This window comes from Equus quagga, chromosome 4, assembly GCF_021613505.1.
Source record: "Equus quagga isolate Etosha38 chromosome 4, UCLA_HA_Equagga_1.0, whole genome shotgun sequence".
NCBI lineage: Eukaryota > Metazoa > Chordata > Mammalia > Perissodactyla > Equidae > Equus > Equus quagga.
In genome coordinates, this window is record NC_060270.1 from 38530615 (window position 1) to 38593941 (window position 63327).

The 63327-nt window shown below is 38.3% G+C and overlaps 1 protein-coding gene across 1 annotated transcript; it reads left to right on the forward strand.

Moving 5' to 3' along the window:
• The first annotated feature begins 6391 nt into the window (after positions 1 to 6391).
• On the forward strand, positions 6392 to 41099 carry DCUN1D1 (defective in cullin neddylation 1 domain containing 1). Its single transcript, XM_046658865.1, has 7 exons — positions 6392 to 6536; positions 17939 to 18155; positions 19374 to 19542; positions 21828 to 21958; positions 34162 to 34244; positions 34481 to 34577; positions 36144 to 41099. The coding sequence occupies exons 1-7, from the start codon at positions 6534 to 6536 to the stop codon at positions 36221 to 36223; spliced, it is 780 nt and encodes a 259-aa protein (XP_046514821.1). The 5' UTR covers positions 6392 to 6533; the 3' UTR covers positions 36224 to 41099.
• Positions 41100 to 63327: the final 22228 nt, after the last annotated feature.

The following is a 63327-nucleotide window of genomic DNA, read 5'->3' on the forward strand; positions in this document are numbered from 1 at the left end:
CCTCAGTTTGTCAGTTATATTGAAGTAATACAACTGTAAAAAGAAAATAACAAGGGATCTGTTATAATATAAAGATAACATTGCATGAAAAAAATTCCAACTGCAATGACTTCTTAACTGACTTAACACTGTTATTTCTTTCGAGAAATCATCCATCTGAAGGATTAGAATCAAATCTTAGACTCTTCTCAGCCACAAAATCAGCCAAACAAATGAAATACCCGCCTCTGGGGTGGAGGACTAAGAACCTGGGCTCTGAGCCATACACTTCACCCAAGGTATGTGGCCCTGTCACATGTGCCAGGCCTGAGTGAGGTATTCTCTTACACATTTCACAGCTATGTAGTTACTCTGTAGGGCTGTATCCTATCGATCAGGAATGAAAATAATCCCTTCCTCTCTCCTAACCCCTCCCACTGGCTTTTCTTTCCAGCCAGACCTGATCTGCCAATTGTCTGTCACCAATGCCTCCTCAGAGCTCACCCTTCAGGGCTGACCCTGAACCTTCATGCTTCCTTCCTCTCCATCAACTCCCATCCCTGGCACCTTTCTTCCAGGTCAGGCTGTCAACAAACTCAAGAGACCTCTTCAAATTCTCCAAAATTCATTATTTTATTTCAAAGTGGTGATCTGCAGCCACACCATTTTCCTTTCTTTCACTTTTGGTCAATTAAGAGTGGCCAAGTCACATTTTATCTCTAAAGAACTTTGCCCAGTCATCTCCTTTGACAAATGTCCTGAATGGGTCTCCCAGTCTCTCACAACAGATTAACCCCTTGGCTTTCCCCTTTAGATTCCTTCACTGACTTCCTCTGTACATTTAGTCTCAAAATGATGATCTCACAATATTACCATTTTGATATTTTTGTTGTTTTTTCTCTTTCACAGTGCCATAGGCTAACCTGACCCCGATACTAACTTTTTAAAAGTTTTACAATATTTGCACAGAAAACTTCCCCTTCGCCAAACTTTTCTCTTTTCACCCATCTCAAATAATTTCTTTGAAAAGGGTGACACATCTTGAAGGAAATGGAGAAAATGACATTTATTTACTGGATAGCCCTGAGAAAAAAAAACACCTTAAAACTCTCAAATATTAAAAGCAAAACACATGAAGCCAGTTTCTTTTTACTTTTTTAAATGTCGCTACTACAAAATTTTAAATTTCACATGTGCCTCACATCTGTGGCTTGCACTATATTTGTCAGATGCTGCTAGCTTAGGTGCTTCATACATTTAGAAATGAATGAATGAGACAAGCTATACTTTCCTGATCTTTGAGGACAGCTCATAATAGTCTACCAGGAAGGAATCAAACAAACTTGGGGTTGGATAGAAACTTATTACCATTCAACTCAATCTTCTCATTTTGTAATTGAGAACACCGAGTCCCAGAGAAATTTGCATGCCTTATGCATTATCCACTGAATAAAGTCTCATTTAGAAAAGCAAGGTGTTGATGCAATACCAGCATTTCCTCTGTCACCATCAGTGGAAAATGCCTTGGTGAGGATACCAAAAGTATCCAGGGATAAACACCCCAGATTCTAGAGGATCATCTACTGTACTACCTTTAGAACTGTTTCAAAAAAAAAAAAAAAACCATTGAAATCATTATGATTTCAACGAACTCACTCTTTGCAACTGACCAGAGCTGTCCAAGACAGACACTGGGCTGAGCCGTAGTCTCAAGTAGGAGGGACCTAGCTGGGCTCGACAGGGAGGTCCAGGATGGACACCTTAGGACAGTGGGACATTGTGACATCATCAGTGATGGTCTCAGATGGTTTCCCATTGCCGGCCCTCCATTCTCAGCTGTTACTGCAAGTCCATTCCTCTATCATGAATGTGGAGCAGCTAAAATCAACAGATCCACATGTACCTTGAGGTGACATACTGGCTCTGGTGAATATTCCCATTTTCCTATTTAGGAGGTGACCCACTGGAATACTGCTTCTGTTGGCTCTTTTGTGTGAAGAGGACAGTGGTACCCAGTTTCCCAAGGATAGTCCTTGAGGTTTATTCCTTTTGTCCTGATTAAGGATTCCTCTTCCAATGGTTCAGAACGTGGAGGAAAGAGTCCAGGCAGTCAGTCATTATTTGGCTTAACTGGTAATACTTATCTATCAGGGAGGGGAGAGCCAAAAGGCTTCCACTTCTTCCCCTACTCTGTTGAGTTTGGCATGAATTTAGGACTATGGCTCTTATGTTACACTTCCTGTGGCTACGCTAGGGCCCATCACTGCCCCTGATGCCCAATCCTGTCTGCTTCACCCTTTAAAAAATTATAATTCTGGGTCGATGAAATCTAAATGCCATGTTTTACTCAAACTAAAATAGCTTGCACTGGTCAGTCTCATTTACTCTTATATATTTCGAAACAGGCAAGCTTGAATTCAATAAGCACATTTATGTAAATGCTGGGCAAAATTGAGTCCACCCAAGTTAAGTGTGGGAGGGTGGTAGCTGTGCATCCCAGACTAGCGCCTTTGAACTGTAACTATGTATACATAGTTACCCTGGAGGCTTAATTTTAGCTAGACGAACTACCAGAAATGCTAGCAATCTGTCTTTTCAGATTACTTTTGCTCTTTCTCTTTGCTAAAAGACAGATTTTAAAAGTATGGAATCCTTGGTTTTACATGTTTCTTTAAACGGAATTGCAACAATTTTATCAGTGAATATATTTATCTTAACATGAATTTTTAAGCATCTGAGGCAACAGTATTTTCAAATAGTTACATGTTTTACTTTGAAAAATTACACTATCTATAAATACTTTATACTAATCTGTCTATGTATCTATAGGTGTAAGGGAATTTATATTTGTGTATGTGCTTTCTATATGTACATATATACACACATATGTGTGGGTGTATATATATATGTACATATATACACACACATACATGTATCTACATCTATATCTATTTATCTACAGAGAGAGAGAGAGAGAGGGAGATGAGGACAGTGGATTTTAGCTACATGTTTCCATCTGATTTCTTATTACTGTATTGAGATTGCCATTGTAGAAAGTAACCTTTACAAATCCTATACTTAAAAACCTCAAAGCCTTAATCTAAACATTTGAAACCGCATGACAAAAAAAATAATATGAACATGGCAATGAATATTCTCTAGTTAACCATATCTTGTAATTCATGCTTTATCTTCAGGACTTTTCCATTTTAAAAATAATCAGGATAATTTTAACAAATATGTTTCTCTCACTCCATAACGATGATTGAGTAATGATTCTCCATTTCACATTCAGTACTGTAGCTTGGAAGTTCAGTAATGGGTACAGCTGCTACTACATTTAACATCTGACCATATGGTATAACATATATCTGCCAAGGAGGACAGACATTCCATTACAATAACAAACAATATAGGCACAGTCTTAAGGCAGATCGACAGACATCAGTTAGAGATCTTTCTTTCTTTCAATTTATCCAATAATTACCACGTAGCACATATATATATATATATATGTCATATATGCCAGGCACTCGCTTTGACACTGAAAATGCAAAGATGTGCACAACTGGGTCTCTGGCCTGGAGGAGTGCCCAGTCTGGCAGGGCAGGTAGTCTTGTAGGCAAAGGGTTATCGTATGATGTCATAAGGGTAAAGGAAGTGTATACAAGGTGTCACAGAAGTGCAGAAGGAGAAACATACCTAACTGCTAGAATCCAGGGATGAGGTCAGGAGACAATCACAGAGAAGATGGTCTTTGAGTTGAGTATGAGGTCTTGAGAGGAAATGCAGTGTGGTGGTTAAGGGAAGAGACTCTGTAACCAGACTTTGCATTTAAATTCCAGCTCTACTATCTACCAGCCAAGGAACCTTAGGCATGTTACTTAACCTCTCTGTGCTTCAGTTTTCTCCTCTAGGCATAGCTCATAGCGTTGAAGTCAGGATTACGTGAGTTTGTAGGCGTCATGGATTTAGAACACTGCATGGTACATGGAAAGCCCTTAGTCAGTGTTAGCTAGTATGCCAGGGAGAGCAGAAGGAGAGAAAGCAAGGAGAAAAGGGGTACAGCAGGCTTGGCTTGTTAAAACTGAAATAAGAGGTGCATTCGTGTGGAAGGTAGTGGGACGTGGCAAGGTGAGCGGACAGATTATGGGGAGAGAGCCTTATACGCCACGCCAAAGAGGCTCTTATTGATGGAGCCACTGGAGAATTTTAAGGAACAGATTCAGATTTGTATTATAGAAAGACAGCTCTGGAGCAGTGGGGAAAGAACAAAGGCCAGAAGCTTAGTTCAGAGGCTACTGGTGAGATGAGAAGAGAGGTGATAAAGTCTCGGCTGAGAATGGAGGGTAGAGTGCAAATTCAAAGTTATTTAGGAGGTAAAACTGATGCAACCTAGTGACCAATTAGATTAAGGGGGATGAGGTAAAAGTTTAGGATGACTCTGAGATTTCTAGTTTGGATGATCTGGTTAAAAAAACAGGAGGAAAAGTGGGTTTGGGGATAAGGTTTTGGATTTGTCAAGACTGATGGGACTGTGGAATGACCAAAATTAGTGTTTAGGTCTGCCACTCAGGAGCTAGAAGTCAAGATTTGAACTCCTCAAGAGTAGTAGCTGACATTGCCGGAATGTGAGTGAGAGCATAACACAGGCTGTATACAGGAAGAGATTCAGGGATGGTTCTGGAAAACTCAACATTTAAGAGCCAAAGAGAGGTGAGCCAGCAAAGCAGAGGAAGGAGGAAATGTAGAAGAAAGTGGAATCATGGAAAATAATGGAGAGGAAATTTAAGGAGGAAGTGTTCAAATGCAGAAGAGAGGTCATTAGAATGAGAACTAAAAACTGTCTGTGGGAGTTGGCACTTAGGAAAAAGAGCTTAAGAAAATTCATGAGCTATTACTTCAGTGAAGTAGAACAGTGTGGGGAAACGGATACAGTGAATCCTCTTCCTTAAGACCCCAGATATTAGTTAATATTTCAGGTCAAATGCTAGGTGAATTCCTGGAGAATATCCATGGATGTGGTCCAGCTCCAGGCTTGCTGCAATGAGGCAGATCTGGCCTATCTTCACAGAGCTGTTTTCCCAAAGCCTAGCAAGGAGCTTGGCACAGTTGTACGTGCACACTAAAGATTGGTGGGAAGAATGGATGAGTGGTCTGTGGTGGCCAGGGACCTGTCTTGGTAGAGTCCCAGGAGTTCCTGATACGAGGCTGGCTCCAGGAAGTGTTAGGGGGCCCTCAGAAATTGCCAAAGAAGTTCTGTTTGCTTTGATAAGAACTAAAAAGTCATGCTGTTATAGGGTTAATCTGGTAGCTTATGCCTGTGTTGGGGGAAAAAGGGTGTTGGTGACCATGGTGATGGCAGGTGAGAGTGATGACACCTCGACTCTCTCGTTGGTTCTGTTCTGAAACACCTACTAACTTTTGCCTCAGTCTTAGATGTGATTTTCTGACGTTTGCTTTATTACCTGTTTTCTTATTACCTCCACTCCTTCCTGTGTGAAAGTGTCTCATCTCTCCAAGTGGAGAGTCAATTTCTTAAGAGCAGGGACCACTCTAAAGAATCTTTTGTACTTTCCGCAGCACATACTTGTCCACTTGACTCCCAGCTCAAAACCCTGGTACCTTCAGCCTCACCAGACTTAGCACCAAGAATAGGTCAAGCCTGGACTGTCCACCCGGCCTGATGTCAACCCTCAGTGAAAAAAATGTTTTGTTACTTCCCAAAACTTATCCTAGGAAAGCTGAACAGAGCGGACACTTAGAGCAAGCAGTAGGTGCTTATACTGCAGCTTCCGCCACCAGCAGCATGCTGGGGGCCTTGAATCCCGTCCTGCTCGCCTGGAACCCTAGGGCTATCCCACTGGTCTCCCTGTGGACACTTCGGCCTGGGAAGAACCTGTGCCATACTCAGGGGCATTACGGCTCCCACATAGCTAGACTAAGGTTTCTTCTGGCAAGTCCACGTGGGGGACCTGATGCAGACCAGCTACTGGAACTAGGAGGAAAAAAAGAGGAAAACACAGGGTGGAGGTGTTTTCACTATTTTCTTCCTTTTTTGGCAGGGGTATTAATGGGGAGGGGTGGTTTGGGATGGACCCGGCGCCTCCGTCCTCTCCCTCCAGTCGCCCCCAGCTGCTCAAGCGGTTGGCCACCGCTCGTCCCCTCCTCGAGCCCGTGTAGACACGGCTGGGGCCGTCCGACGGCGGAAGGAGCGCGGAGGAAGCGGAGGTGGGTGTCCCCGGTCCCCACCCCGCCGGAGACCGCCCGGCGCGGCGGGAGGATGTCGGCGCGCGGAGGGCGTGCGTCGCCCCCCGCCCCCAGCCCAGAGGGGACCCCCGCGCCCGGGGGAAGCCCCGCGCGGGGAGCCCGCCGCCCGCCCCAGTCCCTCCGCCTCCCGGAGGCCCGGGGCTGCCTCCTCCGGCCGCGCCGGGGCCGCCCCGCACTGCGCATGAGCGGGAGCCCGGCGAGCCCGTGAGAGGAGCCGCCGCCGCCGCCGCCGTCCATTCGCTGCGGAGCCGGAGGAGGAGGGGAGAGGCCTGGAGGACACCAACATGGTGAGGCACTGCGGCCGCCCGGCCGCCCGCCCCGCCGGCTGGGGGCCGGCCCAGCCGCGCACCCCCGGCCGGCCGCCCTCCGCCCCGCCGCGACCCCGCCGCCCCGAGCCTCGGCCCGCGGCCTCCGTCCCGCTCCCCGGCGGGGCTCTCCTCCCCGCCTCTCCCTTCCTCCTTCGCCCCTTCCCGCCCGGGCGCCGCCGCTACGCGAGAGCCGAGGAGGCGGAGCGGAGCCGGGCCTAGTCGGGAGCCCCGGGGAGTTTGGGGCACGGGCAGCGGCCCCCTTGCCCCTGGCCGGGGCCGGCGCGGCCCGGGGCGGCGTTGGGGCGGGGGGAGGGGATGGGGCAACGGCCCTGCCCCTGCCCGGCCCCCTCGCCGGCTCCATTGTGTCTGGCCGGGGACCGGGGTCCGGGGTTCCGGGTGAGGAGCCACCCCCGCCCCGGAGCCGGGGCTTCCCCCTCCGCCCGGCCGGGGCGAAGGAAAGACTTTCCCGGGGCTCCTCGCCCTCCTCCGCACTCGGCTGCAACACCCTTCAAGTCTGCGGGCAGTTGGGCTTGGGGCGGGGTATCAGCCCTTCGCCGTGCTCCACCACCTCTTCCTGCGTCCCATGCTTTTGGAAAATGAGAGTTTCCCTGGCCAGTTGGTGGAGGTTATATTTACCTCCCCACTGAGAACATGGGAGACCGCGGAGCTGGGGGACGAGGGGGGGAGGGGAGTACGGAAGTGCAACCTGTTCTCATTTCATAAAATTAGGAGAAGCAGACTTGCTACCTTTTGAGCACATATTTTGTTTGCTCGGGGTGGGAGGAGTAATTGCTTTATTATGCCAGTTAAAGACCATTTGTGATTTTTAAAAAACAGTTTGTCAAGTTATTCTCCTCTCCTTTTTTGTTTGGATTAAAAAAAAATAGTCCTGCAAGCTTGAAGACGTGGTAGTCAAGTTGTCTGTTTACATTTTGGTAATTATGTACCTGACTGTTGGACTCTTGTTTTTCAGAAGCGATGTTCGGCGTTATAGTCTGAGCATGAGTTGAATTCCATGCAGGTTACTGTATGAATAGACAGTAAAAATGATATTGTTGTCTTTTTGCTCATGGGGAACATAAAGGCCTCTTTGAGGAGTGTGTATCTGTATGTCTGTGTCAAAGGAATGCCTCAGTGTCTTTGTTTTTAGTTGGTCTTATTTTTGCTGAATGACGCTTATCTAGCCCCAGCCTCCAACTTGGCAGAATTTTGGTGTCATGTACGGATATGTGGTTTAGTCTGCCATATATTCAAGCTTTATGTTCTTTGGTAAGTTGCATAAAAATTTACCATTTGTATTTGTAGGAAAACTTTGCCATAAAGTACAGGTTAATGTTCAAGGATCCGCCAGGGCTCTTGAACAGTTTCTTATTTCTTAAGTATTTTGATGCTGACAGACATTACTCCTAAAGTTTCTAGACTCTTGGCGTGTAGATGAGTAGTAAGCCTGAGGTAATGAAATGTAATTCCCTGGTAAACACTCAGTGAGAGCATTGAAATGTGTTCTGTTCATAACAGTCTTCAAATCGGCATCATCCTCTATAATCCAGGGTCTGGGTAATGTGCATCACCTGTGCAGGAATTCAGGCTTCCTGTGGTTCATACGAGAGTTCAGCCTGGGTTGGAGCTTGTGAACTCTTCTATCTTTTTGTTTATATTAAATTAGCTGGTTTTGGAACTTAGCCATAACTCATCTAATCATACCAGTAATGACAAGATGCCACTAATTTAAAACACTTTCTGTGGCTGAACTCAGATCATGTCACCAGAATTGTCTTGGTATGCTCTTGTTAGTTTAGAAACTAAATCATGGGCCCTAATAGAACTTCATAAGAATTTTCCAGAATTTTTAAGAACTTTTTCGTTATAAATTTCTCTTACTTGTAATTTTTTCTTGATGTAATTTTTGGGCTAATGTTAGTTTTTGGTGTGTGGACTGTAGCTTATTTCTAGAGCATATGTTATTGTCAGTTCTGGGGCAGACTTAAAAGATGGGATATCTGAAATATTTTGTGTAAGAAAAAAAATTCTTCAGTTAACCTACCTGCCACACGCATAGAAAGACCAAGAATAACTCCCAAACTGGACAATATGCTGTTACTCCTGAAAACTTTTTTAAAAGTCTTCAAAATTTCTGGGTTGTTTTCTTTTCTTTTTTTTTGGAGGAAGATTAGCCCTAAGCTAACTACTGCCAGTCCTCCTCTTTTTGCTGAGGAAGCCTGGCCCTGAGCTAACGTCTGTGCCCGTCTTCCTCTACTTTATATGTGGGACACCTACCACAGCGTGGCGTGCCAAGCGGTGCTATGTCTGCACCCAGGATCTGAACTGGCGAACCCCGGGCCACCGGAAGCGGAATGTGTGCACTTACTGCTGCGCCACCTGGCCGGCCCCTGAGTTGTTTTCTTCTTTGTAAGATGACGGGATTGGATTTGATGATTTCTAACGTTCCATTCAGCTAAAAATTCTGATTCTAATGATTTTTGTTAGATGTGTGAGAAGTGTGTAGACTGTGTAACCTACTAGATTTTTCTAGACTCACAGCATCAGAGGATTTTTAGACCTGAATTGGCTCTGGAAATCATCTAATTTACTCCTTTTCTACAGAAGAAATTGAGGATCAAGGAGGTTTTGAGGTTCAAGTTTGCACAATTGTTTGTTGCAGAACTGAAACTCCTTTCTCCTGGTTTACTGTTTTCCCCCAGTGTTTGTAGTACATATAATCTTCTAACTCACATGAAATCTAGAGACATGGTTGAAAATTGGATTTGAAATTAAATTATATTACTCATTTAAACAGGAAAACCCAAGTGTTATTAATGAATATGCTCAATAACAAAATGCAAATTAATGGACAATTAATGGTGCTAATTACTGTATTTTTAATGGTTTTTAAAAAAATGTATGGACTTTGAAATTTAAGATTATATTTTCAACAAATACCAGAGTTTCTAAGTCCAAATGAATGTAGGCCTGTTCCAGGTTGTCTCTTTAGAATTTGTTTCACATTCTTTTGCATATACATAAATAAATTAAAAGAGGGCCTTAATTCATTTTGATAATTATTTATTAAATACCTGTATGTGCCAGGCATTGTTCTAGGCACTGGGGATATGGAGATAGATATCTATCTGTCTGTCTGTCTATATATTTTTTTCACTGAAAAGATAAAAATCTCTATTCTGGTGAGGGTTACATTTTAGTAAAGAGAGCCAAATAATAAACATAGTGTTTATTTTTCTTCCTTACTCTGTTAGAAGGTGTTAAGTGCTATGGGAGAAAAGCAGTGTTAGGGAGGGGAATTAGAAGTGGTGGGGCCCAGTGGAAGTGGGGTTGCAAACTGGTGTCTGTACCAGTGAGAGGTGCATTTTGAGCAGGCTAGGAGATGTAGGAGTAAGCCACTCAGAAATGTGGAGAGAGAATTTGAGGATGTGCGACCAGTGTGGCTGGAGCAGTGTGTATGGGGAAGATGGGCATGTTGGGCGTTGGAGCAGATGACGTCTGAGCAGTAAGGAGTGGGGGTGGGCATGGGTGGGCGTTTTAAGGATATTGGGTTTTTACTCCAAGAGAAATGGGAAGCCACTGAAGGAGATTCTAAATGGTATGATAGACCTGGTTTCTGCTGTCCCGTAGGTGCTATTACAATATTATAGATGATTATTTTTTAAAGCAGTTTTTAAAGACAACAAAACTCTTATAGTTTTCTTTACCATGCAGCTTCTGTGTACAGGGTTTTGAATTCTGTTTAGGGTGACTGTCCAATATTCAATAAAAACTAGCTCACCCTCGAGTTAACCTAGCCATGCTAGTTAATAAAAACAACACAACAAAACCTCTTTCATGGATTACTTTAGAATGTAGTATGCTCTCGTAGTTCTGTAGTTTAACGGCTATATGTAGAAAACTGGGCCTTTGGGGAGAAAGAAGGACATTAGCATTTATTGAGAACATACTGTCTGGTAATCAGACAATTTATGTCTGTTATTTTGTTTAATCTCTACTCTGGTTTGTGAGATGGTATTGCTACCTTTTTTAACATATCTGGAAGTGGAGGTCTAGCAGTACTGAATGATTTGACCAAACAGCTAGTATGTGGGGAGCAGGGATTAGAAGCCTGGTTTCTGGTTACACACTTTATCTACCCCGCCTCTTTTTTTTTTTTTTTTTAAACCCAGCAAGCACCCTTTCAGTATAGGTATGGAATTTTTGATTAGTTTTATTCTGGTTTCTTCCTTATATTGAATAGTGACCTAGTTGTTTTCATATCACATCAAATGATCTAATGTAAACATTTAAGTAATTGAAAATTTAAAACTCTTTTGGTACATAACAGTAAAAAAGTTGAAAGTAAAATTAACTCGTGGTGGTAGTACGTTTTTTTTTTAAGTTTTAAAAGAGCTGAGGTCATTTGAATCAAGTGACTGTTTTGATTATGGCCTCATAGGCGGGGTCAAGCTTACTGAAAATCTGTGAGAAAGCCCCCTGTCCATTTCAGTCTGTGTGTGCTCTTCAAGTTGTGATCGTATTAGCCATGACATTTGATGAAGAGAAATAGTTCCAAATAGGATTCAGTTGCTTTGTGGACACAAACAAGCGCTTGAATAACCTGCTGACTATCTAGTTTACCTAGTCAGTCTAGGTGTATACCCCTAACTGTGAAAAAGCAAAAACAGAGGGGAGGAAATGCCACTAAAGAGTCTCATCGCTTTGTTGAACCCATTTTATATAATTAGTACCTAATCACTGAGAGTGATTAGGCTGTTCATTTGCATTGTAAAAATTTTAAGAGATTTTCTTTTAAACAGTTTTCTAAAGAATTCTATTGCATTACACTTTTGAATCCCTTAACACTGAACACAGTGATCAGTAACAGATAAGTTGAAGTACGTGGCCCAGTCCTTTGTTATATTAGGATATTTTCATTTCCGTAAACATTTAGAGTGCTTTATTATTTATAGGATTCTAATATTTCTGGATTTAGGATTTGAGTAGATATCAAATCTTAGAAGATTTCATTTTTCAGGGATTATTTATTGTCTTTATGAAACAAACATCACATAACTGTTGAATGATAGTCATTATTCTAAGTTCTTTAACTGTGGAACTTTAAAAATCTCATTTAATTCTTTTTTGTTTTGTTTTCTCCTCAGTAATCTTTTTATTTGAGATTTCTTTAGGAAAGATATTTATGGAGAGGAGAAGCAAATTAGCTGCCTTGACTGCTTGTTGGAAGTTCAAGCGATAAGTTTGGGAGAATCAATGGAAATTTCATGGCTAACACAAGTATTTAAGGAGGTTATTTCTATCCTATTATAGATAATCAGGAATTAGCAAAAATAACTGTTTTTAATAGTCAAAACAGTCTTCTCCAAATCAAAACATTTATTCCGTTACAGTGGTGGTCATCTTTTGAATAATCTAATAATTCTTAGGGAAGGGAGGAGAAAATCCTTTAAATTTCCACTAACAGAATACTTTTTTGAAACCTGTGAGGAAAATCCTTTGAAAACTTGCAAAACCAGCTTGAATCTTACAAATATACTTCTGAAATATTTTTTTCCAGTGAATTGCCATTATATAAAGTATCATTGGGTACGATAAATACATAGGCTAGTATCGTATAGTATCCACATTTGACTTGGTCCTGCAGCGCCTCTTAAAGAAGAGTTCATTTTAACTGTCATTCAAAGTGCAGGAAGTTTACAGATGAATGATAAGAGCCACAGGCCTAACCGTAAGTAATTATTCTAAACTGCAGGCTATAATTTCAAAGAATACTGAGGGTATTTTTGTTTTGCTTAATATTTGAATTATGCACATTTGCTTATATTTTTTGGCTATAACCTCTATATGTATTTGTATTTTCTCTGGGTTACAAGGCTTCTCACTGGAAAAGGAAACCCTGACTTTCGGTGATCCCTGATATTCCACCTTTGTACGTTTAAAGCTATAGATTGTGGCCGTCTTTTTAAAAATAGACTGTGACAGGACTGTAAACACATTTTTCTTCCCGTCGAATTACTTGTCTTAAAAAATAGCTTAGCCCCCTCCCTGCCAAAAAACCCTAAAGGGAAGTTCCATCCTAAATTAACCTTTTAGTTAGGTTGTGAGGGAATGCTTAATGGACAATTTTTAGAATGCAAATTGTTTACATTTGAAAGGGGAAAGGTCAATTGATTCCACTTATTTTTATGGAAAAGTTAAATAAGTTGAAATATTGCTCACAATCCCCTCCCCCTCCCGGTACACACATAATTAGTCAGCGGTTGCACTTTTGTCCTTTTGGTTTTCCCTTTCACTTCAGGACAGTGTGGAATAAATGGAAAGACGGCGTGCCTTGAAACCAGGCACCAGGGTTTTGTTCCTGTCTCTGCTACTTTTTGGATGGTCTGTCATTAGATAGATCCAGCTCCGAGGCTTGGTTTCCTCGTTGGTAAAATGTAATCAATGGTAACCATCTTGCAGGATTGTGACTAATTAAATGCTTAGCACACAGTAGGAGCTCAAGTAAATGCTAGCTGCTAGTTTTCTGGTTATGGTTCTTCTTCTTCTTTCTTTACCATTTACATAAAATTACTTTTTTCTCTGGAGTATTTTTCTTTCCTTTATGGACTTGTAAGGAGTCCTTAAATGCTGGTTACAATTCTTAAGAGTTTAACCTGAATTAATTCATGTAACCTTCACACCTGTTTTACAGATGAAGAAATTGAAACACACAGAGATTAAGTAATTTTCCCAAAGTCACACAGCAATTAAGAGGCACGGGTGGGATGAAAGTCCTGCCAGTCTAGCTTGAGAGTCTGCACTCTTCACTAATCATATAGTGCCTCTCTGTTCAGGTAGAAGGGAAGAGAATTTCGAGCTGCTCCTACCTAGATTCTTAGCCTGGCTTTCCTGCAGAACTTTGCCCCTAGGTGAAAGTCTTCCCTAGGAGTAGGCAGTCTCAGTAGTTGAATTGATTTCTCCTGCACTTTTGACTTCGGACGTGTAATCTTTGGGAAAGCCTTTTGTAGGTGAGTGGTTTGGGATGTTGGTAACATTTAACCATATCTGCTGAATACTATGTATCATGTATGGAAAGTATGATTTTCTGGACTAAAAGTTGCTCTTCTAAATTTCATATGAAGCTAAACTGTTAGTCATATGGTAACGCATGAGAATCAACACCCAGAGCTTTTAGTGAGAATTATGGGTGATCATTACAGCGTTTTGATTTTTAAAATGTTGCCTTTTGTGAGCTAGATTCATCAAATCCTGAGGTAACTACAATTGGGTTAGAAAATTACTTCCTTTAAGACTATAAAGGCCTTGAGGTCTGTCTTTTTGGAGTTCAGACTGAACTTGAAACTTAAAGGCGAGAAGATGAAAATTCAGAATAATAGAAATACTAAAATGGATCTTAATTTTTTGCTTTTAAAAATATCATTTACCCATTAACATTATTTCTGTTTTGAAATTGTTAGGACTTAGTCAACTAGAAAATCATTTTCCGTGTTCGCTGTTTTTCTTACGGGAAATGCTTTCTTATTTTTGACTGTAGAGCCTTTTTGAGTCCCTATTCTTCTATCACAATAGACTTTGTAGATTCGGTGATAAAATATACTTGACTTTGATACTTGGCTACATTCAAAATATTTGTCTGATATTTTTTCCCAAATAAACTATTTTAAATGTGATTCTTAAATTTCTTGAGTGAAAAAAGTTGCAAACGTGCTAGATGTAAGTATTAATATGTATTGATAACCAGATTTTTTATTTTGGAAAAATGAGCAAGTAAATGCTTTTCCTGTCCAGATTATGATAGGATTTCTGTTTTGACAATCTCTGATACAATTGTAACTAGCTTTCTATTACAAGAGACAGCCCCTCTCTCCTTTTCTCCCTCTCTCCCTCCCCTTCTTTTTGCTAGAATTAAAAATAATCAGAATATATCCTATATTTTATACATTTTACATAATTACCAATATTAAATATCCTTAAAAATTTGATAATGTCTAGATAGTTTTCACATTTGAGTGCTGAAGATTGTATTGCCTAATCTTATTTAATGACCACTCTAGTTTGTTGCTTTTAAATAAGTCTTAAAGTAAATGGCATACACTACGTTCAAGTGCTGAATCATTGTAGTTGTCACATGTTTTTGCTGTTAGGAAGATCCCCACTGGGTTTGTAGTAGAAATAGAGAAAACCCATCTGTTTTTTCTTCCACCTCATTTTTCTATCCACCCTCTCATCCCCTATAAAATAATTCTTTCTGGCTAGATACCTTTTTTCCCTTCCTTAAGTTGATTGAAATTTAAACCTTTGATGCCATACTCTCAAAGTCAGAACACCTTGCCAGTTGCCCCCATATGGCCTGGAAAAAGCAGGTGGGAGTGTTACCACTCTCCTAAATAGGCTTTTGGAAAGGGCAAGTCCATGTAGTCCACTCCAGTTTTACTCTAGGACAGCTTTTGAGACTACAGAATTGAATGCATCTTCTCTGGTCAGAGAACGAGTGTTAAGATGTATCCTAGGCACGGAGAGCTGACAAAGAAATAGTAAGAGTGCATTATATACAAGAAGGAGAGGTTACCTATGAGACTTGGCAGGAATGGGATTTCTTATTACTACTTGGTCTAGCAGGAGCCCATAATCATGTCTCTACCAGCCTTTGTGGTGTTGGAAGTGGGTAGCTGCAGCCCTTTTTCTTAAAATATATTGATATTACTCCGTATGCTAGAAATTTAAACCAAGCTAGTTAAAATAGTTTATATTTACTTATACATAGACCTTATTTTATTTTATTTTTTATTTTTTTGAGGAAGATTAGCCCTGAGCTAAACTCTGCCAGTCCTCCTCTTTTTGCTGAGGAAGACTGGCCCTGAGCTAACATCCGTGCCTATCTTCTACTTTATATGTGGGACACCTACCACGGCATGGCGTGCTGAGCGGTGCCATGTCCACACCTGGGATCCGAACTGACGAACCCCAGGCCGCTGAAGTAGAACATGCACACTTAACCCCTGTGCCACTGGGCCGGCCCCGACCTTATTTTATTATGTATACTTTTTTTTCCCAATAAGATGTGACATGGAATTAAATAATTCACTAGTATATTTTGTTGTTAGTTTGTATGGGTAAGATGACTTTTTATCTTTGTTCCCCCGATTTCCTAATATCTTGCTCTCTGATGGGAAGTCATTAGTAGTGAACAGCTCTTTTTGGCTTGTAGAAGTGACTTAAGCTGTGTCTTCCTTCCTCTCTTCAACAAAAGTGATTCAAATTTCAGAGAACAGAGCACTAGATTTAATAGTGTATGGTAAAACCCCAAATAATCCTGATTGTTTTGCTGCCTCCAACTTTTAGGAGAATTGGGAGAAGTTATATCAATTTTAATTAAAAAGTAATTACCAGGATGTGGCCTATAGTCGTTGTAGTTGTAGGTTGATCTCCAACACTTTGTACCTTATATAGTGGTCACTAATGATCATAATGACCCTCAGATACTTCCCTGTTCTTCAAAGAAGGATTGAAACATATGTCAGATACTGTATCTCTCAAGGGAGAAAGGCGTACTAATTTTAAAAAATAGTTTTCAATAACAAAAGTTGAAATCAAAGTGTTTTCCTTTCAGTTAAACAGTATATTAAAATAAGACAAGTATCTTCCTTGGCATTTGATTTCATTGTGCGTTTGTTGTAATTGAATAATAAATCTTGAGGAGATATTTTTCAAAAGGGGAGAATCCTAGACATTTGAGAGATGTGTCGTATAATGGGATATGAGTTATCTGGTGTCCAGAGGTGGTAGAGTTATTAGTGAAGTACCAGGAGGTTAGTGAATTTATAGTTTCTCAATTTTAATGGAGAACAGAGGTTGAGATTTTAATATGTAATCCTAAGCAATAATATATTTACAGAGAGAGAAGAGTATGGCTGACAGATCAGACTCCAGGGCATAAACATTGTTCATATTGCAAGAGATGGCGTTGGTTTTCATATTTGATTTTGCATAGTCTTGTTTTTATTCCGTGATAAGTGGAAATATTTATATCTTTGGTAGTCTTTTTCCTGAAAATCTCAGAAGGCTTGTAAATATGTACAGCAAGCAGTGTGGTATATGGAAAGATTACTAAGACTAGGATTTGTGAGACCGTTCTGTTCTCGTCCCATTTTTACTAATAATAACCTGAGTGGTTTTTGAACAAATTCCTTAACCTTCTGGGTCTGTTTTCTCATCTGTTCAACCAGGGGGTTGAGGTTTGTGATCTGTCAGTTTGGGCCAGATCGAAGATGCTGTTCTCAGATGTGTTGCTTAAACCACAGAACACTATATCTATTACTGTGTGCCCTACTCACGTGCTTTTTCCCCTTCTTTTTCAGGAGTAGCTTAGGAAGAGCCCAAGTATTTTGCTGAGAGATGGTATTAGGACTTGGGAGGAGAAGAGTAATAATGGGGAGGCTGAAATTGCACAGGAGACCAGCTTGGGTGGGAGTGGGAGGAGATCATGGTCCATGATACTGGGAGAGAGTGGGGGGACTAATTGCTCTGCTTCATTTTGCTTAGGGTTCAGTTTAGATGAGAAGTCAATCTGTCAGCATAAGGCAAGTGAGAATAGGTTATTATAGTAGAGGGGCTGTTGGGAGAGGGCCTCTGCTAGGCTCAGGCTAAGGGAAAGAGGTGATTCTTTTAGGGGAAAAAGGGAGAATCCTATTAAAAATTACCTCAGTTGGAAGGGTGGAGGGTACTCGTTCATATTTCACTGCTTCTAATTTGAGTGAGAATATGAAGAAATTCTATTGATAATTATCTTGGTTCCTGAATACCACCAGGAGGAATGTAGGGTACTCATATTCTATTGCTTTCTCACATTTGGTAAAAATACCAAGAAAACAAAGGGGTGGGGTTGGGGAGAATTGTACCCTATATCCTTTATAGTGGGTTTAGGACTGCAACCAACGCCTGTTAATCTCATTGATCCCCAGGGTTATTTGACTGTCCTGGCCGACTAGAGAATGTCACCTTCTTCCCCACCACTCCTTACGTGTCCCTTGAGAACTTTGTGCTTGGTCAAGGTTTTGAGAGTAGCTGTACTTCCTCTCTGGAGGAAATTCCTTTCCTATGCATGCTCTTAGGATCCACTTTTAGGAGAGAGTCAGGGTAGTTGAACTTCCTTCGCCTCTGTTGTAGTTTCTTTTCCAAAATGATACCAAATTTTGTGTTTTAGATTTTAAAAAATTTGTCTTTTTGATTAATAGTAGATCAAAAATAAATCTTGAGCTAAAATGTTTTAACATTTTATGAAGAAAAAGTATTGCTAAGAATGATTGATCAGCCATATAGAAATACTTAGTCTTCTGTGACTTTACATAGCGTTTCAGTTTATTTTCTGGTTTCAATAGAACAAGTTGAAATCATCGCAGAAGGATAAAGTTCGTCAGTTTATGATCTTCACACAATCTAGTGAAAAAACAGCAGTAAGTTGTCTGTCTCAAAATGACTGGAAGTTAGATGTTGCAACAGACAACTTTTTCCAAAATCCTGAACTTTATATACGAGAGAGTGTAAAAGGATCATTGGACAGGAAGAAGTTAGAACAACTATACAATAGATACAAAGGTGAGTGTTTGCTTGTGACTTTAAATATTTTGAATCAGATTTTCCAAAGTTATATGCTTCTTGTGAGAAATCAAATAATGCATAGAGCATAAATTTGATGGATGGGTCCAACAGAGCTCTGTAGATCTTAGAAATACTTTGAGATCTGGGAGAAATTATTTTCCTCTTCTCACTAAAATTTCTTCTTCACCTCTTTATTTCTTCCCCCTTTACACCCCCTTTTTCCCTTTTTCCTCCCCCTGATCCAATTTGAGAATGGGAGCTAGATTTTTTTCCCTCATTTTCATAAAACTCAACCGATTTTAAGAAAACCTACATAATAATTTTAAAACCTTTAAAGAAGTATAAAGTAATATACACTTTAAAAAACTTAAACAATACATAATAGATGAATAAAGAAAAGTTAATAGTTTCTGTATCTTTTCCTTGTTTATTCTCCTGAGGGAACTAATAATTAATAGCCTGGTATGGGTCCTTCCATGTCTTTTATGTTTGATCATAAATGAATATACAGAGTTTCTTCCAAAATTTTTCCAAAAATCGGATTATATTATACGCGTAACTCATGCCCCAAAGTCAGAGGATGTGCACACTTTTTATTCCTAGAGATGTTAGCAAATCACGTTTGACGGAGTGTTTGAGTGCCCCTTTCTTGTGTTTGTCATCACTTTAAATTTTTACTGTCTGGTAAGTAGATATGGATAGTTGGGTTTTTTCCTTTAATTTGAACAACAGATGTTTATATTGTTGAGACAAGGATTGAATTGCAGAGTTTATGGTTTTTCTGAAACTCAAGAAGTGATTGCTGTGGTAAAAAGAATTTTAAGAAAAAAAAGAATTTCTGTATATAATACTGTTAATTTAGAATGCCTACTTAAAAAAAATATGGGTATGTTCAGTAAAAATCCTTTATCCCTATATAGGAATGTCTGATTTTCTGAATGTGTAGGAGTATGGGATATATTTCACGTGAATAAATGAGACTTAAAAATCAAGTACCCACCTGAATATATATCCTCCTCATCTTAAGAATGCTATTTCAGGGTCAAAGTGGCTTTAAATATAAGGGGAAGATATCTATTAGCATAATACTGTTTCATGTCTTTGGTCTATTGTAATTTTTTTCTTTTAGTGGAACATAAAGGCTTACCTTTTTCAGTTTTAGGAATAACATAATAAATATGGCACTAATTTAATGTTGCATTATTGTTTTTAAAGATCCTCAAGATGAAAATAAAATTGGAATAGATGGTATACAGCAGTTCTGTGATGACCTGGCGCTCGATCCAGCCAGCATTAGTGTGTTGATCATTGCATGGAAGTTTAGAGCAGCGACACAGTGTGAGTTCTCCAAACAGGAGTTCATGGATGGCATGACAGAGTTAGGGTGAGTATATAATTACCATAGGAATTTAGGTACATTACTATGGGAATTACTGTGGAACTGAACTGAATTATGGTATGAATTTTTAAATGTAAATTTAAAACTTTGCTGGCCCACAAACATTGGTATAAATAGAAATGGGCTAATACAATATGCTAGTTCCTTCCCATGTTAAACAGTTTTCTGAGTTTGTCAAGTTATCTGTGTAGTTAGTACAGATTATGCCATTTGCATTATACTTTTATCATTTGTTTCTAAGGGAGGTTCACTAGTATTAAAATAGATCACTATGCTTTAATATTTAACATGGACAAGTGAAATGAGCAAGTTTTATTTCCTAAAGTGAGGCTGTGAACTCTGAATTTATAAACAAACTCCTAGAATTTAAAATCTTGGAAGTTACTAATCACTTTTTGTTCCACTTATATCTTGACAGCTGATTAGCTAAATGTCTTGGGATAAACAGACTGGAAAATCATGGGTAGAGGTTTTACCTATGGCCTCTAGTTGTCTGTATTGAATGAGGCTGCAAAACTATTCAGTCTATGGATAGGCAACAGGCTGCCCTCTCTGTTTTTAGTGGGTGACTGTTGAATAATAATAGCTAACATTTGCTGAACATTTATTTCATTTCAGAAACTGTGCTAAGTAAGTGCTTCACCTACCTCTTCACGACAGCTTTGTGAGAGAAATAGTGTATATTCCCATTTATAGATGAGGAAACTAAAGTACAGAGAAACTGGAGAGTTAGGTGGTATTAGAGCCAGAATTTGAACCCAGGCATTCTGATTCTTGAGCCTGAGGGACATTACAGTCAGTCAGCATCCAGACAAAACACAAAAACCATACCAGTAGTTTGAATAGGGTAAATTTTGAAAATTGTTTTACTGTGTGAAAGTGGTAAAAGAAAACTCTGAGGTGTAACAGGGGTGGCAGTCGCAGGAAGCTGCCACTACCCCTGATGCCGAGGGAAATGAACAGAAAGGAACCTAGAAACTTAAGAGACCCCGTAAGGCTGAGATTCAGACCTCAGAGGAGAGGGCGCGGCTGCTGCAGAAACAAGCTGCCTGTGCTGCCTGCCGCACCTGCCACCCTGGGCGACAAGAAACAGGCTACAGGCCACTTGCTGTGGAGCTATGCGAGTTGCCATCATTGGTAAACATTGCTGAGACCTCCCACCACAGGGAAACCCTTGCTCTCTGCAGAAAACAAACTGGGATAAGAAAAATTCCTTCTTCCTCTTCCAGCTTCTCATCGCCCTCTATTGGTAGAACCTAACAGTGAGCCAGCTGGCAAGAAAAATGAAGTCTCATGATTTGTAGTCCATTACAGATAGACACAAAGTAGAGCAAAGAAGGGTGGGTTTAAAGCTGAGAGGCAATAACTTAAGAGCTGGCCTAGACACTGTTCTACAGCCAAGTCCAGCCCTATCCTGAACTTGCTGGAATTTTCTATGCTAGGACAGGTTTCATTAAAACTCCCTTGTTTTCATTTGAAATTGAATTCATGTAAAATAAATGAACTTCCAAATCAAAATTTTAATTTACGAACTAGTGATCCAGGAGGTGTTAGAAAGAACATGGAAGGAAAATAAAAGGAGAAATTATTAGAAGAAAAAAGTGGAATGATTGGTTTGTGGGATCTATAAGAATAGCAAATTTCTACCTTAAGGCTGCTATGTGGAACGTGAGACTTGGTACTTGGACCCTTTCAACTTCTCGAAGTTGAGTACTTTGCACATACAGAAAGGCTTGATAGTGATTTGACAGAACTTCAGTTGGAGATGGTAGGGGGTTCAGCTGATATTTATTACTTTACTTTGTATGTAATAAGAAGTAAGTTTTCAAGAGGAATGCTTCCTCACCTAGGCAAGAGACTATGCTTTCAGTTAGTTTGGAAGCCAGGCATGATTTGTTAAACCATGTCAGGAGTCTCTGTTACAGTTTAAACTGGTGATTGTTATACTGATTACTATACATTCTCATCTCTTCACTGCAGCTGACTTCTCTAGTTTGGGTGTGTTGATCGTCCAGTGGATTACGTAATTAAAAGTATTAGCCCTTTTTAAAAAAAAATAGTAATTATTTCTAACATTTAATCCAGACCTTTTCTTCCTCCAGCTAACCCCATACTTGTTTATGTAATGTTAAAAAGATGAAACTTCAATTCTCTGATTTTTTAAAAAGAGGTTCTATGAAATAAATATAAGGTGTCATAGGAATAAATAAGTTAAGTCCTTAATTTATAGTGAAAAAGTTTATCTTTATAAACTTAATTTTACAATGTAGATGTGACAGCATAGAAAAACTAAAGGCCCAAATACCCAAGATGGAACAAGAATTGAAAGAACCAGGACGATTTAAGGATTTTTACCAGTTTACTTTTAATTTTGCAAAGAATCCAGGACAAAAAGGATTAGGTAAGAATTTTTAAAAATTATATTTGGTATTTCAAATATATTCAAATACATTAACAATGTCACTTTTGTTTTGTAATAGAAAGTTATGTGTTTTGAGCATAAAGTCATCGTGAAAATACTAGTTACTAAAAAACAATGAGAAACAGCGAACTTCTAGTTAATCAGAAAATACTGAGCACATTCAGTAATAGGGTTACCCTGGATACCATATGTGAACCATTGATTTTTTTTTCCAAGAACTACAATACAGAAAATAAATAGTTGTTAAAATTTCACCAGCACACATATGTATATGCGTTTGCTTATTTGTTTGTTTATTTATTTTCCAGAAGATATTGTAGGATCTTAGGATCATAGGTTACTTCCCTGTGGATCTGTAGAAATAGCATTGTGAGATTTCTGAGTCAGATAAATCTATTCTTCTTGGTTATGATTTATTTGGAAACTATAAGCAAGAATAAAAAAGATGATTATCATTCATAATCTTATCCAGAAATAACCACTGTTAACAGTTTAAATCAGTCAATTTATACTGTATGTAATATCCATACATTTGCTTTGGGGACGGGTGGGGGAAATGGAAATAAAAGCTACAGTGTAATTTACAGTTTTCCCAGAAAGATTAGATGGTAGCAGATATTACAAAATAATAAACACATGTGTGAGGGTTTTATATAAAAGGAGAAATGAGTAAAAGCAGAAACTGTTGGGAAATGCTTCCTGGGCAAGGTGCGATGTGAACTAAAGGACTTGGCGTTTGGCCAGGCGAGGGGAGATGAAGGCACTCCAGGGAGAGAAGAATTAGGGGTGAAGGTCTGAGACTTGAGAAACAAGCTTGGCTTCTTTGTGGAGGAGAGAAAACATTGATTTGGCTTTAGTGAGAATGCTTGTTTGGAGATTCAATTGGTGAGACACACTAAGGCTCAGTAATCACAGGCCTTTTTTAAAAATAGGACAGAAAGTTTAAATTGGAATTTGTGGGCTGTACTGAAGATTTTGATGATGGCAGTAACTTCCATTTTATGTGAGCTTTCAGTGTGCCTGGCAGTGAGCTAAGTACTTTACGTGCACTGCCTCATTTAATGTTTAACAACTTTAGGAGGTATTCATTCTTTCATTCAGTAATTCACCGCCTGCCACGGGCCAGATACATAGTAATAGAGTACTAGCCATTTTTTATCCTTATTTTGCAGATCAGGAAACTGAGGCACAAGAAGGTTTTAAATAACTTACCCAATGATGGAAGTGAGTTTTTTTTTTATTTTGAAGATACAGTAGTTGGAGAGGCTAATAGGAGCCTCTTGTACTTAATCCTTCTTTATATTTTAGATTAGAGGGAAAAAAAGCATTGAGAAAAGGATTATGTGAATGGGAATTAGACCAAGGAAGTGATTGAAAGCTGTGGAAGGGATGAATGTATAATTTGTACTGGAGAATTGGCCTAAAGAGTGATAAACATGACTGAACTGATTAAAGATTTACAAAATATCTGTGAAGCAAAATTCTAAATAATGAAGCCTGCTTTCCAACTGATCCTTCAATTTAGGTTGGATTTTATCCTTACAGGAAAATTCCTCCTGTTGCAGGCGAAATAAGCTCAGATGCCTAGGGTTAGTTTCTCTCTCTTCTATCTGTGGCCACCAGTTAACTGGGCTATTTTTTCTAGTTTCCTCTTTCCTTCCCACAAATAAAAACCAATTAAAGTCTTTGAATTTACATATTTACACTAAAAGAATTTTTGTTGTGTTTAGAAATATGGCACAATATTTTGATAAGATTAAAACAAAATGTTGTGAATGTCAGACATTGATTAAAGGGGCTGAACTGTTTTCTTAGTTATATCCCCTACCTCTTACTGGAGCACAAAATAAATAATTTCTTGGATGATTATGTAGTTTTGATACTGAATCTTACTTTTTGTTGCATGTGGAGAAAGTAAAGCAAAATTAAATTTTTTTTTTTTAAAGATTTTATTTTTTCCTTTTTCTCCCCAAAGCCCCCCAGTACATAGTTGTATATTTCTCGTTGTGGGTTCTTCTAGTTGTGGTATGTGGGACGCTGCCTCAGCGTGGTCTGACGAGCAGTGCCATGTCCGCGCCCAGGATTCGAACCAACGAAACACTGGGCCGCCTACAGCGGAGCGTGCGAGCTTAACTACTCGGCCACGGGGCCAGCCCCCTAAAGAAAAATTAAATTTTTATAGCTATTGGATATATTAATATGATAAATTGGGATTTTAGTTTACAGGAAAAATTGAGAAAAATACTATGCAGAAGATTTAGATGTAAAAGTTATATTTATTCTGTTGTCTAATAGGTGATAAATTTTATTCAATTTTATTCCATTTTATTTTATTGTCTAATAGACAATAAATTTTATGTGTATTTAATCACATTCTAAAAATTGTTTTAAAAAAACCATAGAATGTACAACACGGCATAAACCCCTAGTGTAAAATATGGGCTTGAGTTAATAATAATATATGCATATTAGTTAATCAGTGGTAAGAAATATACCACACTAAACTGAGATGTTAGAAATAGTGGAAATCGGGAGGTGTGGGGAGTGAGGTTTATGAGAACTCTCTGTACTTTCTGCTCAATGAACGTAAAGCTGAAAAAAGTCTTTCTTTTGTTTGTCATTAGCTTGGAGTATCATCTTCCATCCCTCTGAGCCTGTGTTTGTCTTTAAAGCTGAGATGTATTTCCTGGAGGTATCATATTGTTGGGTCTTGTTTTTTAATCCATCCAGCCACTGTGTCTTTTGATTGGAGAATTCAATCCATTTTCATTTAGAGTGATTATTGATATATGAGGGCTTGATGCTGCCATTTTATCACTTCTTTTCCAGTTGTTCTGTATTTCCCTTGTTTCTCGTTCGGTGTATTTCAGACTTTTAATTCAGTTTGTTTTCTCAGTTTTCTCTGCATTTATTGTTTGTGTTCCAATTTTTTATTTAGTGGTTACTGTGAGGTTTGTATAAAAGGTCTTGTAGATGAGATAGTCCATTTTCTGATAGCCTCTTATTTCCTTAGTCTAAGCAGGTTCCATCCCTTTCGTCATCCCCTTCTAGGTTATTGTTGTCACAACTTAGTCCATTTTGTGTTGTGAGTTTGTTGTTAAAACGCAGTGACTGTATTTGTTTTTGATATTTTCTTTCCCTTTATCTTTAATGTTATAATTGTTTGCTAACCTGTTCTGATGGAGAGCTGCAATTTTCTGATTTTGTCTGCCTTTTTATTTCCTTACTCAAAGCTTTGTAAATGCTTTTTTTTTTTTTTTTTCCAGGTATGAGGGCCTTCTTGATCATTTCTTGTGGGAGGCTTCTTCTGGCGATGAACTCCCTTAGCTTTTGTTTGTCTGGGAAAATTTTTATTTCTCAATCATAGCTGAAGGATATTTTCGCTGGATGGAGTATTCTTGGCTGAAAGTTTTTGTCTTACAGAATTTTGAATATACCATTCCACTCTCTCCTAGCCTGTAAGGTTTCTGCTGAGATAGGGGTTCCTTTGTAGGTTATTTTCTTGCCTTGCTGCCCTTAATATTTTTTATTTGTCATTGACTTTTACCAGATTTTCTAATGTATGCCATGGAGAAGGCATTTTTACGTTGAAGTACTTAGGAGTTCTGTTAGCTGCTTTTACTTTATTTCCAGCTCCTTCCCCAGGTTTGGGAAGTTCTCAGCTATTATTTCTTTGAACAACCTCTCTGCTGCTTTCTCCCTCTCTTCTCTCTCTGGAATACCTATAATCCGTATGTTGCATTTCCTAATTGAGTTGGATATTTCTTGGAGAATTTCTTCATTTCTTTTTAGTCTTAGTTCTCTCTCCTCCTCCATCTGAATCATTTCTACGTTGCTATCCTCTAAATTGCTAATTCTGTCCTCCATCACATCAGCTCTGTTATTCCAGGGACTTCAGGTTTTTCTTTATCTCATTCATTGTGTTTTTCATATCCAACATTTCTGATTGGTTTTTCTTTATAGTTTCATCTCCTTTGTGAAGAATTTCCTCTGTTCATTAATTTTATTCCTGATTTCATTGAACTCTCTGTCTGAATTGTCTTGTAACTCATTGAGTTTTTTTATGATAGCTATTTTGAATTCTCTGTCATTTAGATTGTAAATTTTTGTGCCTTCAGGATTGATTTCTGGGTTCTTGTCATTTTCCTTCTGGTCTGGAGTATTAATGTACCTCCTCATACTATTTGATGTAGTGGATTTGTGCCTTAGCCTAGTGGAAGCATGTGGTTGCAGATTCCACCTACCCCCACTGGGGGGTGGGGCAGGAACTGTGTATTCTAAGGCTATCACAATCCCTAGCGTCTGTGCCTGACCTTTGGTAGCTATGCTGACAGAGCCCATCTCCGTTTGCCCACTCACCACTGCTGCTTTACACATTGTGTGCACTGGTGCTCTGGCGGGGATCCCTTGCTCTGGCCAACTGGCTGAACTGGTGTGCCAGGCAGGGGGAGGGGTGCTTTCTTTCACATGTGATCCCAAGGGTGCCCTTGCTATCTGCCCTGCTAGGCTGTTTGGCTTCATGAATATGCCCCCACCATTGCTTTGCCTCCTCCATATGGAGCTTTCCCATGAGCTGTGAGGGGACTTGGAGAGTGGACGTGTTTCTGCCGTGGAGGACTGCCCCCTCTCCCCTCTCCTCTCAGGGCCACGCATAGTCCTATGTCCTAGGTCACTACAGTTGGGGGAGGGAGAGGATGTCCCCTTACCTCCTTTCACTGCCTCCTGGAGGGTCCAGCACCTCCACCTTCAGACGTGGGGCTGCCTGGGTCTCTCGGAAGTCTGTTGTGTTGTGTGAACGTCTTCTCTTGGTTTATGAATGTCCTTTTCATTGGATCTTAAGGGGGAGAGTCTAAGGGGAGAGCTCACTCTGCCCTGATGCTCCTAAAAAAGTCTTAATTTAAAAAAAAGAAAAACGGGGGCTGGCCCCGTGGCCGAGTGGTTAAGTTCGCGCGCTCCGCTGCAGGCGGCCCAGTGTTTCGTTGGTTCGAATCCTGGGCGCGGACATGGCACTGCTCATCAGACCACGCTGAGGCAGCGTCCCACATGCCACAACTAGAAGGACCCACAACGAAGAATATACAACTATGTACTGGGGGGCTTTGGGGAGAAAAAGGAAAAAATAAAATCTTTAAAAAAAAAAAAAAAAAAAAAGAAAAACGTAATAAAAGACAAACCATAGTTTCTTTTTGTTTTGCATTCGTGTTGGGTGTCAAGAAATGTAGTGATGCTTAGTTGAAGAACTTAATTAAAAAGAAAACAGTTTTCTTGACAGCCTTTCCAAGGGTTCACAGAGCTCTTAAATTACAATATTTGGCAAAGAGGAATTAGAAGATCATAGAAGAGAAGGTGAGGCCCAGAACAAATTGGCAAAGAGCAACAGTGACAGACAAGCCTGTGGTTTATTTATAAATAGCTGTGCTAGTTATGATGAGAACTGGTGTTTTCCGTATTTTCTCATTTTCTAAAATCTTACTTCTTGTGACACTAGGATAGCATGCTTCCTTTGTCACCGTCTCCTTCAGTCACCTGCCATTTCTGATAGGCTTCTGAATCTTAAATTTGAAAGCAATTTCCTAAGTCCTCTGTTAAATCTAACCTATCCAAATGCTCATTTAGCTTTTACGTTTGAACAGAGATTGGCACACATTGTTTTAGGAAGTGGTTCATTCTCGTCACAGAATACTCTTACTTGTTATCACACGGTTCTTCCTTATTGAGCTAACATCTTTGTCTTTATGACTTGTACCATTGCCCCTATTTGTCCTCTGCTGCAGCACAGAGGAAGTCTAACCATGTAAAGATCTCCATCACTAACCCCTTCTTTTTCTCCAGGTCAGCATTCCAGTTATTTTAATTATTCTTCGTCTGAAGAGACCTTTGTTATTCCTGTTGCTCTTCCCTCAGACCCATTTCCAGTCTCACTTTTTCTCAAAATAGAGCTCTTAAAGCTGAACATAGTACTCCAGAAGGAGACTGTTTAACATAAACCACCATGAGTCCATTATTTTTTGTGAGATTGTTTATTCTGTTAATTTGGTCTAAAATTCATTTGTTCTTTAGTAGCCCTGACATTTTTAGGACCATCCTGAACCTTTATTAGACTAAAGTCTGTAAGTTATTTTCTTGTGAACTGTGCTTCAGCTAGAATCTTATACCTGTGCTGTTGACTTAAAAAATTTTAGAGGCTGGCCTGGTGGCGTAGTGGTTAAGTGTGCATATTCTACTTTGGCAGCCTGGGGGGGGTTTCACAGGTTTGGATCCCAGGTGCAGACCTAGCACCGCTTGTCAAGCCATGCTGTGGTGGTGTCCCACATACAAAATAGAGGAAGATTGGCACGGATGTTAGCTCAGTGACAGTTTTCCTCAATAGAGGAATATTGAGGGGCTGGCCCTGTGGCTGAGTGGTTAAGTTTGCGTGCTTGGCTTTGGTGGCCCAGGATTTCTCCAGTTTGGATCCTGGACATGGACCTAGCACTGCTCATCAACATACTGAGATGGTATCCCACATGCCACAACTGAAATATACAACCAGTATGGGAGGCTTTGGGGAGAAGAAGGAAAAATCAAAAAAATCAAAAGAAATCAAATCTTAAAAAAAAGAGGAAGATTGGCAACAGATGTTAGCTCAGTGCTAATCTTCCTCACACACACACAAAAACTTTAAGATTATTTGTTAACTATTTACTTTAATATTTAGAAGTAATCTTGTAGAGTGTTTTTAAAGCATATTTTCATCTGTATAATCCCATTTGGTTTTTGTAACAACCCTTTGAACTAAGTGAAAACCTATTGTCCTCTTTGTCATAAAGATGAGGAAACTCATGGTCAGAGAGACTGACTTATTAAGGTCACATCACTTTAGAGTTGGTAGAAGTTGCGATTGAGAAGGACTCAATCCCAGATCTTCTGACACCACGTTCTCTATTCTTTTTATTTTATTATGTTGTGCTAAATGTAGGTGTTTCTAAGTAAATTAAGATGTTGTGAATAGGATTTTAATCACCATTCTGTCTTCCTTAGAGAGTTGGGAATACTTTGTTTCCCTGAGGGACAGTGTTTGGATCCAGTCTCAGTTCATTTCCATGTTCATCCGGTGCTCGGTTGATCATCTTTTATGAAATCCCACATTGCCCATATTGATTCTCTTTGAAAGAATGACACTGGGATTACCTGTCTCTGCATTTTAAATTTCGCTCTAAGGGCTTAAGAATTCATTCTGCAAGTATTTCAGTTTTACGCATTATCGTTATTAGAATTTGTCTGTCTTTTTTTCTCCATGTTTTCCCTCCATTTATTCTAACTGCTGTTATTGCTTCTTGTTATCTTAATATTAAATTTGCTCTTTTTTACAGTACTGCTTCAGAATCTATAGTAATACTTTTTTAAATTATTTAAATTAAATAATAGTAAGGACGCATATATTATTTACCAGGTGCTGTTCTAAATGTTTTATGTGTATTAACTCATTTAATACTCACAACAATCCTATGAGAGTAGGTAGTTATCTTTATTTTAAAGTAAGTTACAGAGAGGTGAACTCCATTGTCCAAAGTCACTTAACTAGTGCTAGAGTTGGGATTTAAGAGGCAAACTACTGTGTTAAACCACTTGTCTCTAGCTAGGCTGTTCTTTGTGTCACTCAGACGTTTCTGACAAAGGGCAGTTTTTCCTGTGCTTGTGGTAATTGACATTATATCCCTCTACAACTTAATCTTAAGTGTTTCAGCTCATGATTATAACTTATTAATCTTTTTGAGTATTATTTTTTCATTCAAAAACATTTATTGACTACTTTGAGAGCATGGAGTCAGGAGCATCTTAAGTCTGCCTGGCTGAGTTTACAAAGTCTTCACAAAGATGATAATTTTTGAGCTTTGAAGAACAAACATGTTTTCAAGGCTGAAAGAAAAAGAAGCTATCTCTCATGTGGAGAGATTAGCAAGTTCAGTGGCTCAGAGGTGAGAGACATAGCACCTTTGAGGAATTGCAAGTAAGCTCATTGGACTAGAAGTGTAGATTTTATCTGAAGGTGATAGGAAATCGTTGCAGATTATTTTTTTATTTTTTTAATATACTTTATTTTTTGAGCTGTTTTAGGTTTACAGCAAAATTGAGCAGAAGGTACAGACGTTTCCCATATACCCCCTGGTCCCACACATGCACAGCTTCCCCCATTATTAACATCTTTCACCAGAGTGGTACCTTTGTTACAGTTGTGCTGCCATTGACACATCATCATCACCCTAAGTTCAAGTTTACATTAAGGTTCACTCTTGATGTACATTCTCTGGGTTTGGACAACTGTATAATGACATGCATCTACCATTATAGCATCATACACAGAAGTTTCACTGCCCTAAAAATCCTCTATGCTCAGCCTGTTCATTCTTTTCTCCCTCCTAACCCCTGACCACCACTGATCTTTTTTTTTTTTTTTTTTAAAGATTTTATTTTTTCCTTTTTCTCCCCAAAGCCCCCCAGTACATAGTTGTATATTTCTCGTTGTGGGTTCTTCTAGTTGTGGTATGTGGGACGCTGCCTCAGCGTGGTCTGACGAGCAGTGCCATGTCCGCGCCCAGGATTCGAACCAACGAAACACTGGGACGCCTGCAGCGGAGCACGCGAACTTAACCACTCGGCCACGGGGCCAGCCCCCACCACTGATCTTTTTACTGTCTGCATAGTTTTACCTTTTCCAGAATATCATATATTTGTCATCATCCACTATGTAGCCTTTTCAGACTGGCTTCTTTCACTTAGTAATATTAATATGCATTTGTTTTTCTTCATGTCTTTTCATGGCTTCATAGTTGACATCATATTAGCACTGAATAATATTCCTTCTGGATGGACCACAGTTTATATATTCTTTCACTTACCGAAGGATACCTTGGTTGCTTCCAAGTTTTGGCAATTATGAATAAAGCTGCTATAAATGTCCACGTGCAGGTTTTTGTGTGGACATAAGTTTTCAGTTCATTTAGGTAAATACCAAGGAGTGTGATTGCTGGATCGTATAGTAGAAGTACGTTTAGTTTTGAAAGAAACTGCCAAACTGTCTTCCAAAGTGGCTGTACCATTTTGCACTCTCACCAGCAACGAATGAGAGTTCCTGTTGCTCCATATCCTCATCAGCATTGGCTGTTGTCAGTGTTTTGGATTTTGGCCATTCCAAAAGGTGTGTAGCGGTATCTCATTGAAGAATTTTAACATGGAAGTAGCATCGAATTTATATGCCTGAAAGGTCCAAAAGAAACCAGAGAGGTCCTTTAAAAGGAAGAGGAAGAGAAATTGGTTATGAAGCTGTCCCAATTATTTAGCTAGACATGAAGAGAACCCTAGCATAGGCCCTGCCAGTGGGGATGGAGAAGAGAGAGAGATTTAAAAGGTACTTCGAAGCCAAAATGAGAGAGCTTCGATTGGAAGTGTGTGATGAGAAAGAAAGGAATTTCCCCAGCGATTGTCAACACCCTTAGGGGACACTTGTAAACGTTTGCGGGTGTTTTTTGGTTGTCATAATGACTGAGGGTTTCTACTGGCCTTAGCGGGGTGCTAAATGTCCTACATTGCATAGGATGGTTCCTCACAATGAGAAATTGTGTTTCACTGCAAAGCACTGCAGGGTGATGACATTCATTGATAGAGACAGAGTAGCAGGTTTGTAGAGGTAAGATAATGAGTTTAGTTTGAGCCCTGTTGGATTTGAGTGGTTTGTGGGTACCCAGTTGAAGATGTCCTTAGGCAGTTAGATGCATGAGTCTAGAATATAGATATAAATTTCAGATTTAGGAGTTGTTAGAGATGGTTGAGTGTATAATGTGAAAAAGGTAAAGGTTTGAAAAATCTGAGGAAAGTAGAAGTGGTTATTGCTAACATACTGTTTTATAGAACACCAACATTTAATGAATGGAGGAAGAGGAGCCAGTAAAAGAAAAGACGGCCAAAGAGGATAGATGAAAATCAATAGAGTGCTGTCATTAAAGCTGAAAGAAGCGACAGTTCCGTCCAGGAGGTGTGCTCAAGTGTGTCAAAGATGGCAGAGAGCCAAGTAAATTAAGGACATAAAATTGTTTATTTGGCGAACAGAAGGGTCTCGTGACCCACCAGAGGTTACTTTCAGTGGGGTGAGTGATGAAATTATAGGATTAAAGTGTGTGGGAGGTGAGGAAACAGGGCAATGGATGTTGATTACAGAAAGTTCTCCTTTTACAATCTGAGCTTTCAAACATCATCCATGTACATTCTTCCTCTGTCAGTCTTGCTCTAGTGTATCAGCTGACAAATGGACATTTATATGTATCTCATAGTTTGCAGTTATTTGAATATTTCATTGTTTCTCATCCTTAATTTGTAAAAATTAGTTGAAACGGAAGAAAATGCTAACACTAGTAATAAGCTTAGTTCTCATAAATATAGTGCATTTGAAGTATAGAAGGAAATCATTAAGCATGCTAATAACAGCAAATCTTATACTGTACATGCTCCTAACAGCAATTTTAGTGCACTTAAGCTAGACAATTTATGTGTAGTTGGTAGAGAAAAGAACAAGGAAGGAATATTGGGTATAGAGCTTTAAAGATTAAAAAAGGAACTGCGATTAGGAATTGGTGTTCTATTTCTAGTTCCCTTAAAACATGGGGATCTGAATTCGACCTTCAGACATGTTTTCAGGAGCACATTATGTATAAAAGTAAAAGACTCCAAGCACTGTTTTAAGACTATCTGTGAAGGCAAAGAGAAAGAGGGTAGCTAGTAAGGGGATGAGGAATCCAAGAAAGATTTTTTAAGGATAGGTAATAACCTGAGCATGTTTCTTTGTGGAAGGGGAAAGCCAGAAGACAAGGTGAAGTTGAAGACGTAGGGAGAGAGGAAAACCAATCATTAAATAGACAAGATTCCTTGGAGAGTCAGGATGGTTTTTGATCCATGATAGTGATGTCAGGGGCTTCTCTTCAGATAGGAGAAGAAAGAGGCACATTTTCCAATGAATTTGAAGGAAGGCATAATGATGGATTTGAAAGTAAGTACATTTGCGCATGGAACCGTAGGAAGTTTGTTCTCTCAGCAGTTTCTGAATGCCTAGTAGTTTGGGGATATGTAGTCCTTGTCCTTGAAGAAGTTAAAGTCCAGTGAAGATGGGCAATTTTTTAGCCTTATGGCTTATATATTTTTCTTTGAGATAGGATGTGAGCCTTTTTGGAGTCTTTCCTAGTCTCTCATGATTTCTCAGATTATCAAGTGTGGTTTGGAGATCATATCTAAAAGACTTTTAAATTACTAGGGATGTAATTTTTCCTGACCTGGAAATGTAAATTCACTTATAAAAGTTTGATGCTTTCTTAACTACTTTAATTCTTTGAAAGAAATCATAGTTCTTTCTCTCTGTTATGTGACAGGTGTAGTTCTTTGTCATGTGGCAATATTACTTCTTTACCCTTCTCTGCTCCAAACCCAATTAAATAGCCATTTATATCATCTTCATCAAAATTTTAAAAAAACAAGTGTTTATTATTAATTTTAATTTTTAATTCAGTAGTCTTAATGGTCTCCTTGAGGTCAAGATCAGTCAGCCAGCAGCTTGGAGTGTAAAATTGGTTAGGATTGTGGGTAGTAATCCTTTGCATCACAACCTATAGGTGTACATCAGTGGTTCTCAACTGGGGGCAATTTTGCCCCCTAGGGACCTTTGGCAATGTCTGGAGACATTTTTGGTTGTCCTCACTCGGGGTAGAATGAAGCTGTTACTGGCATCTATGGGTAGAGGCCAGGGATGCTGTTAATGCTACAATGCATAGGACATCCCCTCACAACAAAAAATTATCTGGCCCAAAATGTCACAATTGCTGAGGTCAAGAAACACAGATGTACATTAACTAAAATTTGAATACTTATGAGCTAGTCAAGCATGTTTATCTATATTACCTAATTTAAAACTTCCAGAAGCCCTCTCTGAGGTAAGTGGTATCCTTGCCCTGAAGGGACCATTCCTTGGTGATGGAGGCAGGATACAAACCTTGGTCTTATTTCTATAGGAAAATTTTAATACTTAAGTATTCAGGACACAAGCTGTTTTTTGTTGTTGTTGTTGTTTTTTAAGACTATCTTCGGTCTAACCTGGGGTTTTTTTGCAGGGACAAATATTCATGGCATTTGAAATACATAATTTATTTTTAATCTTACAGATCTAGAAATGGCCATTGCCTACTGGAATTTAGTGCTTAATGGAAGATTTAAATTCTTAGACTTATGGAATAAATTTTTGTTGGTAAGTTCTTGTTTTCTGCAGTTCCATGTTTTCTCTAAAATTTTGGTTTGTTTGAAGGTAAATTAACATTTTAAAGCATGACTAACTCATCTCAGAGCATGTAATGGACACAGAATGAGGAATTTGATTACCAGAATTTCATTACACAAGTTGTTTTGCATTTTTCCTTTCAATATCTGGACTGTTTTTTTGAAACTCTTTAGTGATTTGGATGTTTTTTGTTTGTTTTTATATAGGAACATCATAAACGATCAATACCAAAAGATACTTGGAATCTTCTTTTAGACTTCAGTACGATGATTGCAGATGACATGTCTAATTATGATGAAGAAGGTAATGAACATTTTTGCCCTGTTTTTTCCTTTTCCCTGCCTTCTTCTTTTATCACACACTCTTGAACTTCTTGTTTACGTCTGTTTTTCTTGGAGTTGAGTTTCCCTCTTCAGTGCTTTTATTTTTGCTTTTCTGAATGTATAAAATACCTTCATCCTCTTTACCAATCTAATCTGTTTTTTTAATACCAACTCAGTATTCATGTCTTCCAGAGAGGTATGAGTAATTTTTATCCATGTTTTATATTTTCAGTTTACTTTAGGGATCTATTCGCTTCTTATGTACTTTTATACTTGTATGTATTTTTTTCATTCCCTGTTTGTCTTGTCTGAACGTGGTTGTATACTCGTTTGGTGACTTTTTCTAATTTGAAATGTACTTCAGCTGCTCCTGTAGTACAATTGGCATTCAATAAATATTCACAGATTGAATGCTTTTCTGCTGTATTTTCGTAAATGTATAGAGATGGTGCTACCACACACTAGCAGGACATGTGCTTTTGTTTCTCTAGAAGTGGGAGTGATTTACATTGATTTCTTCACACCTAGTCCCCGTTGAGAATTAGCAGGATGCATTTTTGAGGTTGTTGAATAGACAGAACTGTTCTTTAAAAGAATCTCCAGTGAAGGGCCGGCCCTGTGGTGTAGTGGTTAGGTTCACATGCTCCACTTTGGTGGTCAGGGATTTGTGGGTTCGGATCCCAACTGTGGACCTGCACACCGCTCATCAAGCCACACTGTGGTGGTGTCCCAAATACAAAATAGAGGAAGGTTGCCACACATGTTAGCTCAATGACAGTCTTCCTCACCAGATAAATAAATAAATCTCCAGTGACTTTGGCCTCCTTAAAAGTGTCCTGAAACCATTTACTCTAACCAGCGATGACGTTATTTTCTTCTCTTTGTTTTCATTGTCATTTATAGTCTTCACTAAAAAGTGAGAAGTGTCTAACGCTGTATTTGACTGATAATTGTGCTTTCTGTTAGACGTTATACAAAACTGGAGAACTTCCTGATTTGGAGGTTGGCATGTGGATGTATAGAAGCCTGCATCTATGCAATTTCAAATCTTTTACTCATTTATTATCATGAAATAGGAAAGATTTCCTTTGTAAGGTTGCCAGAAAACGCCTGAAAACGTGTTTCCTCCTACCTACTATGCTGTCAGCACTGGCAGCATGCCGTTTTATCATGGCCGTTCCTTAGTTTGCCAGTTTTAACCAGATTACTTCAGTGGCCTTCAGAAAACCATAGTATTATTGAGTGGTTACCGGAAAAGTTATTTTTATCATTCACGGAACGATCAAGTGTTAGAATAATAGAGTAGAGAGAATACAAGGAATATTTTGAGCAGAACCTCTATAAATAGGTAGAATTTTGGAAGTCCTATCAGTGGGACTATTTATGATGATATACTTGAACTGTTATGGGGAAGGTATTTTAAAAAAGAAAGAATTCTATTAAAATGTAAGCCTTATTTCTGTTTCTTTCCTTCCTTTCTCTCATATATATATATATATATATATATGTGTGTATCTATATATATATATGTTTTTTTTTTTTCCAGGAGCATGGCCTGTTCTTATTGATGACTTTGTGGAATTTGCACGCCCTCAAATTGCTGGGACAAAAAGTACAACAGTGTAGCACTAAAGGAACCTTCTAGAATGTACATAGTCTGTACAATATTAATACAACGGAAAATTGCACAGTCAATTTCTGCTGGCTGGACTGAACTGAAGATCAATCCTCACAATTCAGACTGAGGGTTGAGACAAAACTTTAAGGATACATCTTGGACCATATCGTATTTCATTCTTCTAATGGTGGTTTGGGCTTGTCTTCTAGTCTGGGCCGCTCTAAACATTTATGATTCCAACATTGTGGATTTCATCTTATATCTGTGGACCATCCTAGTTTACTCTCCCATAAGTCTTAGAAGCTTTATGGTGATTATTTTGAGGTTTCCATTCTTGCATAAAGCACAATGCTGTCTTCATCAGAAAACAGTTTGGCATAAGAATTAAACATATGAACATCACAAACAATTTATAAAAACTTCTTAAATATATGCTTTGGGCTAGTTGCAAAGACTATGCTGATAGCACTTCCAATGAGAGTGATATATTTAAGTGTACCAGATCTGGAATGGTGTTTTGGTTTGGGGGGATTTTTTTTTCTGGCAAATCACATGTATTGTTAACGTGAGTAGAGTATCTGATGAAAAATTTGTCAAAATAACCAACGTGAAAAATTTTTAGGATAACTTGGTGTGCCTACCTGAAAAATTTATTGTGTTTCAGACCCTCGATTGCAAAAGGTTCCACAGAACTAGTCTGCACTTATCTTACCCATGTTTATATATATAGTTGTCCTACAGGGAGCTTTTATTTAGAAAATGTCTGCATAATGTTAGATTCTACTTGTGTCTACATTGTGCACTACATAATTGGATTTCATTATGATTTTGAAATGCTTATATGCCTGTCGAATAAGTTAAACTATTTAATTTGTTTTGAATGTTTTAGATTGCTACACAATACAATATTCTAAATTTAGGCATGAGGGTTTATTTTTTGTTTTTTTGGGGTTTTTTGTGAGCGCACTATGGAACACAAATGAAATTCTCTTAATTTATAAGAAGATAGTAGGAATTAAATTTTGAAAATGGTCATGATGAGCCATGAAGTTCAATCCTTATAATATAGGTACTGCTCTTTCAGACAAATAGTCCATTTTTGATGACTTCTTATTTTGTTGAAATTGCTTTAACTGCTAATCACTGTGGTTGCCAAATACTTGCTTCAGGAGCAGAGATTTTCCAGCAAGCATGCACTTGATGCAAAATACCAATCTGGCTTCTATTTTTGTAAATTATTTAGTCTCTTTACTGTTTTTGTTTCACTTAAATTAGCTCAATTTTCACATCAAAGCAGAAGTCTGTCTTGTATGTATTTTTGTCATTACAAGACCTGTGAACTGCTTTCATGCTGAAAATGCTCATTTCTCTGTTCACTTCCTGATATGTGAAGAAGGGTCTATTGCTTTCTTAAACATTTCTGTAAGGCAGGTTAAAACATGTAAAACTTCAAATATTGGATGCCTATGATCTTTAGCAGGAATCGATTTTGCTTGGTGTATTCAGGCACTCTCTAAGGTCTAATGTTGAAATTATCAAAGGAATATACTTCAGATTAGCAGTACATTTTATGTAGATGTGGGAATGATTTTAAGAAACATTGTCATATTAAAACCACTTTTTATTACATGATTTTGAAATTGAGTAGAAAGCTTTCCCCATAGATATTATATCAATATTCCAATCATAATTTTAATTCAAGAATGTAATTCTACCAAAGGAGAATTTTGAAAACTTCTATTTAGGTTATTGGAATTGGTTATTTAAAGAAAAAAAAGAAAGAAGAAGACTCGACCTGCTGCTTTCAGTATTTCCTGATTTCATATTTGTAAATATAAAGAACTACAATTATGAAAAATTTAAAAAGATATATCTATGTACTATGTTTCCTGTCTTGAAGATTTTGAGTTATGATATTGTTTTCAGATTGATTAATTCGAGTATGCTGTGTTTTGAAATGAGATCCCATTAGCTTTTTTTTCAATATAAATTGTTTTTCATAAAAGTCTGATATTGGTTCATGGCCTAGTGCCTTGGGTTTTACAGACTTTTTCTTTTAAATGCAAGACGTTTTCAACAAAATAGTGTTTGTCATCAGTTTGGTACTAAACATTTATAATTACTGTGTAATTATAAACAAAAAATACATAAAGCTTTGAATATAATTATGTAGCATAAAAGTTAAGGTTCACTCTATGATGGCATCTTAGAATTAATACTCTTACTAGGGCTGAGAAGAGAAGACTGATTTTAATGTGGTGTGATTATTCTGGGGATAAATGTCTGCTTCCAGGGAATATTTTGTACTAAAAAATGCTTACACATATGGCCATGTGTGAGTGTGTGTGAGTGTGTGTCTGTGAAAGAGAGTTATTGGCAGAGAGAGGTTGAGAGAGACACACTCACACACAACACGCAACTTGAATCGCTTTAACTCATTAGTGTTTCAGTCTTTCTGGTAAACTCCCCATGCTGATTTTCCTTTGCCAAATGTCAAAACAGGTACACATTTTAAAATGTAATGCTTTTTAAATAGTAAAGTGTATAAAATTAGAAGTGCCCACATGAAAAATACTTGAGATGAAGAGTATCTTTAGTGACTATCATCTGCATATCTCTGTAAGTTCAATTGTGTTCTTACAATCCCTGTCACATTACCAACCGAGGCAATAAAAGCTTCAGTGAAATTGCCATGACTAAATCTTTTCACACATTATTTCAGTGTAATATTTTTAAAGACTAAAATATACCTGAAAATTTTTCCAGGATGAATAATTAATCACAGAAAGAGCATTATAATGGCAAGTTTTGGGGAGAAAAGACATGCCAAGTCTTGTTTACTACATTTAAAATGTTTACAACTATACTGGGCTGCTCTCTTAATTAACAGTACTGTAGTTGTGTAATATGACATTGTAAGTGTGTGTTCTTCATTAGGCTTTTAATTTAAAAGTTTTAATGAGAGAAAGTAAACTTAATAAAATAACATGGGAAGTCTTTTATATAATATCCTTCTGGGGGAATTCTTATTTAAGCAAGGTATATTATTTTTTTTCCTCAGATTTAAGTGAATGAAATGTTCATCTAATTTTTATTTGATGATAAGAAGTTTGAGTAGTTGTAGCTAGCTTAACGTGCACTTTGCTTGGATTTTTTAAAACATGTTACTATTGAGACTACGTATTGTAAAACTTCTGTAACCTTTATGGATGAATGACGGAAGAAAAGTTAAACCTAATGAAAGAATTTTGGAATAAAAAAAGAAGGTGGTGCTGGGGAAATTTATTATAGTTCACAAAGTATGCCTTTGTAAACCTGAATCAACTTTTAGCAAGAATTAATTTATGTAGTTCTAAATGTTAAATTGTGTATATTTAATAGAAAATACTTATTTGGCACCTCAGCAGTTTTCTTCAAATGTTACTTTATACTTTTAACAATATAATTTATATTGGCTACATAGATGTTTTGATAAGATTTTATCAAATTTGATAATGTAATGATAAAATGTTTTTTAAATGTGAACTATTTACCATATATCTTAGTAACTGAGGACACAATACCTGAATTGTGATTTCAACCTAATGTGATAATTAGGGTTCAAATTATGGCTCATCATTTAATTGATTATAAACGAGTATATTTCTGAACTCTTGCCTCCATTTTTACAATCATATAGCAGTAATTTCTATTTTTATTTTATAGAAATGTGGTGAAGTTATACGTTATGATACCTTTACCTTTGAGTTCTGCGGGAAAAGGGTTTATATTTTGTAGTTAAGGTAAATTTGAAAATTCTAATAGTACAAATCCCCTTTTCCAAATTTATCCATACTATTTATTGCCATTTTGGTTGAGGATTTGCTTGATTTGTGCCTGATTTTGGAGGCAAATAATGCTGTTTTTTAAACTCAGTACAGTTACATAAATGGTTTTTACCAGAGCATTCTTGCCATCTTATTTTCTTTACTGCCTGTTGGGTAATTGGCATTTTCTATTGACCAACTCATTTATTTACAACTTTGCTCAGGCTCAGTATTTTGTGTTAATGGGGCTTTTGACTTCTCTTTGGTTGATCTTTTTTTAATCTGTCAAGAAAATAATGATAAAAGGTGCACAGCCTTTGTAGTAGATGGAATTCCTAAAAAGTAATATTTTTCTTTATGGTGTTTTAAAGACAAATTATTTTGGAAATCATTTTATAATTAGCCAAGTTTAAAATTGAGATTCTAAAGGGTGGGTTTTTAATTTAGGTATATCCAATTTTTTCTTAGGAGTATTTCTTAAGTATTTTCAGTTTAATTTTTTTCTTGTATTTGTGCTGTGCAGAAATCAGTGTAGCCTGTGACTTAGAGCATTGGTTTTCAAACCGTCCTTTGAGGCCGCCCTATCTCCTGACATTGGGCCCTAGCAGGCAGGTTGGGTCTCCTTCCACTTATCTGTAGCTTTCTACTGTATCTCTTGTAGGTTAGTGGCATTTCATATGAGATTTGATTTGGGGGAAAATGTTTGGTTAAAAAAATTTTTGTTTTTTGATGGCTGGCTTAGAGGGAATAGTACCTCTTTGGCAGATTTTTCAGTAGAATGGAAAGAGAGAGAGTCAGACTGAAATTAAAGCAGGCCTAATCATGGAAGGCAGCACTGCTTCGAAAAGAAGAATCCAGCAAATAAATTTACAGCAAAGGAAGAATTTTGAATCAAAATAGTGAAAACACGGCTTAATTTGAAGCAATGAAAAGTTTGAAACTTATCAGAAGAGGCAGCGTGTGAGTGACTTAGTGACCAAAGAAAAGAGGACAAAAATGGATAATGTTCATTTTTTATTGGGAATGTATATATTTAGATGCATGTTCAGTATAAATATTAAAACTTTATTTCAAGTTATAAAATATTCTAAGAAAACTTTGTATCTAATAGAAAACTTGGGCAATACCAAATGAGACTTTTACACAAAGGAATATTGTAGGTCTTAAATTTAGGGGGAAACAAAATGGCTAAGAGAAAATATAATGTAAGCTCTAGACAATGAATTTTGTCACATAGTTAACATGACACATAGCATATTTGATCGGTAAGTTTTAGAGAAGTACTTGGAATCATCTAAAAATAGCATGTTTAGTTTTCAAGCAAATGCTAATAATATTCTTAATCCTGATAGTATATTGGAATTAATTGCTTTGAAATTATATGAAGTGAATAGGCTGTCAGCCAGAGCTTTAAAATAGTCATTGCTAAGACTTTGTTGTAATGATGCTTAAAAAAAATAGCTTTATTGAGGTATAATTTACACACCATAAAATTCACCCATTGTAAATGTACAATTCAATAGTTTCAGTAAATTTATAGAGTTGTGGAAATATCATCACAATCTAGTTTTGGCACATTTCCATCAGCCTATAAAAGTTTCCCTAATGCTCCTTTGCAGTTAATTCTTGCTCCTACCTCCAGCCCTAGGAGCCGCACTGATCTGTTTCTGTAAATTTTCCCTGTCTTGAAATTACACGTGAATAGAATCATACAATTTCAAGTCTTCTATATCTGGCTTCCTTCACTTAGCATAATGTGTTTGAGGTTCGTCCACGTTGTAGCATATACCTGTAGTTAGTTCGTTTAGTTGCTATATAGTATTCCGGTGTGGGTATACTGCATTCTGTCTATCCTTTCACCATAATGGATATTTGGGTTCACATTTTTGGTTATTATGAATAATGATGCCATAAACATTCACGTTTTCATTCCTGGGAGTGTAAATTTGGGTTGTTTGGAAAATTTATGTTTAACTTCCAAAAAACTGCCAAACTGTTTTCCGAAGTGGCTCTACCATTTAAAAATATTTCTACCACAATGCATAAGGGTTGCAGTTTCTCCACATCCTCGAGAATACTTGCTGCTGTTGTTATTATAGTCATTCTGGTGGGTATGTATTTTAAGTGTGCAAGTTATGCCTGAGTATCCTAACTCGTGTGTCTATTGGATATGCAGTTTGGGTGAGTATAAGGTGGCCTGAGGGGTTGCAGTAAGATTACTTACTGTAGATATGTATTTACTTGAAGGTAGTATTTTCTGTAGCCACTCAAGGGAGTGATTATATCCTTCCAGTCGGAGTTGCGGTCCCTGAGTGACCTCTGGTGAGGAGACGGACCGCTCGGGTGAAGAGTGGTGCTGATGGCTGGTGCTTTGTCCTGTTGTGTGCACCACAGTTGATGTAGCAGCCCAGTTAGCCTGTGACTGATGGTAACATTTAAAATGTTGCACAAATAACTTCAGAAATTTGCCACAGTCTCACTACGTTTCCCAGAGCTCTTTTGCTTTGAGATAACTTTGGGAATTCATTTCTTAAATTTGTGAACGTTTAGTTGGTATCGTTTAGTTGTTGCCATCTCCCTGTGCTCTTATACATAGTGGACATAGGAGTAGTGCTTTTAAATTTCTTTTTGCTTTTTTATTTTTAATGGAAAATTTCAGACATATACAAAAGTAGAATAGTGTAATGAACTTACTGCAACATGATCAATTCATGGCCAATCTTGATTTGTCTATATGCCACCCATCTTCCCAACTCTGATATGTTTTGAAGCTAGTTTCAGATAGTAAACAATTTCATTTGTAAATATTTCAGTATGTTTGTCTAAAACATAAAGACTCTTAAATATAACCATAATACTATTACCACACTTAAATGTTAACAATTTCTTAGTAATTATTCAGTCAGTATTTTAAATTGTCTCCTAATTTTTTTTTTTCCAGTTCAAGTCAGGCCCATACATTGCATATATCTCTGTAAATCTCTTTTAACCTCTGGGTGACCATACCCTGACTCCTTGGCTTGGAATTCAAACAATTCATTTGAAAAAGCAGTGGTTGCTTTACATTTTTAAATGTCCGCAATTAGGGTGACATTTGATTACTTAAAAATTCTAACTTGAAAATATTTTGAAAGATAATAAAATGTATAAAAAGCTATAATTATGTAAACAGACATTCCCTTATTTTAAAAATATAATGGGACTTGTATCTAGAATATATAAAGGAACCTTACAATAAAAAGACAACTCAGTTTACAAGTGAACAATGGATGTGAATAGACATTTCTCCAAAAAAGATGTGCAAATGGCCAATAAGCACGTGAAAAGATGCTCAGCATCATTAGTCATTAGGGAAATGCAAATCAAAACCACTACGTGATATCACTTGTCACTCACTAGGATTGCTTTAATGAGAAAGATAGACAATAACAAGTGTTGACAAAGTGGGAATGTAAGGTGGTGCAGCTGCTTTGGAACACAGTTTGGCTATTCCTCAAAAAACATGAGCTAGCATATGACCAGAAATTACATTCCTAAGAATATAAGAGAATTGAAAATATGTATTCACACTCCAGCCCCTGGTAACCACTATTCTAATTTGTGTGTCTATGAATTTGACTGTTTTAGATACTTTATATAAGTGGAAGCACACAATATTTGTCATTTTGTGATTGGCTTATTTCACTTGGCATGATGTCCTCAATCTTCATCCATGTTGTAGCATGTGACAGGAATTCCTTCCTTTTTAAGGCTGAATAATATCCCATTGTGTGTACATACGGTATTTTGTTTATCCATATATCTGTTGGTGGACATTTGGCTGTTGTGAATAGTGCTGCTATCAACATAAGTGTGCAAATATCTCTCTGAGACTCTGCTTTCACTTCTTTTGGGTACATAGCCATAAGTGGGATTCCTGGATCATGTGGTGGTTCTATTTTTAATTTTTTAGGGAACATCCGTACTGTTTTCCATAGCAGTTACTCCATTTTACAATCCTACTAACAATGTACAAGGGTTCCAATTTCTCCACATCCTCACCAACATTTATATTCTGGGTTTTGTTTGTTTGTTTGTTTCTGAATAACTGACCATCTTAATGGGTATCAAGTGATAGCTCGTGGTTTTGATTTGTATTTCTCTGATGATTAGTGATACTGAGCATCCTTTCATATGCTTGTTGGCCATTTACACATCTTTGGAAGAAACATCTATTCAAGTCTTTTGCTCATTTTGAATCAAGTTATTTATTTTTTTGTTGTAGGAGGTTCGTTTGATATTCTAGATATTAACTGTCTGGTCTAACATATCCTTAAGTCCAATCTTTCCTTATTGATTTTCTGTCTGGATGATTTATCCATTAATGAAAGTGGGTATTGAAGTCCCCTACTATTATTGTACTGCTGTCTGTTTTTCCCTTTAGGTCTGTTAATATTTACTTTATATAAAAACAGGGTTTTTTTGGTGTGTGGAATCTTTAGGGTTTTCTACATAAAAGATTATTGTCATCTGCAAACATAATTTTACTTCTTCCTTTCCAATTTAGATGCCTTTTATTTCTTTTTATTGCCTAATTGCTCTGGTTAGGACTTCCAGTACCATGTTAAACAGAAGTCACAGGAGTGGGCATCCTTTTCTTGTTGCTAATCTTAGAAGAAAAGCTTTGCATCTTTCACCATTGAATATAATGTTAGCTGTGGGCTTCTCATATATGGTCTGTATTATGTTGAGGTAGTTTCTCTCTATTTTTAGTCTAATTTTTTTATTAAGATTATGATAGTTTACAACCTTGTGAAATTTCAGTTGTACATTATTTTTAGTCATGTTGTGGGTATGCCACTTCACCCTTTGTGCCCTCCCCCCATCCCCCCCCCCCCCCCCCCGTTTCCCCTGGTAACCACCGATCAGTTCTCCTTCTGTATGTGTTAACATGCACCTATGAGTGGAGTCATACAGAGTTCGTCTTTCTCTGTCTGGCTTAGTTCGCTTAACATAATACCCTCAAGGTCCATCCATGTTGTTGCGAATGGGACGATTTTGTCCTTTTTTATGGCTGAGTAGTATTCCATTGTGTATATATACCATATCTTCTTTATCCAATCATCAGTTTCTGGGCACTTAGGTTGGTTCCACGTCTTCGCTATTGTAAATAATGCTGCGATGAACATAGGGGTGCATGGGACTCTTGGAATTGCTGATTTCAGGTTCTTAGGACAGATACCCAGTAGTGGGATGGCTGGGTCATAAGGTATTTCTATTTTTAACTTTTTGAGAAATATCCATACTGTTTTCCATAGTGGCTGCACCAGTTTGCATTCCCACCAACAGTGTATGAGGGTTCCTTTTTCTCCACAACCTCTCCAACATTTGTCACTCTTGATTTTGGATATTTTTGCCAATCTAACGGGTGTAAGGTGATATCTTAGTGTAGTTTTGATTTGCATTTCCCTGATGATTAGTGATGATGAGCATCTTTTCATGTGTCTATTGGCCATCCTTATATCTTCTTTGGAGAAATGTCTGTTCATGTCCCCTGCCCATTTTTTGATCGGGTTGTTTGATTTGTTAAATTTTTTTTAATGAGGAAAGGGTATTGAGTCTTGTCAAATGCACTTCTGCATTAATTAGGATGATCATGTTGTTCATGATCATTTTGTTAATGTGGCATCTTAGAATGATTGATTTTCACATGTTGAACCATCTTTGCATTCCAGGAATAACTCCCACTTGGTCATGGTGTATAATTTCTTAATGTGCTGTTGAATTTGGTTTGCTAGTATTTTGTTGAGGATTTTTGCATAAATATTCATCAGAGATATTGGTCTATAGTTTTCTTGTATCGTTTCTTTGTTTGGCTTAGGTATAAGGGTAATGCTGGCCTCACAGAATGAGTTTGGAAGCATTCCCTTTCCTTCAGTTTTTTGGAAGAGGTTGAGGAGGATTGGTGTTAATTCTTTCAATGTGTGGTAGAATTCTCCCGTGAAGCCCTCTGGTCCTGGGCTTTTCTTTGCTGGGAGGTTTTTGATTGCAGATTAATTTCCTTACTAGTTATTGGTCTGTTCAGTTTTTCTTTTCTATTTTCTATTTTCATTATTCAGTTTTAGTAGGTTGTGTGCCCTTTTTTGGGGGGTGGAGGGTGTGGAAGATTGGCCCTGAGCTAGCATCTGTTGCCTATCTTCCTCTTTTGCTTAAGGAAGATTGTTGCTGAGCTAACATCTATACCAGTCTTCCTCTGTTTTTTGTATGTGGGATGCCACCACAGCATGGCTTGATGAGTGGTGTGTAGGTCCTCACCTGGGATCCAAACCTGCGAACCTGGGCTGCTGAAGTGGAGTGTGTGAACTTAACTACTATGCCACTGGGCTGGCCCATGTGCCCATTTTTATACTGAATGATTTGTCTTTTTATTGATGACTTGTAAGGGTTGTTTATATATTCTAGATACTAGATGTTTATCAGATACATGATTTACAAATATTTTCTACTATTCTGTGAATTGTCTTTTCACTTTCTCAGTAGTGTCTTCTGGCACAAAAGTTTAATTTTGATGAAGTCTAATTTATGTTTTTCTTTGGTTGCTCACATTTTAGGTATCAAATTTACGAAACCATTGCCTAATCCAATGTCAGAAAATTTACACTTATTTTTCTTCTAAGAGTTTTGTAGTTTTAGCTCCTACCTTTATGTCCTTGACCTGTTTTGAGTTAATTTTTGTATACTATGTGAGGTAGGGGTGTAAATTCTTTTGCCTGTGACTATGCAGTTGTCCCCATACCATTTGTTGAAAAGACTTTTCTTTCACCATTGAATGGTCTTGGTACCCTTGCTGAAATTCAGTTGCCCTAAATGTATGGCTTTATTTCTGAATTCTCAGTTCCCGTCAATCTGTATGTCCTTCATTTTGCCAGAACCATATAGTCTTGATTACTGTAACTTTGTAGTTAAGTTTTTAAAGCAGGAAGTATGAGTCTTTCAACTTGTTCTTTTTCAAAATTGTTTTGGCTATTCTGGGTCCCTTGTATTTCCATATGAATATTAAGATCAGCTTGTCAATTTCTGCAAAAAAAGTCCAGCTGAGGAGCCAACCCTGATGGCCCAGTGGTTAAAGTTCGACGCACTCTGCTTTGGTGGCCTGGGTTCGGTTCCCAGGTGCAGGACCACCCACTCATCTGTGTGCTGAGCTGCTGCTGTGGCGGCAGCTCACATAGCACAACTAGAGGGACCTACAACTGGAATATACAGCCGTATACTGGGGCCATGGGGAGGAGGGGAAAAGAAGAGGGAAAGATTGGCATCAGATGTTAGCTCAGGGTGAATCTTTCCCAGTGAAAACTACTTTAAAAAAAATCCAACTGTGATTTTGAAGATCTTTTTGAATTTGTAGATCTGTTTGGGGAACACTCATAAATTTTGTCTCACTATTTCATGTGTCCATATGATGCTCTTGATTTCAGTGTCACTACCTTCACTTAAGTTTTTATCATGTATTGCCTAAGTGCCTGCTGTGGTTCCTTATATGTTCTCTCTGCCTTTAGTCTAATTTTCTTCCAATCACTTGCTCTCATTGTTATCAGGGTGACTTATCTAAAAGGCTGAAGATCCTTTGGTGACTCCCCAGAGCTTTCAGAATTTATTTATTCACTCATTCATTCAAATAAATGTATCTAATCCCTTAATATGTCAGGCATTATCCTGAGAATACAGCAGTGAACAAATCATGAAAAAAATTGCCCTCATAGAGCATACATTCTAATGTGGGGAGATGTAATAAAATAAGTAACATATACACTGCAATATATAGTGAGAGGTGTTATGGAGGGGGAAAAGCAGGGAAAAGAATAGGGCAATGTGCAATTTTAAATAGGTGATTAGGGAGGGCCTCGCTGAGATAGGTGGATCAATACCTAAAGAAACAAGGCAATAGGCCACACGTCTACCTGAGGAAAGCTTGCAGGCAGAGCCAATAGCCACTATAAAGGCTCTGAGTTGGCAGCTTGTTTGAGGAACATCAGGGAAGCTAGTAGGCTGGAGAGGAGAGAGTAAGGAGAATCGTAGGAGATGATGCCATCAGGTAGCAGGGACCAGCCCGGTGGTGCAGTGGTTAAGTTTGTGCACTCTGCTTCAGTGGCCTGGGGTTTGCGGGTTTGGATCCTGGGCGCAGACTTACACACTGCTCAGTAAGCCATGCTGTGGTGGTGACCCACATACAAAATAGAGGACAATTGGCTCAGATGTTAGCTCAGGGCCAATCTTCCTCACACGCAAAATATACATATGTATATAATAGGCAGCATATTGTGTGTGGCCATGTGGGTCATTATTAGTGCTGTGGCTTTTACAGTGAAGTGGGAGGTCATTGGAGAGTTTGAGCAGAGGAATTACAGGTCTTACCTGAGTTTTAACAAAGTTGCTCTATTGGTGTGTTGAGAAAAGAGTGTGTGTGTGTGTGGTGGGAGGGGTAAGGTAAGCAGGAGACCAGTTGTGGTAGGAAGCCTCTAAAATAGCCCCAGTGATCCCTTCCCCATGAGATTCACATCCATGTGTAATCCCTTCTGCTTGAATATGGGCTGGACCTAGTGACTTTCTTCCAGTGAATAGAATATGGAAAACGTGATGGGATGTCATTTTTGAGATTAGGTTATAAAGAGACAGGAGCTTCCATTTTGCATGCTCTCTCTTGCTCCCTCACTTGCTCACTGTTGGAAGCCAGCTACCAGTTTGTGAGTTGCCTTTAAGAGAGGCCCATGCGGCAAGAAAACTGAAGGTGACCACCAGCTAACAGTCAGTGAGGAACTGAATCCTGCCAACAACCACATCAGTAAGCTTGAAAGCTGATGCTCTTTCCGTTGAGACTGCAGTTCTGACTGACATCTTGACTGAGGCCTTGTGCGGGACCTTGAATGTGCGGCACCCAGGTAATCTGCACTTGGATTCTGGATCCACAGAAAATGGGATGGTGTCTGTTGTTTTAAGATGCTAAGTTTTGGGATAATTTGTTACACAGCAGTAGATAACTAATCTGTCAACTAAGAAGTTAATGCAATTATCCTGATGAGAGATGATGGTGAGTTAGACCAGGGTGATAACAGTAGAGTTGACAGAAAGTAGTTTAACTCTGGATATATTTTAAAAGTAGATCTAACTAAAGTTTCTGAGGAATGAGATATAAGTGAGAGGAGGGGTGGTGGTTTCATAGGGTAGCAGGAAAGAATTCAAAGATGATTCCAAAGTTTTTGGCCTGAGAAACTAGAGGAGTGGAATTGCTACTAACCAAGATTTAGAAGATATGAGAGAAACAGGTTTTGGAGGAAAAGATCAGGAGCTCAGTTCAGGATGCCTATATGATCGATTGAAATTTTGACTAGGTATTTAGATATATGAATCAGGTGATAAAGGGAGAGGTAAATGTTGGGAGATACACATTTAGCAGTCATCAGATTATTAATGGTAATTAAAACTCCTAGGAGGAGATCACCAAGAGTGAATATGGACAGAAAAGAGAATAAGTTCAAGGACTGAACCCTGAAGCACTCCATTATTAAGAGATCAGGCTGGTATGGAGGAAACAGCAAAGAAAACTGAGATGGACCAACCAGTGAGGTGGGAGAAAACCCAGCAAAGTGTTGTAGGAGCCAAGTGAAGAGATTGTTCCAAGGAAGAGGGAGTGATAAACCACGTCAAAGGCTGCAGATAGCTCAAGAAATGTAAGAACTGCCAATGAATATTGAATTTAGCAACACGGGAGTCTTTGTTGACCTTGATGAGTAGTGTCAGTGGAGTAATGGAAGGGGAAAGCCTGACTGGAGTGGGTTCAAGAGAGGATTGCAGAAGAATTGGGTTAGTGAGTACAGACAACTCTCAAGTAGTTTTGCTGCAAAGGGGAGCAAAGAAACAGTGTGGTAGCTGGAAGGGGAGGAGTAGGCAAGAAAAGATTTCGTAAAGATGGGAGAAATAACAGTATGGTTGTATGCTGATGAGATAGATCCCATAGACAGACAAGTTCATGCTGTAGGAGAGAAGAGATTTGCTGGTGAGTTGTCCCAGAGTAAAGAAGATAGAGTTCTTACCGTTTAACTTAACGTCCAACACCCTCTGCATCATTTTGTTTCTGCTGCCTCCCAGCTCATGCGCGCCCCTTGTGTAGTTGAGTTTTTGCCCCTCAGAGGCTTTTCATGTTCTTTCCTCATTCTAGAGTTTCCACTTTCCATACCCTTTCCTTTAAGTGATTCACATTTATTTTTAAAACAACAGCAACAAAACCTCAGCTTGAGTGTCACCACTCTGGGCAGCTTTCTCTGATGCCTCGGTCTGACTTAGATGGTTTTCTCTGTGCTCCTGTGCTCTTTCTCTCTATTCATTCTTTTTTTTATAGCACTTACCATAATACACCATGATAATACTTGTGTATCTCCCATTAGACCATAAGGCAACACTGATAACAAAGACCATGCCTGGACCAGATCTTGAGTCTGAATCCTCAGCACATATTATAGTGTTTCACACATAGTAAATATAGACAAAATCTTTGAAAGAAGAAATTCAAGAAACTTCTATTTCCTCAGTTCTCTTGGTAGACAAAAATTCTAGCAATGAAAGATAGTTGACTTTATCAGCAATCCCAAAAGTCCTGTGCACCCCAATGTTTATTGCAGCACTGTTTACAATAGCCAAGACGTGGAAGCAACCTAAGTGCCCAGCAACAGACGAATGGATAAAGAAGATGTGGTACATATATACAATGGAATACTACTCAGCTGCAAAACAGAACAAAATCATTCCATTTGCAATAACATGGATGGACCTTGAGAGAATTATGTTAAGTGAAATAAGCCAGCGAGAGAAAGATAATCTGTGTATGACTCCACTCATATGAGGAATTTAAAATTATGGACTAAGAACAGTTTAGTGGATACCAGGGGAAAGGTGGGGTGGGGGGTGGGCACAAAGGGTGAAGTGGTGCACCTACAACATGACTGACAAATATTAATGTACAATTGAAATTTCACAAGATTGTAACCTATCAATAACTCAATAAAAAAAAAAGATAGTTGACTTTAGATTTGAGAAAGGTATTGATTACTCTATTAAGGAAAATATATATAATTGATTCTCATTGTTTGTTGACTCTGTATTTGCAAATTTGCCTACTCGCTGAATTCTACTTGTAATCCCAAAATCAATACTTGTAGTACCTAAGCAGTCATTCCCGGCCGTGTGCAGTGGCAACAATTTTGAGTTGAGTGTCATGCGCATTCCTAGCACAGGTCGAACAAGGCGATGCTCTGCCTTCATATTTCAGCTCTTATACTGTACATGTGTCCTTTTCATGATGTATTTAGTGCCACATTTCTTACATTTTTATCCTTTTTCTTGGTGATTTTGCTGTTTACAATGGCCACCAAGTGTAATGCTGAAGTGCTGTCTAGTGTTCCTAAACACAAGAAGGCTATGATGTGCTGTATAGAGAATATACAGGCGTTAGACAAGCTTCGCTCAGGCATGAGTTTTAATTCTGTTGGCTGTGAGTTCACTGTTAATGAATCAACAGTAGATGTTCAATAGAGTGTCTTTAAAGAGAAACACACATAGAACAAGGTTGTATGTTGGTGGGTTGATGAAGATGGGACCAGAGTCTTGCAGCAACCTCACCCTGTTTTTCCCTAGGAGCAATGGTTTGGTATTTGCAGCAACTTTATAGAACGTGACTACAAAATGAGAATGACTGTAGATTGGCCTCATTCTAAATTTGCTTTAGAATGGTTAGATTCTTCCCATTCCTCCCTACAGATGGTAAGCAGGTGGATTTAGACTGTCACTTGTAAAGTAACCCTGATCAAAATGACTTTTTGTTCATAAAGTTCTACTATGAAGAGTCTGGTCTGCAGCTACCCCACTCAGTAATTCTGAGGAGATCTAACATCTCAGAGATGTCGGGTAGCCCCAAACTTCTCCTGCTACAGGCTCAGACATTGGTGCCTGAAGTGTTCCCACGATGGTAAGTTGCTCAGAGGTTGTGGTTATTTTTGATTTCCCAGACTCTTAAAATCTGGAGTCATTAAATGCTTGAAGAATGAATGATGTTGGTAATTATTGTTTCATAAAAAAGAATTGGTATGAAGTGACTTTCCTCTTTTGTGCTTTTCCTCCATTTATTGAATACTTACCATGCTCTGTATTGTGCTGAGCACTTCATTGACACCATATTGTTCAATCTTCAAAATACTATGAGGCTAGTTATTATTTCCCCCGTTTTACAATGAGAAAAGGAGGCAGGAGTTTAAGTAACTTAAAACTAGCTAATAAGTGGGACAGCCAAGTTTCTGAACCTGGGCTCAATTCCACAGACTTCAAACATTGTTACACTCTTCCAGTTTGTAGAACCTGATTTCTATCTTACAATTAACTCATTAACGAGAAGTCTTAAAAACATTAAAAGGACTAGAACTCTGCAGAATAACTATTTCATATTGCATTTTGTATATCATCTTCAATGTTTGAATTATTAAATCCTCTCTGTTTTTCTTCTAAAGCAAGATTATTGGAAAGGAATGGATGGATTTTACTTTGTCTCATTAAGATTTTTATGGATTCAATATAATGAGGACAAACTGCTTTGGCTATCTGGAATACAGGCATCATGGAATGATTTCACCTACGTCCCATAAGCAGCTTAGAGTGGTTGTATGAAGAGTCAGTTATTGAATGTGTATGTCTTGATATTAGCTTAGCAAAGTTGGCAACTGTTGGAATTGAGAATGTGGTTGTCTTTCAATGGTTACATCCTGGCAAGTATCACATAAATAGATATGGCCTTGGTTCCACTACCGATCATTGTGACCTTGAGGGCAAGTCTGTTTTAGCTGCGTCTGCTTTTACATCTGTCAAATGAGGGTTCCTTCTATGTCAACAATCTCTGATTCTATAATGTCTTCAGGTGAGATATAAGCAACAATCTCCAGTCTGTTGGATCATTCTCTGGTGGGACAGATGTTACTGAGTAACTTGTTTTGAAGTGTTAAATAAAACCTCCACATACATTGCGATAGAGTCCATCACAATCTGTTCTTTGCTACTTCCACACTTAGTTGTAGCTGGCATATGGTTACCTGTCTGGGGACGTTACTTGGTTCCTGCCTGTAGTTAGGTGTGGCCATATGACTAACTTCTTACCAAGAGAATAAGCAGATTTGATGTGTCTTAGTTCTGGATCAATGCCTTAAACAGCATGACTTTTCTACATTATCTTTTCTCTTCCTGTCAACTAGAACTCATATCAACCCAACTTCAACTCAGCAGATGGTGATAATGCCCTAGGATGGCAGATCACCGGGATGAAAAACTATGAATCCTTGAATGACTTCGCGGAACAGGGCTGGCTGCTGACGGGAACTCTCCACAGAACGTAATCACACAACGTTACACTTCTTCTCTTTAAGCCTCATCTTTGTTGTTGGGTGTCTGTTGCAGTAAAGTGGCCTTATCTAACTGCTGCATGCACTGAGTTTTTCCAAGGGAAACAAGAAAAATTATTGAATTGGATACTCAGATGCATTTTATTTCCAGGTTTTAAAACAAATATGTAAATTGCTTACAGACATGAGGAAAAGAAAGTTTAGCTCACTGATTTACAAACTTTAGAGTATCAGAGTTTTTAAGTTATTTATAATGTAACCACCTACTCCTACTTCCAGAGATTCTGAATTAGTTCGGCAGGGCTAGAGCTCCAAAAGAAAAAGAGCCAGCCACAGAAAGATCTAGTAGAGGAGAACATTTCATTCAGGGAGAACAGTAGTGCAAAGTCCCTGAGGCATAAGCGAATTTGGCAAGGCTGAGGAACAAAAGGGAAGGCAGTGAGGTGCCAGCACAGTGGCGAGGGGAGAGTGGCACGAGATGAGATCGGAGGGGCAGGCAGGAGCCACATCACGCTTAATTCTGTGAGCCAGCACAAGGAGGCTGAATTTCTAAGTTCAATGGGATGCTTTTGGAGATTTTAAAAAAAGGAAGCAAAATTATCTGAGTTTTTCTTCTGAAAGATGACTGGCTGCTGTGTGGAGAATGGGTCCCAGGCAGTTGGGAGGTTGCTGTCTAGGGCAGAGGTGATGCTGGTTTGAACTGGCGTGACAATGGTAGAAGAAGAGAGGGGGGCAAATTAGGGATATATTTTAAAGGTGGGGTCAAAGAATTTAATGATTGATTGTATCAGAGGGGAGAGAAGGGAAGAAATTTTTAATTGGAACAATTGTGTGGATGATGGTGTCATTTGCTGTGATGGAGGACAACTGGATTAGAAATGGGGGGGAAAAATCAAGAATTTTGTTGAATTAAGGTTAGACATGAGTGTTTCTTATTCTTCTCTCAAAACAAGCCAAAATAAGTAGTGCCCCAAAGTACAGCCAGATCCTTTCAGTATCTCTCGTTTGGGTGCTAAGAGCATTTCGGGGCAGGACAATTCTGCTTTGGATCTGAGTGCTATACCTTGTACCCCAGGAAATGAATTACTGGCAGATTCCTGCCTCCCCAGTGTGACAAGCCAAAATGCACACGTATTTTTAAATGCATTTTCAGGGTAACTCCACTCCAGGTTGTACCTCTAGAGTACCTTCACTAGTGCGAGGGGTCTTTACATCCTTGTGTGTGTGTTTTCTCAAGCAATGGACACTAAGAGTACGACTTACAAGTTCTGTAAATTTTTTCTATTAAGGTTCTTATAAAAGATTTTGCATTATGCACTGGCACTTACTTTGTCCAAGCCAATTCATTCTATTGTTTTCATTCCTAATTATCCTTCTTATGCTACCACTGTGAGTCTAAATTAATTGTCCATTTTTTACTAAGAAATTTAAAATATTAGAATAAGTACCATATAAAAATTATGACCTGCTGACATTTGTCAGTCTTTGAGAAAGTGCAAATCTGGAAGGAATGAAGCCTGTTGGAAATGGTAAAAGTAGGTAAATATGAAAGACGTTTTAAAATCTTAATTTCTTCAAAACAATTGACTGTTTAAAGCAAAAAATGTTTTGTTGGGTTTATAAAATGTAAAAGTAAAGTATACAATAGTACAGAGGATTGAAGGAGGGGTAAATGGAATCATACTGTTGTAAGATTCTTACATTACAGAAGAAGTGGTATAATAAATCAAGATAGATTGGTTCAAAGTAAGGAGGATGTATTGTAAATCCTAGGAGTAACCACTGAAAACAGAGGCATAACCAAAAATCTGAAAGAGGAGATTGAATGCTGAAAAATAATAAATCCAAATGAAGGCAGAAAAAGAATAAGAAAGTCACAGAGATGGAACAAAAAATAAATAGCAAAATAGAAACTTAAATGAAAATATATCAATAATTATACTGAACATCAATGGGATAAACACTCCAATTAAAAGAGATTGTTGGAGTAGATAAAAAGCAAGATCCAAGTAGACGCTTTACACGAGAGTCATGCTTTAAAGATACAGATGGGTTAAAAGTAAAGGAAGAGAAAAAGATGTATCATGTAAATAATAAGCTTAAGAAAAGTAGTGTGGTTACATTAATAGCAGAGAAAGTAACAAAGGACGTTTCATATTGATAAAAGAATCAATTCATCAAAACATAGCAACTCTAAATGTGTGTGTACCTAATAAGAGAGCTTCAAAATATATGAAGCAAACATTGACAGAGAAATGGGCACATCCATAATTACAGTTGGAGGTTTTACCACACATAATTCAGTAATTGATAGAATTGACCAAGGGGCTGGCCCCGTGGCCGAGTGGTTAAGTTCGCGCGCTCCGCTGCAGGCGGGCCCAGTGTTTCGTTGGTTCGAATCCTGGGCGCGGACATGGCACTGCTCATCAAACCACGCTGAGGCAGCGTCCCACATGCCACAACTAGAAGGACCCACAACGAAGAATATACAACTATATACCGGGGGGCTTTGGGGAGAAAAAGGAACAAAATAAAATCTTTAAAAACCAAACAAAAAAAAGAATTGGCCAAAAATAAAGGACAAAAATAAAACACCAAAACAAAAAAAACTAGCATGAATATAGATTTAAAAATCACTATCAGTCAACTTAACGTGATCGCTGTCTGTAGAACATTACGTTTGGCAGCTGGGGATACTCATGCTGTAGCTGGGACATTCTACACGCTCTGCCGGGCCCTTGCTGGGATTTCCATTGGCTTTGCATTGAGTGTGCAGATCAATTCAGGAACAACTGACATCTTGACAATATTGAGTCTTCTATCTGTGAAAATGGAATATCTCTCCATTTATTTAGTTCTGCTTTGATTTTGTTCATTAGTTTGGTAGTTTTCTCATATAGATCTTGTACGTATTTTGTCAGATTTATACCTAAGTATTTCATTTTGAGGGGTGCTAATGTAAACGGTGTTACGTTTTTAATTTCAAATTTCACTTGTTCATTGCTGGTAATAGAAAAGTGATTGACTTTTGTATATTAACATTGCATCCTGCAAACTTGCTATAATTGCACACTAATTCTAGGAGTTTTTTGGTCAGTTCTTTTGGATTTTCTTCATAGAAAATCATATCATCTGTGAACAAAGAGTGTTTTACTTCTTCCTTTTCTTGCCTGATTGCATTAACTGGAACTTCCAGTACCATGTCAAAAGGTGTGGTGAGGGGACATCTTTGTCTTGTACTTGGTCTTAGTGGGAAAACTTCAGTTTCTTACCATTTAAGTACATTTACTGTAGGTTTTTTGTAGTTATTCTTTATCAAGTTGAAGTTCCCTTTTATTCCTAGTTTACTGAGAGTTTTTATTATGAATGGGTGTTGGATTTTGTCAAATGTTTTTTCTGCATCTGTTGATAAGATCATGTAATTTTTCTTCTTTAGTCTATTGATGTGATGTATTATGTTGATTTTCTTTGGTTTTTTGTTTTATTAAGATATAATTGATATACAGCACTGTATAAATTTAATGTGTACAGCATAATGACTTCATTAATTGATTTTCAAATGCTGAACTAGCTTTGCATACCTGGGATAAATACTGGATTTGATTTGCTAATTTTTTTTACCTCTTTCATAAGCGTCTTTATTTATTTAACTGAATAAATTTGACATGTAACATTGTATAAGTTTAAGGTGTACAGCATGTTGCTTTGATACATTTCTGTATTGTACAGTAGCCGCCCTTATCTGTAGTTTCACTTTCCAGAGTTTGAGATACCCACGGTCAACTGTGGTCCAAAAATATTAAATGGAAAATTCAAGAAATAAACAACTCATAAGTTTTAAATTGTGCACCATCCTGAGTAACGTGATGAAATCCTGTGCTGCGCCCATTCTGTCCCTCCTGGGACGGACGTGAATCATCCCTTTATTGGAACCCCAACCATTGACATCATCTGCTCCTGACAGCTAACCATCAACATCACCATGGCTCAATGATCCCCCTCCTGACGTATCGTCAGAAGGTCACTAGTAGCCCAACGCTATGTCATAATCCCTACGTCATTCACCTGAATTCATCCCATCACATAGGCACTGCATCATCTCATATCATCACAAGAAGAGTGAGTACAGTACAGTAAGATATTTTGAGAGACTACATTCACAGAATTTTTTTTTAGTTGTCAGAGTCATTTTTAAAAAATTTTTATTGAGGTCATAATACTTTATAACACTGTGAAATTTACGTTGTACATTATTATTTGTCAGTCACCATATAAATGTGCCCCTTCACCCCTTGTGCCCACCCTCCAACCCCCTTCCCCTCTGGTAACCACTAAACTCTTCTCTTTTTCCGTGCATTAGTTGTTTTTTTTTTTTTATTAATGTTATGATAGATTACAACCTTGTGAGATTTCAGTTGTACATTTTTGTTAGTCATGTTGTGGGTACAACACTTCCCCCTTTGTGCCCTCCCCCCATCCCCCCTTTTCCCTGGTAACCACCGATCTGATCTCCTTATCAATATACTAACTTCCACCAATGAGTGGAGTCATATAGAGTTTGTCTTTCTCTGACTGGCTTATTTCGCTTAACATAATACCCTCAAGGTCCATCCACGTTGTTGTGAATGGGCCAATTTTGTCTTTTTTTATGGCTGAGTAGTATTCCATTGTGTATATATACCACATCTTCTTTATCCAATCATCAGTTTCTGGGCATGTAGGCTGGTTCCACGTCTTGGCTATTGTAAATAATGCTGCGATGAACATAGGGGTGCAACGGACTCTTGAGATTTCTGATTTCAGGTTCTTATGATAGATACCCAGTAATGGGATGGCTGGGTCATAGGGTATTTCTATTTTTAACTTTTTGAGAAATCTCCATACTGTTTTCCATAGTGGCTGTACCAGTTTGCATTCCCACCAACAGTGTATGAGGGTTCCTTTTTCTCCACAACCTCTCCAACATTTGTCGCTCTTGGTTTTGGATGTTTTTGCCAATCTAACGGGTGTAAGGTGATATCTTAGTGTAGTTTTGATTTGCATTTCCCTGATGATTAGCGATGATGAACATCTTTTCATGTGTCTATTGGCCATATTCATATCTTCTTTTGAGAAATGTCTGTTCATGTCCTCTGCCCATTTTTTGATCGGGTTGTTTGTTTTTTTGTTGTTAAGCAGTGTGAGTTCTTTATATATTATGGAGATTAACCCTTTGTCGGATAAGTGGCTTGTAAATATTTTTTCCCAATTACTGAGCTGTTTTTTTGTTTCAATCCTGTTTTCCCTTACCTTGAAGAAGCTCTTTAGTCTGATGAAGTCCCATTTGTTTATTCTTTCTATTGTTTCCCTCAACTGAGGAGTTATAGTGTCCAAAAAGATTCTTTTGAAACTGATGTCAAAGAGTGTACTGCCTATATTCTCTTCCAAAAGACTTATTGTCTCAGGCCTAATCTTTAGGTCTTTGATCCATTTTGAGTTTATTTTGGTGTGTGGTGAAAAAGAATGGTCAATTTTCAATCTTTTGCATGTGGCTGTCCAGTTTTCCCAGCACCATTTGTTGAAGAGACTTTCTTTTCTCCATTGTAGGCCCTCTGCTCCTTTGTTGAAGATTAGCTGTCCATAGATGTGTGGTTTTATCTCTGGGCTTTCAATTCTGTTCCATTGATCTGTGGACCTGTTTTTGCACCAGTACCATGCTGTTTTGATCACTGTAGCTTTGTAGTATGTTTTGAAATCGGGGATTGTGATTCCGCCAGCTTTGTTTTTCTTGCTCAGGATTGCTTTAGCAATTCGCGATCTTTTGTTGCCCCATATGAATTTTAGGATTGTTTGTTCAATTTCTGTGAAGAATGTTCTTGGGATTCTGATTGGGATAGCATTGAATCTGTAGATTGCTTTAGGTAGTATGGACATTTTAACTATGTTTATTCTTCCAATCCATGTGCATGGAATGTCTTTCCATCTCTTTATGTCATCATCAATTTCTTTCAAGAAAGTCTTGTAGTTTTCATTGTATAGATCCTTCACTTCCTTGGTTAAGTTTATCCCAAGGTATTTTATTCTTTTCGTTGCGATTGTGAATGGGATTGAGTTCTTGAGTTCTTTTTCTGTTAGTTCATTGTTAGTGTATAGAAATGCTACTGATTTATGCACGTTAATTTTATACCCTGCTACTTTGCTGTAGTTGTTGATTATTTCTAATAGTTTTTCTATGGATTCTTTGGGGTTTTCTATATATAAGATCATGTCGTCTGCAAACAGCGAGAGTTTTACTTCTTTGTTACCTATTTGGATTCCTTTTATTTCTTTTTCCTGCCGAATTGCTCTGGCCAGCACCTCCAGTACTATGTTGAATAGGAGTGGTGAAAGTGGGCACCCTTGTCTTGTTCCTGTCCTCAGAGGGATGGCTTTCAGTTTTTGTCCATTGAGTATGATGTTGGCTGTGGGTCTGTCATATATGGCCTTTATTATGTTGAGGTACTTTCCTTCTATACCCATTTTATTGAGGGTTTTTATCATAAATGGGTGTTGGATCTTGTCGAATGCTTTCTCTGCATCTATTGAGATGATCATGTGGTTTTTGTTTTTCATTTTGTTGATGTAGTGTATCACGTTGATTGACTTGCAGATGTTGAACCATCCCTGTGTCCCTGGTATAAATCCCACTTGATCATGGTGTATAATCTTTTTGATGTATTGCTGTAATCGGTTTGCCAAAATTTTGTTGAGGATTTTTGCATCTATGTTCATCAGTGATATCGGCCTGTAGTTCTCCTTCTTTGTGTTGTCCTTGTCAGGTTTGGGGATCAGGGTGATGTTGGCTTCATAGAATGTGTTAGGGAGTACTCCATCTTTCTCAATTTTCTGGAACAGTTTGAGGAGAATAGGTATTAAGTCTTCTTTGAATGTTTGGTAGAATTCTCCAGAGAAGCCGTCTGGTCCTGGACTCTTATTTTTGGGGAGGTTTTTGATTACCGTTTCTATTTCCTTACTTGTGATTGGCCTATTCACATTCTCCATTTCTTCCTGATTCAGTTTGGGGAGATTGTAGGAGTCTAGGAATTTGTCCATTTCTTCCAGGTTGTTCAATTTGTTGGCATATAGTTTTTTGTAGTAGTCTCTTATGATCTCTTGTATTTCATTGGTATCTGTTGTGATTTCTCCTCTCTCCTTCCTAATTTTATTTATTTGCGATTTCTCTCTTCTTTTCTTGGTGAGTCTGGCTAAGGGTTTGTCAATTTTGTTAATTCTTTCGAAGAACCAACTCTTTGTTTCATTGATCCTTTCTATTGTCTTTTTTGTTTCAATATCGTTTATTTCTGCTCTTATTTTTATTATTTCCCTCCTTCTACTGACTCTGGGCTTTGTTTGTTCTTCTTTTTCTAGTTCCGTTAGGTGTCATTTGAGGTTGCTTATGTGAGCTTTTTCTTGTTTAGTGAGGTGAGCCTGTATTGCGATGAATTTCCCTCTTAGGACTGCTTTTGCTGCATCCCAAATGGTTTGGTATGTCGTGTTCTCATTTTCATTTGTCTCCAGATAATATTTGATTTCTTCTTTAATTTCTTCAATGATCCATTGTTTGTTCAGAAGCGTGTTGTTTAGTCTCCACATTTTTGCACCTTTCTCTGCTTTTTTCTTGTAGTTGATTTCTAGTTTCATAGCATTATGATCAGAAAAGATGCTTGATATTATTTCAACTCTCTTGTATTTATTGATGTTTGCTTTGTTTCCCAAAATATGGTCAATCCTTGAGAATGTTCCATGTGCACTTGAGAAGAATGTGTAACCTGCTGTTTTTGGATGAAGTGTTTTATATATATCTATTAAGTCCATCTGGTCTAATTTTTCATTTAATTCTATTATTTCCTTGTTGATTTTCTGTCTGGATGTTCTGTCCATTGGTGTTAATGGTGTGTTGAGGTCCCCTACTATTATTGTATTGTTGTTGATGTCTTCTTTTAGTTCTATTAAGAGTTGCTTTACAAATTTTGGTGCTCCTGTGTTGGGTGCGTATATATTTATAAGTGTTATGTCTTCTTGGTGGAGAGTCCCTTTTATCATTATATACTGTCCCTCTTTATCTTTCTTTATCTGTTTTGCTTTGAAATCTACCTTGTCTGATATTAGTATAGCGACACCTGCTTTCTTTTGTTCATTATTAGCTTGGAGTATTGTTCTCCATCCCGTCACTCTGAGTCTGTGTTTGTCTTTGGGGCTGAGGTGTGTTTCCTGGAGGCAGCATATTGTTGGATCTTGCTCTTTGATCCATCCTGCCACTCTGTGTCTTTTGATTGGGGAGTTCAATCCATTTACATTTAGAGTGATTATTGAGATGTGGGGGCCTACCACTACCATTTTGTGTCTTGCCTTCCGGTTTTCTTCAATTTCCTTTGTTTCTCATCCCATGGTTTAATCTGTTCTGATGAAGAGCTGCTACTCTCTGTTGTTGTCCTTCTACTTATCTCCTCTGCTTTTGGTTTTGTAGCCCCTTTGCTTTTTTGGATTTTTCAGGAATGAGGGTTTTCCTGAGGATTTCCTGAAGAGGAGGTTTTGTGGCAATGAACTCCCTTAATTTTTGTTTATCTGGGAAAGTTTTTATTTCTCCATCGTATTTGAAGGATATTTTCGCTGGGTAGAGAATTCTCGGCTGTAGATTTTTGTCCTTCAGATTTTTGAATATATCATTCCACTCTCTTCTAGCCTGTAAAGTTTCTGCTGAGAAATCTGCTGATAGCCTGATGGGGGTTTCTTTGTAGGTTAGTTTCTTTTGCCTGGCCGTCCTTAGTATTTTCTCCTTGTCGTTGACTTTTGCTAGCTTCACTACTATATGCCATGGAGTTGGTCTTCTTGCATTGATAAAGTTTGGAGATCTATTGGCTTCTGTCACCTGAAGATCCATCTCTCTCACCAGATTTGGGAAGTTCTCAGCCATTATTTCTTTGAATAGGCTTTCTGCCCCTTTCTCCTTCTCTTCTCCCTCTGGTATACCTATAATCCTTACGTTGCATCTCCTAATTGTGTCTGATAATTCTCGGAGAGTTTCTTCATTTCTTTTTAGTCTTGCTTCTCTCTCCTCCTCTGCCTGCAGCCATCTTCCAAATTGCTAATTCTTTCCTCCATATTATTGGCCCTACTGTTCAGAGCATCCAGATTTTTCTTAATCTCCTCTATTGTGTTCTTCATTTCCAATATTTCTGTTTGGTTCTTCTTTATCGTATCAAACTCTTTTGTGACATAGCTCCTGAACTCGTTGAGTTGTTGGTCAGAATTCTCTCTTAACTCATTGAGTATTTTAATGATGGCTGTTTTGAAGTCATCATCATTTAGGTTATATATCTCATTTTCTTTGGGATTGTTTTCTGTGTATTTGTTATTTTCTTTCTGTTCTGGAGATTTAATGTATTTTTTCATATTGCTTGATGTTGTTGATTTGTGCCTCCGCATAGAGATAGAGTTTAGTAGCTCCTTTCACTTGTTTCAGCTGCTGCGGTGGGGGAGCCACTGTTTGTACTGCACCAACCAGGAACCCTGTCCGCAGCTGCTAGCTGGGCCTGGGCCCCTCCTCGTAGTCACAGTGGTCCTTTGGATTCCCTCCTCTGCCGTGGGGGCTGTCACAGGGGGGCTTCAGGCTGCTGGTGCCTACTGTTGCAGCCCACCTAGACGTGCTCCCTCCTTGGGGTCTGCAATGGTGTTATGGGCTTTTCCAGCGGCCAGGGGTGGGATCACTTATATTTGTCGCTCCGTCGCTGTCAGCACCCACAAAATCTCACTTGTCCACTGTGGGTCGCAGGAGAGCTATTGGCATCTTCTACAGTCTGTGGTTAGTTCACCTAGCTATGCTACTTTTGTCCCGGGGTCTTCCAGCCTTGTGGCTGCCGGATGGGTGCCTTCTAC

Bases quoted from the DNA above. Each gene is read 5' to 3' on its own strand.
- DCUN1D1 (XM_046658865.1), top strand. The intron at 19,543-21,827 runs GTGAGTATATAA...TTTACAATGTAG, and splicing joins GATGGCATGACAGAGTTAGG to ATGTGACAGCATAGAAAAAC. The intron at 21,959-34,161 runs GTAAGAATTTTT...TTAATCTTACAG, and splicing joins TCCAGGACAAAAAGGATTAG to ATCTAGAAATGGCCATTGCC.